The sequence below is a fragment of the Talpa occidentalis genome, unplaced genomic scaffold (genome assembly GCF_014898055.3).
Source record: "Talpa occidentalis isolate TD23 unplaced genomic scaffold, MPIMG_talOcc4v2.1 talOcc4.5, whole genome shotgun sequence".
In the NCBI taxonomy this organism is placed as follows: Eukaryota; Metazoa; Chordata; class Mammalia; order Eulipotyphla; family Talpidae; genus Talpa; species Talpa occidentalis.
In genome coordinates, this window is record NW_023604861.1 from 92,336,314 (window position 1) to 92,408,402 (window position 72,089).

The following is a 72,089-nucleotide window of genomic DNA, read 5'->3' on the forward strand; positions in this document are numbered from 1 at the left end:
CTTTTCCTTGACCCTTAGAGTAATTCTTTAGTAGAGTGTCTTTGTTAATAGATGTTTCTGAAAGACATGTGCAAGGAATGTTCTAAATACATACTTTAACTGAGAAAAATTGCCTAAGTCCCTTTCTTCTTTCCTATCTGTTGAGTTGCACTGCTCCAGAGTGTAACTATAAAATTACTTCTTTCATTATTATAAGCAGAGTCAATAGTAAAATCCAGCTTCCTGACTCTTTGGTTATTGATTACATTTTCTCATCAATATACTATTTTAGATGCCTAGGTAAATGAAAATAGCAATTTAGTATGAATGTTGTCCAAAGTCCCATTTGAGTAAGAGGACTAAATTGGAAAGGTGGGATCTGTCTTAACATCTAGTTCTAACAAGTTGGCCCAGCCAACTGACAACATGTCCCACACCTAAACAACAAGTACCGTTTCTTGACTAATGATTGTTTTATAATTTTCTGGAGCAAGAAAGATCCACATGCCAAGTTAATAAAAAGTATGACCACGAATGATAGAAGTCACATTAGCATGCTAACTGTAATACCCCTGACCACAATGCTATAAAACCAGACATCAATTTTAAAGGGGGGGGGGGAAATAACACAGAAAAACTATGAACACATGGAGGTAACAAAAAATGTGCTGTTAAAGCAACATTGATGAAAAAAGAAATCAAAGCAGAACTTTCAAAGTACCTTGTGACAATTGATATAAATTATCAAGATCTATGGGATGCAGCAAAGTGGTTTTAAGGGAGAGGATAACTGCAACATAGGTCAGTATTAAGATGGAAGATGAATCCCAAATAAACAACCTAATAACATACCTTACAAAACTTGAAAAGGAGATAAAAATAGGACTTAAGATTAATAAAAGGAAGAGAATAATACAAATAAGAGCAGAAAGAAATATAAGAGAGATCAAAAGGAAAAAAAATCAATGAAAACAGGAGCTGTTTTTTTGAGAAAACAAAAATAAGTAAAACTAAACAACAAAAGAACATATTAATAAACAGAATCACAAATGATAGAGGAGATATCAACACAGAGTACACATATAGAAGAGATAAGAGATTACTATGAACAATGATATATCAATAAATTTGCTGCCCTTGAAGAAATGGATAAATTACTAGATTAACATAACCTCCGAAGAATAACTGAGGAAGACATAAAACATTGAACAAACAAGTCACAAATGTGGGAATTACCACAGTAATAAAAAAAATCTTCTGAAAAATAAAAGCCCAGGACTAGATAGCTTTGCAAATGAATTTTATAAAACTTTTAAATAAGAATGAATGCCCACATCACTCAAATTGTTATTTAAAAATACAAGCAGAGAAACTTGCTGCAACATTTTATGTTGCAACACTACCTTAATACCTAAACCAGGCAAAGAAAGTTAAATATCCTTAACAAATATTGACACAAAAATTTTCAACAAAATACTAGCAAATGGAATTCAATAGTATATCACAAGTGGGATTCATGCCTGAGATGAAGCAATGCAGGAAAGGTTTAATATGTAAATCAATGTAATACACCATTATCAACAGAAGCAAAGATTAAAATTTATAATGCTCATAGATGCAGAGAATGCATATGATAAATTTGACACTCATAGTAAAAAAAAAAAAAAACAACCTCTAGCAAGATGGGAATAAAGGGAACATTCCTCAACATAATAAATTTCATATATCACAAACCAATAGCCCATTTAATATTCAATGCTGAAAAAAATGAAAGTTTTCCTTATAATATCTGCCAAAGATAAAGATGTCCACCTCACCACTTTTATTTTACTTAATATTAAAGGTTTTGCATAAAACTATCAAACACAATAAATCTTTATTTCTCAGACATGCTTTCCCAAGACCACCATTACTCATGATTAAAATTAAAGATTACTAGACCTTTATACACTTAAAAAGTTTTTATCTCTGTTTGTCTTATATACAAAGAACTTTCATTTTCCTTTTCTAATATATTTAGGGAAAGTCTGGGATGCTAAGCTATATACAATGGTGATGCAAAGGAATTACAATTTCTTCTTATATTTTGATAGAATAAGCTCTCCTGACTCTGTTAGAAGCTAAAGGTAGTATATATATATATATATATATATTTTTTTTTTTTTAAGATTTATTTATTTATGCACACAAGAGCTGGGGCACAGCCAGTGATGTGGAGGGTGAGAGGATCCACCAGAGAGTGAGTGAGGAGCAGAATAGGCAGACAGACCGAAATACATTTCTGAGGGAGCAGCAGGTGACACAGGAGAGGTCTACCTTGCCATGTGGGTTTCTCCCTAGCTGGCCATGGATCGAACTCATGCTGCAGAGGCTGCGGACCACCCCACAATGCGGTGCTCAATCCCCTGTGCCACCAGGAAACCCTTATTTCTTAAAAAAATTCAGGTAGCAACAGGTGCCTCTCTATCTGCAAGGTCTGGGAACTGTTACTAGCCTCTGTGCAAGACAGGTCCAGAAAGGGAGCTCTCAGAGCATCACTGCAACATGTGATGAGTGTGAATCTTCCTAAACGAGGAAATCCTAAGGTAATAATAAAGAGCTGAGTGCAAAGGTGAGGATTCAAACTTGAAATAGGAACAGTATATTTTCTAGGATGATGCCTAAAAATGTATTTTGTTCAAATTGGACTCTATAGCATTAATCAGAAATAGTAATTATATATGTAATTGTTTACTTGTTTGTTGTATAGTTTTACAACAAAATTGTTAGATCTACAAGGGCAGGATTCTTATAGTTCTTCTTTAGCAATTAATGTCTAGGGAGAATCAAGGTCCAAGGCACTTCCAAGCACTTAAATACAGAGTCAGAAACTATTTTGCACAGTCCAAACGTATTTCAGAAGAAGAGTTGAAACATGCTTATTGTTCTTCCTCCTCATCTCTGGTAACTCGCCCTCCACTTTCTTTTTATTAAAAAAAACAAAACAAAAAAAAAACGAAAAACCCAAAAAAACAAAAAATAAATTCTTACTAGCTTGTTTGCCAAGACCAGCTGTCTGGCCAGTAAAAACCAGTCAAAACAAGTTCTAAAAGATTATCCAACAATTATGTTCAAGTGTTAACAAGTGACCCCCAGATGCAACCAGAAGTGATCTTATGAGGTCAAACCCTCAAATACCCCATAGAACATGCTCATAATTTAAAGCCCCTTACAGGGGTAAGGAGGCAGATTTGAGTATGTTCCTTTTTCTAAACTGGAGCAATAATGTAAACCTATTTCCCTGCTGTAGAAATCATTGTAATGGAGTTCCCTATCCCTGTGCAATGGGCAAAGGGCCCACATTAAATTTGCTTGCACACTCAGTATTCATGGGGAGTGAATGCATATCCAAGGTCACTTCACCTCTCTGGACTTGAGCATCTTCATCTCTGTTGACCAAGATGAGCTCTATATGACTATCACATAACCAAATTTCTCCAGCGTTTGTTTCTATGGATGTAATGGGTGCTGTGATACTGCAATTTACACACACACACACACACACACACACACACACACACACACACACACACGGGGTGGGGGGGAGAGAGGGAGGGAGAGAATATCAGATGACCACTTATCTACATTTCCTGGTTCAAAGCTCCCCAAAGCCTTCTAATTTCCTGAGTCACTAGGGCAACAGGAGTATCTTTTGTCATAATATTTGGTCCTTTGTTCCTCTGCTCCTAAGAAGACTTCAGAGCCCTGGGTATATTTTAATTATTAATGGTCTATCTTAATGAAGGTAACTTCTGGAAAAGGCCTAAAGATGGAGGCCAGTTATTAAAGAAACTGAAAAATATGACATTTTCCTTAGAGAATTTAGGCTACAGTTAATGAAGTCATTCACTGCTGTCATATGTAATACAGCACTTTTACCTCAAATTAAATATGAAATAATAAAGTTGAATTAGTAAAAAGACAAATGGTCACCTAAGAGAGATCAGAATACTGTAGTATAGAACTCCAACCCAACCATTGCCATTTGTTTACTTCTCTCCAATCTATCCTGCTTCATTTCTTCCAATTCTTACATTTTGCCATTGATTCCCTTTTCTTTTCCTGGTCTACTTCCTCTCCATGTGTCTTTGCTATTGTCCCTTCATTATCAATTATATATAAGGAAATAGCCAAACTGGATATCTTAATAATTCTGGATATGGAAGATTTCTTAATATAAAAAAGTTGTAACCGATATAACAAAAACTAGTGAACTTGATAACATTAATTTCTAATTTTATAAAAAGCAAGAGATACCATAATGTGTTTGATGGTAATATTTGAAAAACAGGAGAAAATTTTCTGCAAAGAAATGATGGGTTATTTGTATCCAGAATACATCAAGAAATCTTTATGACCTATTCAAATAGTAGAAACAGGACAGAAAGACATGAATGGTATTTCACAAGGAAGAAAAGATGAATGCCCAGTAAAATATTACAATGAGAAAAAAAATCTACATCATTTTAGAAAGAGCCATCAAGCAGCTTTAAGGGTTTCCTATAGTCAAACTGTCTCCATAAGGTTCCTGGCATTTGTTCAAAGATACACAGCTCGTAGGAAACCAGAATGTTTTATAATAGAGAATAATAAGGTCATATCACTAAGAAGGAAAAAGCTCCAAAAACAACTACATTTTTAATAGAAGATTTGAATTGCCTGTAATATTAATAAAAGAGAAAATCAAAATATAGAAAACATTAGCTTTCCATTTGTAATTTTCCTTGAAATCTCAGATGACAGTGACTTAGTAAGGCAATACTCTAAGCTGAAGCTATCCATTTAGATTCAACCTTTTTTCTATACTACTGCTCTACTAACCCCATTTTTATAATTTGAATAACATCAAGTTTAATCCTCTGTTGGCTTTCTACTTGCCTAAAACTAAAATTGTAGCTTTAAATTTATTCTTAGGGTCTATGCTTCACCCCATTCTGGAAAAACTCGAACATTCTAAACCACTATCCCTTAACAGTCAAGGTTTATTCCTCTTAATCCATTCAATTTGCCATTCGCAAAGCTGCCAGATTCCTTGACTCACTTGGCACATCTTATTCTTTTTGAAATTAAGGATCTGTATTTTCTCCTTTGACAATCTCTTAATATAAAATCAATTTAACACCTTTTTAATTTTAAACACATGGGAGCTACAACACATACAGCAAAATCAACTTACATGAGAAACGATCAAATGACAAAAATTAAAATAGCTGAAATAGGCATATAGAGAATTTGAAGTTCTGGACTATAAGTACATAGGTGCTTGTAGTAGTATCCTTTATTTTTCTGTACATTTGTTTGAGGTATGAAACAAGAAGATACCCAAAATAAAATTCATAGCAATAGTTATTCCCCAAAGTAGTCACTGATGACAGGTTGGGCATCTTTTCCCATTAATTATCCTTGAAGTGTTTGTTTTATTCATAAAGAAATTGATCCCTGTGGCTTCTACTTCTAGTGCTCTCTCTAATGCTGCCATTGACCAAAGTCAAAGGGTAACTTGCACAGAAAAGTGTTAATTTTGTATATTTTGTCAAGCGTATCTATACAAATTAGGAGTATTTAAAAGACAATTTGCCTCTTATAATGCAGGCCTATCGTCTACATAGGCAAAGCAGGTACATAAAATCATTTTTGGAATGTTTTGGCCCTCAAAATTATACATCAACAACTCCTTGATACATTGTTATATTGAGGAGCACAAATACACATATCGATCACCTTCTTTTGACTTTTAAAAAAAAGGCATCTATATGCTTATTTCTAAGTATTTCTCTAAATCATATAATTAGCCAAGGAGTTAGATGGACTCTTTAGGAATTTCACAGAAACTTTTGTTCTTCTTGTGAGGGGGGATGAATTTGGGAACACCCTGTGTTGCCATTTTGGTGACATCAGGGACCATTTCTACCAATTTGACAGTACACCTCATTTTGTATTTTTAATATTTTCAAATTGAAGATGGAATTCTTTAAGCTATGTGTTCACCAGAAGTTAACTACGAAAGGATATGGAATGAGCATATTTTTTGGTCACCTAAAGTAAATATTTATAAAGGTATAGAGGAGGGAGTATTTATTACTTTGTATGGAACATGAAAATAACAATAGCGACTATCACAAGCATATGTACAATAAGATGATGCCATACAGTTTCAAAATGTAACCCTGCCTAATAGCATTGTCACTTACTGAAAACCACAAGCTCTGGAGACAAAGTGTACATGTATATAGTGCATCTTTGGATTTTGTTTTTCATTTTTTAGTGCATTGTGTTGTCAATTTGACAGAAATGGCCAGTGATGTCAGGAACATGACAACAAAGGGTGTTGCTAAATTCGCTCCCCCTCACAAGAATAAAACTACTCAAGAAGAAGACACCACTGAGAGAATGCTAGAGCACAGGCGAGGCTGCAGCAACTCCCTGCACCTCAGAGACAAACGAGAAAGCAAGAGAAGTGGCCATGGACTGACTGCATGGCCGCTCTGATACAGCAACAAATACATGTTTTTCCTCACCCAACAGCCATTCCCCCCACCTTTGTTTTTCTCAAGACTTAACAAACCCTGTTCTTTTATATTTCAAGGGCAAAAGGCCTAGCCACCAAGAAACTTCAAAACAAGCCAAGAATGAAGACTTGGAACGATGACATCCTAATCACTGACCAGCAGAGACTTGTGTCCCAAGGACAAATGTCCTGGTGCCAAGATGGACATGCTGACCCTGCCCACACCTCCCTTCAACTTCCTGTTAACTCCAGATAAATACCCCTGCGCTCTGCCAGTGGGGAGGTATAGTAACCTTTCAGACTCCAATCTGCTACCCTCATTTGTACATCAATATATGTACCTTTCTTCCTTCTCCTCAAACTCAGTTCCTTTTTACTGGCCATAGGGAACAGAGCCCACTGTCATCTCCCCTGGTTTGAATACCACCACAGGGAGAATTCTCTGCTGAGCTTCCTATTCCTCCATTAGGAAACAAGGGCCTGAACTAAGGGGCAAAACCGTTTTCCTCAGGACTGTGTGTCACTTTGTGGGAATCAGAACTGATTTCACACCACAGGGATTGCATGGAAATCTGAGGGACTCAACCATTGGGAATCTGACCAGGGCAGAGAAGGGGATCGTGCATCAACCAGCACAAGGGGTCTTGGCAAACTGAATCTATATCTGCATTGGCGAAGCAGTCATCTCAACCAGTGGTTTTCTTCTACACAACCAAGGTGGGTTTTCAAATGACCAGGGAATGCAATAGGAATGCAGATCTGGATTCAGAACCTCAAAATAGGAATTCTGGTCTCCTGTTTTGCCCATGCCCAGAGAGATGCTGAGGAATCACAGTCCCAACCTCTGGACAGGGTCTTCCAGTCCCTTTTGACCAGAATGTCTGGTGACATTCTAGAAAATGTGCAGCCCAGAAACACCAGAGTCAAGAGAAAGGCAAGCAGAACCAAAAAGTTCAAAGATCAGAAACAAGATATATGCTAACATTCAGGGCCAAATTCTGTGACCACAGAATTTACTTTTTGTAACTGGCATGAAACAAGACACAGACATTTTACAAAATAATGTGCTGCATGGTCTTTTAGGAATCCAGCTTTTCAGTAGTTTAAAAAGCAACTTGTCATCTTGGATTTACCAGAGGGTAAGGACAAGGGGCACTGAGACAAAACTGTGATCATCCTGGGATTTGTTTGTCAGGCTTAATGATTGTTAAAAAAGAACCAGGACATTTTAGTCAACAGGACAGTGAAAATTAACATCCTTGTTATACTCCCAATACATATAGAAATATTTTCACTAGAGGAAATTTGAAAGGAAGAGACCCCATTATAAAAGGATGAATAATTATAATATAGCCTGAAGCTGGCTAATAATTAACAATCACTTTTCATTATTAATATATTCACCAATAACTACACATATGTCTTTCTACCTTAAACATAGTTGATTAAATTGCCTAGAAATCCCTTCCGATTATCTTCAGTATGATAAGTAGAGAGGGTAGTTGAAAGATCAATTCAAAATGCATTTATTCAAATTATGAAAACTTCAAAGAAATAAATATCCCAAATGACAGTTTTTACAGATAGTCATCACTTTGTAATTTCATGAGAATTTTTTTTAAATAGATTTTAACTTTCGTGAAGTTTTCAACTTGGCATTCATTCACATTTTCTTCTTGTGGCAAATATTGATTATGCATTGACTATCGTGAGACACTGTGCAGATGGACACTTGACTTCATACGCCTGTGGTAGAGGTGATGAACATTAATCATATAAAAATATAAATATAAAAGTGACACCTGCTATGAAGACAAGAAGTTCACATAAGTTCTATGAGAATGTTCGCTTAAATAAGGGTGATGATATAAAAATTCCCCCAAATTAGAAGTTACTTAATAAAAAGTATTTACAACAGAAAACATCATTGAAAATCCTTGTATCAAAGGGAATTTGTTAATTATGCTAGTAATGAAGGTCACTCCAGGACAAAAAGGTATTAGAGATTAGCTGGCAAGTTAGGCAAATGTATCTTGGAATAATATGTATAATTTACACATATACTTATTACTATGTTATTTTGCTTTTTTACAGTTTTATTTCATTCTCTATCAGAGATGATATTTTATCCAGTTATATACGTGCTGTGTATTGAAGTATATGTACACATACACACTTGTATATGTATGTTAGTATAAATATACCTCCCACATATTTAAACTTGATAAACATACTATATATATGTCTATACTTTGCAATAGATATCACAGAATTTAATAGCATTTCATGACTTTGTATCACCAAAATTTGATGACATTGGTCACCTTCAGGAATGAAGCTACAGTGAATAAAATTTGCAGCCTCTGTTCAGATTCAGCTTGTTTGCTTTAATATTACAATGTAGAAAAAAAGATAGTAAAATTACATTTGCCAATTTAGCATTTTATTATAGTTTAATCTGACACCACTAAAAATTTCAAAGCTCTTTTATTTTAAACACAAAACTTATCAATGTCATCTCAGTATATATAAAGATTAAAAATATGTTGAAACTTTAAGATCTCTTTCATAGTTACTTTCTATTCTGTTCTGGCACTGTGCAGATTATTGAATACAAATTATTTGCAGATTGTAAAATATTTTATGCCACATGCTAATTTGAACATTCAAATAATTTTGATCACTTAACCAATTTTTAACAATGCATCTTTCTGTTTACAAATGTATATGCATTATCTTATTTGCATGTCTGATTTTTTGAGTTCTAGTCATTTTTACCTTTCTTTCACCATCTCTATCTCTTACTTCTCCAATATCTATTAGAAGTTACTTAACAATGTAAGATGTTACTTAAATCAGGAACTCTTTCAAAGTACTACCATTTGGAGATCATTAACTTTTAAACCCTACTACATTTTTAAAATTTCTCTCATGGTATTTTCACTCCATTTTCTTTGGGTTTATAATTTACACCCCATTTAAAGATACCTTTTGTTTTTTTTAATAGAGGCATGTTTTATTTATTTATTTGTTTGTTTGTTTTGTTTATACATGCACTGGGTATAGTCAGAAGCGCGGGAGGGTGAGAGAATTCACCAGAGCCAGAGCGGGGAGCAGAGCAGGCAGAAGGACTGAAGTACACTGCAGAGGGGAGCAGCGGGCGGCAGGAGAGGTCTGTGCGCCAGGTGGGAGGGACCCTCTTCCGTGGCCAGGGAGCAGCCTGGGATCGAACCAGCGCTGCAGAGGCTGCAGAGGCTGCAGGCAGCTTCGCAACCCAGCGCTCAACCGCTGCGCCACCGGGGAGGCCCTAAAGATACCTTTTTTTTTAATTGTCAACTCTAATTTCCAAGGGACCCATCCGATTGTTTCACACCAAGTAGTAAATACATATTAACAGAAATATACTAAACCGTAGTATAAAAGCTAGTACAGTATGTTTTGTATTATACCACCTCTAATTTCACAGAACAAAATTATAGTATGAAATTAGTGTACAAAAATAAACTTAGAATGTGGGATCTAATATAAAGAGACAATGAATAAGGCTCTGGTAAAGAATAAAGAACTTCCAAGAGCAGTCTGGACTTGCATGCATGCAAAACCAGTCTTCCAGATGGTCTCAATGTGTCTGGCCTTCCTGCTGTCTGTGTAGTCCCCTCTCACATTGAGTAGGACAGAGTATTTCTGAGGCTAGTCATAAAGACACACCAGGTTCTGTTTTGTTTGCTAGATTTCTTATTCTGGAATAATCTGGCCACTATATTGTGAGAATCCTAAGGGCCCTATAGGGTATCTCATGGCGAGAGGGACTGAACATTCTGACAAAAGTCAACACACTGAAGTCCTCCTGTCAGCAGATACATGAATGTATCATCTTAGCAACTATTTTGGTCCTGATAAAGACTTTAGAGGACTGTAGCCCTGGCCAACATATTGACCTTTCCTTGAAGATACCCTTGAAATAGAACCATTGACCTAAGTTTCTTCTATACTCAAAACCCTCAAAAACTGAAATAATACATGTCTGTGGTTTTAAGGTGTTAAATTTTGGATACTTTATTATACTGCCATAGGCATTTATAATAGTCAATCAAATATAGCTAAATACTGAGTCTGTATGATGGGCTAAGAGCTGACTAAACCTTGTATCATTGACCTTTCATAGTAATCCTAGCTGGTGGTAATCACAGTATCTTCTTGATAGAGATAGATGAAAATATATAGTTTAAATTCTCCCTCTAATGATTTCACAATGAATAAAGGTGACAATGATGTTATCACTAAAATACAAAACAAACTTAGTGATACATGGTGACAATGATGTTATCACTAAAATACAAAACAAACTTAGTGATACATAGAATTATAAGCATACACTCTCCAAACACCAATAATTTCTGGAAGCTTATAACATACCAATTTGGATATTGTGCATTTTATATTAGAAAAAGGTAAGAAAACAAGATGAAGAACTGAGTCTATATTTGAGCAAAAAAGAAAATAAGAGCTACCTTGATAAAATCAGGGCATGGAAATTGAATGATGGTGACAGGTAGCTGGAATATAAGAATGTTTCATTTCCTCTATATGCTGAGTCATTTTTACTGATCCTAGAAAACCACAGTAATGAGAATACAATACAGAAACATGACTGTGTTACATTTTTGTTGTACATGGCAAGAACCTAAATTTAAAAGTTTCTTAGGTGCTGGAACACATTTTGCTAAAGATTGCTATAAGGAAAGCTTCACCTTCCTTATAATTGAAAGATCTGTCAGAAACCACATTTTTTTTGGGGGTAATGGTATAGTATGTGGTCAGAAGTGTTGCTTAACTCACAAAATGCATGAACGTACTCTTGTACCTTTATACATTAACTCAGAACATTAACAAGCAAAATAAAGCCATGCAAAGACATCGCTTGGCTACATGTTAATCCATTATACTCATAACTTTCCTAGGTGAGAGTTTGATGAAGAATAAAGTAATAAAAATTAAATTACAGTATAGAAAATACCCAAAAACAGTTAAAATTTGTAAATGTGGGGGAAAAAAGGTAATGTAATCACCATAACCATTTTCACACATCGAATTATCAAAGGACAAAGAAAAAGTGTAAGTGGTAAATCCAGACATTCTAAAATACCAGATCATTTTTTTTTTTTTTTTAGTTAAACAGGTGACTGGAAACCACTTCTACAACATCAGGTTATTGACCAGAGCAAATAGTGTGGTGAATGAGCAAAGCTGTCTTGACTTAGGAAGCTTACAAGGTTAGTGATCAATAATGAGTCAACTGAGGTGTTGGCAAATTACTATACTCCAGTCAAGTGCTACTGGAGTCCATCAAAATTTAGTCCAGTGAAAGAGCTAAAAAATCCTGTTAAAATTAGAATAGTCTTTTGAAGCAATGAACCTAGTTCACTGAACATTTATTGAACTAGCTGTTAGCTCACCTAGTTACAAAGAAGCATTGACTTCATTTGCTTTTATATTTTGTAATCTGTTTGTCCACAATTATATACAGAAAACTTATGAAATTGTACTACTGCAAGGTTTCTCACATTGTGGTTTCTACAGTCCCAGAAGTTTATCAACCTAGTCTCAGAGATTTATAGTTTTTCAGGCTTGAGAAATTCTCAATCATGCTCATTAAAAGGAAATGCTGAGTAATCTGTACTTTATAATAATTACTAAAAACTGAGTTTTCTGTGTGACAATATCCATGATTATCTTTGATAGCATTGTAGATTGCTAGATGTGAGGAATAGAAATCAGAATAGAATCTGAATAAATGGGAATAACAGCCCCTAAACAAATTTCAGTACCTCAGTTTTTCTTCTTTATGAGCAAGTCTTCCATTTTTCCAATATTTACAAATAAAATTGTCTCCTCGTCCATGACACATGCCCTCACAAAAACATTGTCATAAAGTAATTACATTCCCCTTTTAATTTGAAACAACTATAACCCTATTCTTGTAGAAAGTGCACCTTGATATTCTAACCTAGAATTGAAACTAGTGATAATTCCTGTGCCCCCAAAAGCAAAGCTTGAAACAAAGAGGTGACTGCAAGTAGTTTATTTGACCTTAAGAATCATAAAGATGAAAACCGAGTAGAGAGAAACAATACAAGAAAATATCCATTATCTAAAACTATACCATAGTCACCCTGGAGACTTCTGAGAGATAATCTACACCTGTGTGTAAACCAGACCTCCAACTTATTTTAACCAGAGAGAGCTTGGGTATATAGCCAAGCAATGCCTGGTACTGTGACTCATTGATAATAATACACAATAGGTTACTAACTATAGGTCTTGCCTAATATCAAGTATGTCTCTTTTGTCCCCCCAATAGTATAGGAGAAACTTCCCCCCAAAATTCATGATATATACAAATACATCATAAAGTGATATATGAAATGGACAGCTCTTAAAACTATGTTAGGAAAAAGGAATGTAACACAAAGCTTTTTAAACATTAAAATTCTTATATGTTAATATAAACTTATTTTGTAAAGATACTCAAATTAAAAGATACATTTAAATTCAACAAAATTTTTGCCTAGAGTTGAGATATATATATATATATATATAATCTCAGAATAATGAATTCAGAATGTTCTAAATTGAGTAGTAAGATTTAGACAAATTATAATACACTTGTCAGTAACAACACAAAGGAATAAGCATGAATGACAGTACTGAACTAAGAAGATGACAATTTTGAATCCTGTTGAATCCACAGGAACAAATGAAAAGAACCAAAAATTGTAAGTGAATATAATAAGCTTTATAAATAAATATGTATTTACTTTCCTTCTCTTGGCTTTGTTGAAGAAAGAGTTGTATTAAGTGATGCTTATAATGATGCACTTACATATATATTTATGTAAAACACATATACACATACAATAAGTCTTCAATATCATCACCAATAGGATCTGGGAAAATCCAACTGCAACTTAAAGCAAAACTACATACAAAAAAGCAGGGCCTCAAATAACACTTTTATAGTTGTTCAGGAGAGTAACATAATAAAATCACATTTGCTAACACTATATACATATAATGCAACTACATACACCTACATATACACATACATCGCTGTTTATATGTGTAAACACATATTTCACATACATATTGTGCTCATGTGTAAAATATGTAAGTATAAGAATGATTCTATAAAAGGATAAAATGAATAGTGATATGTAGGACCATCAATTGTTTTTTTACTAGGAATTTGTGTAAATTGAAAGTAATTTCTGACAAAATCTTAGAGCAATCACTAAGGCCATAATTCAAACTTATAGTAAAAAACCATTAATTAAAATACTTAATAGAAAATAATGTAATAAGGAATAAAAAAGGGGACTAGAACATATCCAGAAAACAAAATGTAAAACCCAACTATGTCAATGATAGTTTTAAATAGGGATGGATTTAAAAGTCCAAAGCCTGCATAACATTGTATGACTGAATACAGATCCAAAATATATGCTGTCTGTAAGAGACACATTTTAGTTTCAAAGATAAAATTAGATTTAAATAAATGAATATAAAAAGATGCAAATGCCAATTTTAACTTCTTACAGAGTGACTATATAATACCAGACAAAATAGACTTCAAAGCAGAAATGTTACTAAAGATAGAGACATGTTTTATAATAAGAAAAGGTGCAAACTACCAATAATATATAATAGTCAAAGATATATAAACTTACAGTTTTTGCTTCATGTACTTCAGGGCTGACAGATGAGGGCAGAAATATACAACTCAACAACAATAGTTGTTAAATACCTTAAATATCATGCTTTCAAAAATGGATATAAAAAGGAGGCAAAAAAGAACAAGGAAACAAAAATCTGGTAACTCTATAAACCAAATTGAACTAGCAGAAATCTATAGCAAGCTCCAACACGAGTAAAGTATAAATTATTTTTAAGTGCAGAAAGACCATCCATGATAGAACATATACTAGGACATACTAGCAGCCTTTGACCACAATGGAATGCTATTGAAATCAACAAAAATAAATTGACAACTTCAAAGCTATGTCAAAATAAAACACTCTTAAATGGCTAAAGGACAAAAGAAAAACATCCCAAAATAAGTACGTTATAAACAAGAGAAAATGACAACACAATATGCCAAAACTTCTGGGAGGCAGCTTAGGCAAAGTTTACATGGAAATTTGTAGCTGTAAAAACCTATTATTAACATACAGATCTCAAATCAGTAACTTACTTTTCCACATTAAGTATAGAAAGAACAAAATAAACACAAACACACAGGAGATAATTGCTGTTAAAGAATGCAATAGAGAATACAAAAATACAAAAATTTGTTCTTTGAAAATATCATCCAAATTGATATTTAGCTATATTAACCAAGAAAAATAGAGCATAGGTTAAAATTGTTAAAATCAGGACTGAAATAGAACTGTTTTTCCTGACCTTACAGGAAAAAATTTGTATTATAACGGGATACAGCGATTTAGACAACTGAAATAAATGCACAAATTCCTAGAAGCCACAAAATACTGCATCTTAAGAGCAAATGAAAACTAAAAAGCTAGAATTTTTAAAAACAAAAATACCAACAATGAAAACAACTCACAAAGAAAAAAACATTTCAAATTCATCATCACTCAATTTCAAATTGTCCAAATTACACATTACCCTAAAAAGCACCTTTTTCACAAAGACAAAATCCTGGTGGATAGGCGCATACCTAGAGGACCCAAGAGTTTTTCACAGGAGGTGGAGAAAACACTTCAGACCAGGTGAAACTCCTTTTTGCATTTAGATTCCCTAAGAGGTCTCAACTCCAAGGGGTCATATTTCTTAGCATTGTTCCAAAACACAAGGGATCACATGGTTCCCTCTTGTTTAAACAAAATAGTGTGACTTATTAAGAAGCTTCAACAAGCAAAACTCAGGTGTACGCAATAAAGTTGGAGAGCTCAAAACGCTAAATGCAGAGCTCAGATCCAAGAGAACTTACCCAACCTTAGGTAGGGGAAACAGCATCCAGTGAATGCTCACTGGTAGGAGAGGAATTGGAGATTTTCATTGGATCCCAGTTCTGATGCCAAAAACTGCAAATAAATAAATAAACAAACAAACAAACAAACAAATAAATAAATAAGTAAAACACAAAAATAGCAAAATAAAACCACCTAATAAATAATATTTAGTAAGGTTTACTGCACTATAAAAACAGATTGGAAGTTGTGGGTACCCAATTCAGACAGATAAGCAGCTCAGGGGCATGTTACAGAATGGATGACAAAGAGAAAACGAGGAAGTTGTTTAATTTTACAAAGTTTGGTTATTACAATAGAGGTTTCTAATCAGGAGAGAACTGGTTGAAACTGGTCTTTGTATGCTTTTTCTCGGAAGGTGATGTATATCACTTTATGATTATCAAAAGCATTTCATTGAAACAGCCCAAGTTCAGTTTCTCTCGTTTTGTAGAATAAGCTAAATTAAGCCACTTTCTATGGGTTAAATGGTTTACTCAGGGAATTTTGAAGACCATTTTGTTTTTAATTTTAATAGCACCTTGGACTAAATGGAAAAAAAATTGCATGAGAACATATAAACATACAGACACACACACAAAAAAACCACAAAGAATAACACAAGCACTCACGCTTTTCCTACAGGCCTGGTCTTCCTCCCCAGAGCTGCAAAGTGTTTACATGTTGTGCCAGGAGACATGTTTGTTCTGGAGGCTTCTGGGGAAGAGCAAACTCCCAACAGTTGTCTCTCTTTCTGACCCACACAACTGCCGTACCTTGTGTTGGGGGAGCGGGTCCCTTCACCAAGTTCAGCGGCATCTAGACAAGCTTTCCGCTGAACACCACGCAGGGTGCCAGTGTTTGCAGAGGTAGAACATGAGTCTTCACAGGAAGGCAAATAGGGTGCAACAAGAGTCCACAGGGCACACAGTGTGACTCTGGGTGAGGTCCTTGCAATGGGCAGAATCTGCAGAGCAATGGGGTGCCTCAGCAAACAGCAGAACCAAACCTGAGGGTCACAGCCACTCAGCCCTGAGGAAGCCTATCTCGCCAGATCTTGTGAGATTTATAAACCTGCAGTTCAATCCTGGAATGAGAAACACCTGAATACGCACATGTTGGCAGACTCTTGACCCAGACACATGTGTAAGGATTCAGGCACAAATGACCCACCTGGCAAACTCCAATTCTCATCAAAACCTAGCCCCGCTCCATCTTACTTAAAATCACAGTACAGAGATGATTTATCCCAGAATCCCAGTGAAGTGGGGGAGAGGGCTCTGACCCAAAGTCTGTGCAGAATTGTAGACCTTACTGCTTATGCTCTGGCCACTCAGCTAGTCTCCCACAAGCATAAAGGGTCTGAGGAAACGACGCTTGCATGGGGAGCCCCACACCAGACCCTACAAAATGTCTGCGAAGGCGTAGGTAAGACAAGAATATTTACCCTGTCCTCTCTTACACATCGGAAAGCAATCTAGATCTCCATTTATATGTAGAAAACATAGCCTTATACACAGAAAATCCTAATGAGTCTGCTGCAAACCTACCAGAATTAAATAAGTTCAACAGAGTTGTAGCTAAGAGATTAATACATATAAAATTGTGTTTCTATAGACTTGCAATGTGCAATCTGAAATAAATTTTAACAATTTTTATTTAAAATGGCCTAAAAAGAAAATAATTAGGAATAAATTACTGAAAAGATATACAAAATATGTACCCTAGAAACTAAAAATGACTCTTTAAATAATAAGAGTCAAATCAGAATCTTGTTTATGATTTGGGAGACAACATTATTAAGATGGCAAATCTAGAGGAAGTGATCTGCAGATTCAACTCAATCCCTATCAGAGTCCCAGGTGGCTATTTGAAGAAATTGACAATTCCTAAACTTCCATTTTTTTAAAAAGATCTGTTAACTTATGCATACAAAAGCTGGGGTACAGGCCAGAGATGCGGGGGTGGGGGGGTGAGAGGATTCACCAGAGACAGAGTGGGGAGCAGAACAGGCAGACTGACTGAAATACACTGCTGAGGGGAGCAGCGGGCGAGACAGGAGAGGTCTGCTTCGCCATGTGTGTTGCTTCCTGGCTGGCCAGGGATCGAACTCATGATGTATAGGCTGCGCATTGCTTCATAGTACAGTGTTTAACCCCTTGCACCACCAGGGATGCCCTAATTCCTAATATTCTTATGGAAACTTAAGGAGCCCTCCAAAAGAAATATAAGGACTTACACATCCCACTTTCAAAATTTACTATAAATCCACAGTTTTTGGTACTGTTTATAGAATAAATATGTAGCTCAATGGACTCAAATTGAGCATCACAAAATAAACCTATATTCGTGGTCTATTTATTTTCAAGAAGGATGCCAAGATCAGTTAATAGGGAAAGTATAAGTTTCAACAAAGGGTACTAAAGCATCTGTACACATAAAAAAAAAATAAAAAGAATTGCATTCCTACTTCACACTGTATACACAAATTAAATCAAAGTGGATCAAACCTAAATATAGAAAATACAACTACAAAATACTTAGAAGAAAACATGTGGATAAATATTTATGACCTAGGATTTTAAAATGTGTTCTTAGATATTACACAAAAACTACAAGCTAGCAAATTAAAAATACATATATTAGCTGCATTGCCTGAAAATTAAAAATGTTTCTATTCAAGGATAGTATCAAGGTGTGAAAAGACACCCACAGAATTGGAGAAAATATAAAATATATAACTGATAAGGGTCTAGTATCTATAATTATAAAGAAAACTTTATTCAATAATTAAAAGATAATTAAAAATGGGCATAACATCAAATAGACATTTCTCTAAAGAAGATATTCAAATGGCCAATTAGTACATGAAAATATGCTCAACATTAGACATCAGGGAAATGTAAATTTAAACCAGATTTTACTTCAACAAATTTTATTCCAATAAGGATAGTTATTTTGACTCCACTCGGATAGCTAACAATGAGGACAAGGATATAAAGAAATTGAAATTAGAATCATCATACACTGCTAGTGGGGATGTAAAATGGGGTAGCTACTTTGGAAAAGTGTGGCAGCAACTCTGACACTAAACATAAAATTACCATATGACCCAGTAATTCCACTCCTAGGGTCCCTATCCCAAAATGTGTTAACAAATGCTCACAAAAAAGTGTGTCATAAATGTTCATTTGTGCATTATATAGGGTAGCCAAAATTGGAAACAACACAAATATTCATCAACAGATAAACAGGAAAATAACTTCATACATTCTATATTGTTTGACTATAGAAATAAATGAACTATTAATGTATGCTATTAACATGAATTAAACTTGAGAAGTAGTAGTTAGGTGAAAAAAGTTTAATCACAAAAGACTACATATTCTATGATTACATTTTTATTAAATGTGCAGAAAAGACACATCTATAAAAACTGATATTGAGTTTGTGGTTGCCTGGGACTGATGTGGTGGGGTTACTGGGAAGTGACAGCTAACTTGTACATGGTCCCTTTAGGGCTGATGAATATGTTCTAAACTTGTGGTGATGATTGTACAACTCAATGACCATACTAAAAACCATGAAATTGTACAGTTAAAATGAGTGAATTGCTTGGTATGTTAATTACATTTCAATAAAGCTGTTTAAAAAAACAGAGGCTTTTTTTGCCTGAGGTTAACCTTTTCCTGAGCATGTCCTTTGCCAGCTTCAAGTATTTGACTGAACTTCAAATGTATTGCCCATGAAATGAAAATGCTATGAAATGAATATGTTCCATTATTAAAAATATAAAGTAGGATAAGAGGATTTGATAGAAGCTAATAATTTAATAAAGCATGTTATTTGAAGACTTATGAAAGCAACATTTATTTTCATAATTTCCCTATAAACACTACCATAGCTGTATTCCATGAACTTCAATTTATCTCATTTTTATTACTATTCAAATTAAAATATTTTCAATATCCATTGATACTTCTTTGAATAAGACTAAATTCCATTAGTATTCATGTTTATTCAGAATGATAAAATGTTTAGTTCTACAAGATGATATTGCAATCATATTGCAATTAAATGCAACTAATAATATAATTTCCAAATAGATTAAGAAAAAATGAAGTATAAAAATGTAAAGAATAATATAACAATATGATAACATTACTCAGTTACACAGAAAACAAGCAACACAAAATTTAGAATATAGAGGATTTAAATATGTTTCTGAATGAAAATCGAATACTCCAGGAACTTCCTGCAAGTGTGGTCTAATGGTTGCTAAATTGGTCTTTTCTAAAAGGTATCTTCTAATCCTTGAAGAAAGACTTTTTCATGAAACATCCTGAAATATTAAAATACATATATATATACATATCTATATATTTAATTCATGTTTATTTTCAGCATGTTTTTTCCATGTGAGTATAAAATACACAGGAGCCTGAAATTACCTCTAGAATATACTCTTAACTACAAATTGGTGGAAAAACAGGAAACATGAACAAATATGTCTTTTCTATTTCTTTCCTTAGTCACTGATAATTTTGTATTTTGAAAGGAACTGCATGCAAAACAACTCAATACACATTTTAAATATTTTGACTCTTATCAAATTTGGCCTTACAACACTCAAAAACATACTTTTTTGAAATGCAGAACAAGAAATATATGCAAGCAAATAAAGTGGATTAATTAGATAATTTTCCAGGGACTGTTTGAGTGTCTAGTGGAGAATCATTATCCAAAATAGCCTAGTCCAGTTTCTAGGCTGTTATTCCTCCCCAAAGACACAACTAATTTTGTAGAATATTTCAACATTCAATGGTCAAACTTTTTTTTCCCCCACTCACTTATCAAACTGTTATTTAGAACATTTGGCTCAACTGGTCATTATGATATTTGCATTAACAGGATGAAATAATAGCCTGTGTCAAATTAATTCTTGAATGGGTCAAATGAAACAAAATCAATAAATAGGACTTTTAGAGCAAATTTTCTAAATTTTTTTCTCCCCTACATCAAAGTAGACCATTAAATTTCAATTTATTTAATTATCTTTGACCTTGATTCCCTCTTTTATTTAATCATTCTGCAGAATTATCCTTGTGATCCCAAATTTATCTTTTAGATCAATGTCAAAACAAGGTTTAATAAAGGTTAATGTGAATAAATGTCCTGCTTTTATAGTTTTATTTTATTTAACATTTTAATTCCGAATTATTTTTATTTTAGATGTTGGGCATTTATGAGTTCCTTGGTGACTAGAAAATTGGGATTTTTTTTTCTAAACCTATCTTTCAGAAGATGGTATATACAAGGTTTAGAAAAAGTAATCCCTGCCCAAACTGAACTTGGACTATCCTCAATTCATGATTTCAAATGGCTTACCTACCATTCATATTGATTCCTTTCTCCTCTCAGCTAGCTAATCAAATCTCTTCATCTTGGTCCCTCAAAGTCTCAGGCTGGTGTTCATCATACTTCATTCTCTCCTATTGCGTTCTCTCTTTGAAAGTCTTCTTACCACTTCTTTCTTTACTTTCTAGTACCACTTGAAAGTTTTGAACATTTTTCCCTCTGCAGGAAAACATCATCCCAGTGCAATTATTTGGCAAAAAGTCTAACAAAGAATCCAAATGCTATAGCTCTAGGACTGAGTACTCTATTTCAACAAAAATGTTGCTTCTGTCAAAAAAAAAAAAAAAATGTTCTCTGACTGCAGTCTGCCTAGTGAGAATGTAAGTAACTCTTCTCCCAGATACTTGGGATTCTTTGGGCAGAAGGTAACATTGAATATGTCCAAAACCATGATTTTGAACCAGAAAATCCAAAATTTAATTCCCTATTCTATTGCATTTGTTTAATGAAAAAAATGACTTTCTGGAAAGTAAGTTGTGGCATGAATGCAGATAGAAAAGTGAAAACACTTTAATGATGTTCTTTTCATTAAAGAAGAAACCAGGAAGATGTCATATATATGGGCTGTGTGTGAATGTGTGTGTGTGTGTGTGTGCATGCACCAATAACATTGAAATGATTATATAAAGGGAAGCAAAGCTGGTTTTTCAATAGGATAGGAAGGAAGGGGAAATGCTGCTCTATAAGACAAGGTCACATGTATTAGTTACCTACAATTTGCAAAGTATTGGAGAACAGCTCAAAGACAACCAAAGGCTACCATCAGACAACCTCAATGGATGACCTCTAGATAGCACAGTTTTTCATTGAACTGCGTTCCCATCCCCCCCCCCGCCCGGTATTTACAGCAAATTACCAACTGTGGCTCAATTCCTTCATCTGTAAGATATGGATTTATTGTGAGAGTTATATACATGGTAATGCATAGATGGTGCTCGCTACATGGCTCAAACTCAGTGGGAATTTCCTCCTCTTCCCTAATATATATGAAAACATAACTTATGTTGCATACTCAAATCAAATATTTTATTGCTCCTTAACTATTCCCAGAATATAATACTGGAGAATTAATGTACTGAATGCAAATTTAAGGATCATTTACCTTTTTGTGCTCACTTTCAAGAGTTATTTGAGGCCTGCAAGAATTTAAGTGATTTACAAGATCTCTTATTTACCTGATAGTTGAACTTTATGCTCTGGTCTCTATTATGACATGCATTGCATTTAGCAAGATGAGGCCTTAATCATCACTTATAACCAAGGGTTATTCTTATCATTATTCTTCATGATTTATTTCATACTTTCAAATATTTGGCAATTATTAAGAAATTGTTTCTTTAATGACATGGGTGATATTTGAAAGTGAGTTTCTGCATATTCAATTGTAATTTGCTATTGTTGAAATTAATTTTGTTAATTTTAGAATACATTTAAATACTAAGTAAATGGATTTAAATTTTAAAAAGTCAATTTGACTGTAGATGGTAAACCTTGAAGTGTAATACTACTGTCTCCACTCCCAGTTTTTGTGCATAGGGCTTCATCAATATAACAATGTTTTTTTTTTTTTTTTTTTGCTGATCTTACAGCAATTTACTATTTTTCTTTGGCCTATATTTTCAGTGGATGCTTTGGAAAATTGCTAATTCACCAATTTACATTTATCTTTGAAAATAATATGCCTGGTTGCAAAATTTTAGCATATATTTTATAATCTAAGAAACCATCAAGTTGATGTTTAAAAGCAGGAGAAATTATCATATTAATTTAGGTTCTCTAATGATATACCATATGTCTTTGTTATAAAAGATCCATGGTCAAAAAATAACATGTAGTCAATATTAACAGCAAATATTGATTTTATTATTAACAATTTCATAGTATTCCCCTGAATACTATGAAATTGTATACAGTAACAGAATACAATAATAGAATATAATAAAAATACATGTTATTGTTTCAAAGATACCATTCAATGGCATGAAGGGGTGTAACTGGATAAACAAAATATTTCTGACAATGTGAAATTTTGCTGGAGCTATCTATGCTAGAAGGCAGTCAAGGTGAAAAAAAATCTCTCTGTTCTTCTAGAAATGACTTACTTCGAAGAATATCCTTCCCAATAAGACTTTCATAAAACTCATGGATGCCTCCCTTGTTTACCTATTACTAGCCTAGACACAGACCCAACTTTTCCTTAGAAATGATTAGCTGAGTCATTTGTTCCCACTCATCAATAGGAACACAATACTTAACAAACTTTAGTTAAAATTTCCTTTTCCTGGGTATCTGATTATTTGATTCATGTTCAGCCTGAGCCATCACAAAACTATTCTTGAATATAAACTGGTCCCAAGATAAAATTTTCTAAATGCATAATCTGATCATGCTAGTTGCTCATGCCATTTCTACAAACCTTGTTCAATGTATCCTTTTTTATCCTTCCATATTCCATATAAGAGAGCATCCATTTTCAGCCAATGCTTGAGATGATTTCAGTTCTTATAGTCAGACAATAAGGGTAACAGTAAAAAGAACATACTCTTTTGAATAAAGTATCTTCTTAAAAAGTCCAGATTGGGCCTCCCCGGTGGTGCAGCAGTTGAGCTCTGGGTTGCGAAGCTGCCCGCAGCCTCTGCAGCGGCGGTTCAATCCCCGGCTGCTCCCCTGCCACCGGAGGAGGGTCCCACATGGCGCGCAGACCTCTCCTGCCGCCCGCTGCTCCCCTCAGCAGTGTACTTCGGTCCTTCTGCCTGCTCTGCTCCCCACTCTGGCTCTGGTGAATTCTCTCACCCTCCCGCACTTCTGACTGTACCCAGTGCTTGTATAAATAAATAATAAATCTTAAAAAAAAAAAGTCCAGATTTTTTTTGTTTTGTTTGTTTTTATGTATATTTAGTAGACCACAATTACAAACATAGAGGAAAATTTGGATTCATGTCTCACTGCATCAAACATCCCTATCTTATCATTCTATAATTTCAGGGTTCTCATCATGTGACATATGATTTCTGGGTATTACTCAGTTCCTGAGATCTCTATGACTTATTGTTTGCCTGCATGGATATTTACTTAATTTCTGAATACAGTTAAGAACAAATGAATATCAGTTTCTAAAGCTCAGAAACGTCAGTTTCTGAAGTTTTTTTTTTTCTCATTTAGTTATTACTATGGATAATTTGTGTAGTCCTGCTTTTATTTTATTCAAGAGGTACAAGAATATTATTCTTGCTTAAAAACTTTCTTCCACAGCATAACTTAGTATTGGAAGTAATGTGATCAAAGGAGGGATGTCTGGAATCCTGAATTGATTCTTGAATCTCTCACTTTAATTTGTGTTATATTGGGATAAATCTATTAATTCATTTGATCCCTAATTATCTCATCTATACATAATGCTAATGCATATTCTGTCTACCTTAGTTGGCCTGATATATCATATATATATATATATATTTAACAAAATTGACATATCAAAGTGTTTTATAATTAGTAAAGCACTACATAGATGCCAAGGGTTATCATTCCTTTCATTCCAATTACCTTAATTAAGATCACTAATTCTAGTTGAATTTTCTTTCAGTGACCTCTAAGTGTAGTATTGCTTTTCTTTATTTCTTAATGTTTAATTGCATATCACTCTGGATTTCTTAGCTAGATACCAAATGATAGGCTTATCTATGGAGGAGACTGGTGAAAGTATCTTGGCGTCATCAGGTCAAAGATTTCTATGGTGAAGGCAAATTCATCTTGGAAGCTAACAAAATAAACCAATTGTTCAAAGAAAAGGGGGTTTGTACCAATAAAGATCTGAGAGCCAGGTAAGCTAGAGAGTCTGTGTTGACTGTTTCCTTATTGAGAAGTAGGGTTTGGGAGCCCTTTCAACAACTGGAAGAAGAAACAGGTGAATTAGAGTAAGAGTGTGCCAGAGATCACTAGTTTTATCCAAATATTACATGTGCAGTGATGTTGGGGCCAGGCTATTGATTTAGCCAATGGATTTGTGTGAAAGCTGTAACTGTGTCTCTTCAAAGCCAAAGCATTTAGACCCACTGTGGTTCCTCTATCCTTATCTTCCCACTGCATGGTAACTTTGGAGGCCATGTATTCTAGATAAAACATCCCTCCATCTATTGGTGGAAATAGTCTATGATGATGTTCATACACATGTAGCTAGGCCACCGAAGTTCAGGTTATTTTAATGCCATGGCATAACCTAGTCTACCATGCTTTTAAAGAAGAGGAAAAGTTAGTATTTGGATATTTTGAATTGGTGTAGCTTCTGACAATAATAATTATTCTTATTATTATTAAACCCACCATAATACAAAGGGTCTTAAAAAGGAACAGGAATAAAGTGGATACTTACTAAATGATAGCTCTGATGGTAAAGATGTTGATGTTGAAGATATTAGTGAAGAATTGGTATTATTCACTTGGAGATCTACAGCTGGACCTCAGAAGTCAACTGTGACCCTGGTATTTAGAAATCTCACTGGAAAAAATAGAGAATTCACCACTATTGGAGACCACTGGTCCATGGGTAAGAGATCAGTGACTCATGGCTGCTTCTTAACTCCCTACACAATAACCCACTGCTCCCTAGTATGTTCAGGATGACTTGCATGGGAAGTTCATGGACCAGTGTGCATGTTTGATCCTTTCTGCATATTTTTTCTTCTATAGAAAAAAAAATAATTCCATTCCTTAGTGAAAGTGCACAGGTTTTATGTCATAAGACTAAAGACCTATCTGATACTGGAATTTCTCCAATTATATGAATGAGTGATTTATCTATCAGTCTCAGCTAATTAAATAATTAAAATTATCATTTTCCTAGAAACATGACATTTATTTTTAATACCTTTTAGGAAATCCATTGCTTCATTAAAAAACAAAATTTTATAAAATCTCAAAAAATAGATTGTTGGGAGTTTCCCTACTGAAATAGGAGATTTCAGGTACCTCTGGAAATCTGATAACTTTGCAACATATATGGATTCCTTATAAACTATAAAGTGACCTATAAATAATTTATTTCTGAGTATAATAACCTACAAATGCATTCTTATTACATTCTATAAAAATAAATATCAAATAATTGCCAAATCAGAACATGGTATGTGTGCCTATATCAAAGTCAAGAGCATGTCAATTGGGCCTGGTGGTGCAGTGGTTGAGCGCTGGGCTGCGAAGCTGCCCGCAGCCTCTGCAGTGCTGGTTCGATACCTGGCCACCAGGGAGGGTCCCACATGGCACGCAGACTTCTCTTGCCACCCGCTGCTCCCCTCAGCGGTGTATTTCAGTCAATCTGCCTGTTCTGCTCTCCACTCTGTCTCTGGTGAATCCTCTCACCCTCCCGTGCATCTGAACTGTACCCCAGTTCTTGTATAAAAATAAATAAATCTTTAAAAAAAAGCACGTCAATTATGTAAGTACTTGACAGAAAGGACAAGATTAACCAATTTCCAGATAATAGATAATATCCGTAATCATTTTTCTCCACAGATCACACTTCATAGGAAAAGAGTATCTCAAACATATCCATACCACTCATTATACCTTAATTCACACTCAGCTTACATATTTAAGTATTGAATATCTATAATGGCTCTCCTATTCCACTGTTCAACACTACTGCACAGAGAAAATCATAAATTAGCAAAACATTCTTATCATTGTATGTGAGTAAGAAACAATCAACCAATGTATTGCTAAACTATTCCTCTCACTGCATGTGATTTTTGATGTTCCTCTTCCCCAGTGGAGGAAGTTCCAGAACCGAACATCGATATTCTTGTGCACCATAATTTTCCCCACTTACTAATACTCTGTGAATATTTCCTCATGACATTAAGCATTCTTCTATATCTTTTTAATGACAAAACTCTTTCCTCCACAATGCTGTCCCCAAAATTTATTTAATGATACTGAGATTTCTGAAATGGCATTTTATGGAAAAAATAATGCCACTTTCATAGACAGGATGTGATGACAAGAAAACTACTTTCAATTAGTAGAATGTAGGACTTAACATATTTATTTTCTTTTCTTGCCAGAGAATACTGGATTTTCTTTAATGCCATGTTCTACATCAACATTTTTCGACCGGAAGTGATGATCCCGCACAGGACCTGTGGAGATTGATGTCTGGAGACAATTTTATCACATGTGGAAGGAGGGAGGGAAAGTACTACTGACATCTGGCTAAAGCAGGTATGTTGTGAAATATCCTGCAATGGACAGGACAGTACTCTTATGGCAAAGAATTAGCTGGTTCAAAATATCAAGATTGCTGATACTGAGGAGTTCTGTGATGCATAAAGCACAGCAAGAGAAAGGTGAATATTTCAGACAGCTCATTTTACAATCTTGCCTTCCTCATGGATGTATTTTTTACTTGTGTTGAACAATTAACATCAATCAAGAGGATTTCCAAGAATGTTGTGTGGAACCAGAATCTTCTTAATATAGGAATGTGTCAGTCTGGCTACTGTTTTTCCATACGGGCTTCTTAGTATGTGCAATTATATATTTTCTCTGTCTAAACCAGAGCCCTCACTTCATGCCTAACATTCTAAGTACTGAGAATGATTGCTGACGAACAGTGAAAAAAATTTTAGGCTATTTAATTATTTTGTTAGCTCAATACTACTGGGCCTGTTCAGCTTATGTTTCATTGTTTATATACTTTTCTAAATGCTGTGTGGACTCTGCCCTCCTCAAGATTTCACATCAATGCTTTCATTTTGGTCCATTTCCTTTATAAATCTAGGTCTTCCACTTACTTCCTTTTTCCTTCCCCATTGGAAGCACTTGGAATGTTGGAACTAATTTTAACAATATACTTTTGGATTGATCACTGAGCATAAATCTCCAGACAAGACCCCTGCACACTTAGGTTATTTGCATAACCCATTTGGTTCCCATGAACAACATCTGCCGCCTAGCTTGTGGCATGTGTCTACATTGTATGGATATGAATTTGTCTCAAATATTCAAAGTTTACCATGCTACACCATATCCCAGCCTCATCACAAGACATTCTAAGAAGTGGTCAATGTATTGGAGAAAAATGTTACCACATTCTCTGGCATCAATTCTCAGACAGAATGCACAACTGCTGCTAAGTCATTTGCTGCCATGCCCTTAAAAATACATGAGAAAAGCAGTTAATACCTGGCCTACTTGGATGAATCAGAATTCCATCCAGTGAATTTCAAATTGCAGTTAAGAAAATCTACTCCAGAAACCACAGATACTCACTTTTATGGGCAGGCAAGATGTAGCAGTAGGAATAGTGACAAATTAGTTTCTATAGGTGTAGTGTTACCTGCTACTCAGTGTCTGTGGATGGTTAATCACTGAAAACTCTGTCAAATCTTTCCACATTTTCTGAACTATTAAAGGAAGCTAAAGGTCAGATTTTTTCAGAATTCTATTTTTAAATTATTGACTTGAATATTTTAAAATACTCTCTTTGTGAAAGAAAATTGGTACTTATTTCCCCCAATGCTAGTTTCTAGTTTGCAAATTTAACTCCATTTGACTTGTGTTACCTTTTTTTTTAAATGCATGGAAATTTTATAGTATGGTTTTGAAAATGGTGTGCCAAATGAACCATAGGCAATGAGCTGCTTTAAAGTCCCAATCTTTGGATACCTATTGACTTATTGTTACCAAACATTAGGATTATATTTTTAAAATGAAATTTTTGATATTTTAGCCCAAGGGAATAAATGATGAGGAAATACAGATGCTATAAGAGGATATTAAGTAGAAAGTCCCTGGTGTGTGAGATGAAGGTTTTAAACTTCCACAAATAATAAATTACATCTCATAATGATTTACAGTTAATATCCCATGCCTCAACATTAATGAATTTGATGCACTGAACAATCCATATACGGCAGTTCTTAATATTTTCATTTAACAAATTTCAAAATGCAATCAAAGATTTGGTAAAAGCAGATTTCAAGTAATACAATATTTTAAGTTAACAGTATTAATTGTTGTAGACCCAATATTAATTATGTATCTTCTCCAAGTTTTAAATTTCAACTATTGTGTAAGACTGGTTGTACTTAAAATATAAAGTCTACTTTCATCAACCCTGCCCAAGGAATGGACTAAACAATGCACTGACACAGTGACTTTGAAGCATAGTATTATATTACACTGGATTGTTGTCTCTTTAATATAATCTACAGATAAGGGAATTATTATTATCATCACCTAACACTCCAGTACTCAAAGGGACTCTCAGAGACAGAAACATGAATGACTTGACATTTGTCCATTCTTTACAGTTCAAACCAATATTAAAAAAAACAAAAAATCATGCTGTGCTTAAAACTTACTATGTGCTATCCTGACATTTAAAAATAATGATGACCACAGTTAATTTTTTTATTGTGTAGCACATGCGGGTGTGATTATATAACTTCCTTGGGACAGAAAGCAAATAGGACACTTTATATAGTAGGCTATTTAAAAGACTTGAAAGAAGCTAAGGAAACATGGAATTATTTTTGTTACTGAGTTGATCATTATTTGATTTTTGTATGACATTCTTGCCAAAGCAATTATCAGGCATAGGTGTTCAACATTCCAAATTTCCTATCTTTATTCACATGTTTCAAACTGAATAGAAAACTTAAGAGATATTTTCTAATTCAACGTTTCCAAAGTGATTTTTGTTGGCCTTTTCAGAAAGCATAAATATTTGCTTTGTTTTCTCTCTCCAGTCCTTGAAGGGAGAAATTCTAATTTTGTACTCCTTGCTGCAGCTAAGACTTCACAATGGGATGGAATTGTTTCATTTCCATGGTACAGTGACATATAATTATCGGATTCCTCAACACTAAATAATTATTTTTCCCAGTGGCTACTTGCTAAAGATCTGTCTGAGGCTTCCTTCTTTTCAGGGTAAGCCTGAAGCCTAAGAGAACCAGGCAGAAATTTAGACGAGCCTCAGATGAAAGTATTCATGCAATGAATGGCTTAATTTCTAGTTTATATGATAAGGACAAGTTATAATTTTGTTAAATTAACATTTGTTAAGCAGAGCTTAGGGTGTCAGGTGGTGAGTTGTAGTTCAATTAAAAACCACAAGAGACATTGAATTAGATACATTTATTCCTCATGGGTATTGAAAGTACCTGACTTGCTTTAGGGTGTTTAGATAGCCAGTATTTAAATACCATGTAGGCAAAGAGAGACAAGACCATGTGGCATATGGCTTTATTAGGGCCTGTGGGAGGTGTGCTTCAGGTTCTGACACTAAGACCAGATCAGTCAATTAAACTCTAAAGAGGAAGACTTTGATATAATTCACAGGGTCTTATTTAAGTCATTAAATAAGGAAATGGTCCTAGATGGCTGGGAAGATGGTTGATCACAAGGTCTCTTAAGAAAAGTCCTACGACTTTCATTCACTTGTGACTGTGGTTTGCTCTCTAGGGCATGCACTGACATGCCAGGGCTTGTGTGAGTTTAAGATCCCCATAACACTAAGTCTCTAATGAGCTTCCCTGGTTAGCATTTCACATTGCTGTTGCTAGGGGAATGGAGTATGCCCTGTGATTCCACTGCAAGACAACTCTTAGAAACTTGTACCTAGGGCCTCCCCTGGTGGCACAGGCGGTTGAGTGTCATGCTATGAAGCTGTCTGCAGCCTCTGCAGCACCGGTTCAATCTCGGCAAGGCTGTGAGGGTCCCACATGGCACGGCAGACCTTTCCTGTCTTGACCCACTTCTCCCCTCAGCAGCGTATTTCATCAGTCTGCCTGTTCTCTTCCCCGCTGTCTCTGGTGAATCATCTCACCCTCCTGCACATCTGGCCTGTACCCCGGTTCTTGTATAAATAAATGAATAAATTAAAAAAAAAAGAAACTTGTACCTCATTGCATGTACCTTTCCCTTTGCTAATTTTCCTTCTTATCCTTTCACTATAAACACCATAACCATAAATACAATTATGTGCTGAGTCCTTCCAATGAATCATCAAAAGCAGTAATGATCTTGGATGCCATCAACACACTCAGATATAATTAATCAATCATATTATACTAGGAATCAATATAGGAAAAATGTGTTTTAATCAATCTTGAAATCACCTTTGATAAAAAAGGATATTTAGCCACAATTCCTTGAAGAAAACACAAAAGTATTGCATTACTTCTTCCCATAAATAATGAATGGAATTAAAAAAATTAGACAGGGCCTCCCCTGGTGGTGGTTGAGCACCGTGCTGTGAAGCTGTCTGCAGCCTCTGCAGCGTGGGTTCAATCCTGGCCGACTCGCGAGGGTCCCACATGGCGAGACCTCTCCTGTCTCGCCCTCTGCTCCCATCAGTAGTGTATTTCATCAGTCTGCCTGTTCTGCTCTCCGCTCTGTCTCTGGTGAATCCTCTCACCCTCCCCTGCATCTGGCCTGTTCCCCGGTTCTTATATAAAATATATATATATATATAGGGCCTCCCCGGTGGTGCAGCGGTTGAGCGCTGGGTTGCAAAGCTGCCTGCGGCCTCTGTGGCGCCGGTTCAATCCCCAGCTGCTCCCCGGCCACTGGAGGAGGGTCCCACATGGCGCGCAGACCTCTCCTGCCACCCGCTGCTCCCCTCAGCAGTGTACTTCGGTCCTTCTGCCTGCTCTGCTCCCCGCTCTGGCTCTGGTGAATTCTCTCACCCTCCCCTGCTTCTGACTGTACCCAGTGCATGTATAAACAAACAAACAAACAAAAACAAACAAATAAATAAATGAATAAATATGCCTCTATAAAAAAAATGATTTAAAAAAATATATATAAAAATTTAAAAAACTTGTTAAAAAAAATTGGACAGAATGTGTGGATTAGCACACTAGGATCAGGCATTCAGAAAGGCCTGCATTTGTACTGTAGGTTTTATTTTTCAAAAAGTTGTCATAATTACATTTAGTATGAGAAAACTTCTTGTTCTATATGATAACCCCCCAAACAATCAAGTTTTAAAAGGGAAGATGTTCAGTTTTAGAGTAAAACTGGGCTGGTGTGAACCCTCAAAATGCATGGCAGCCACATTTCTTATGAGCAAGTTTGACTTTTTTCAGAAATAAGTATTCTTTTCTGGGAATGCATTTTGCTCTGCAGATGGGTAGAATGTATATTTGACAGAAAGCTATATCAGTATATTACAACTATTAAAACTATTTTAATATCTATATTTAGTGATAGAATTAGAAAACAGATGACACTTTAAAAAATGTAGGTGTGACCATGGAATATTACTCAGCATTCAAAAAAGATAAACACATGCAATTTGCAGCCACATGGATGGAGCTGGAAGGGATCATGCTCAGCGAAATAAGCCAGAAAGAAAAAGAAAAATACCGGATGGTCTCACTCATAGCAGAAATCTAGAAAACTTAAATAAGGGACCAGGAAAATGAATAACTATAAGAAAGTGAAAATCAAAATCAACAAAAAACTATGAACCAGACACTCTATGGGGGGTGGGGGGCGGGGAGGGGAGGGATTGGGGTCAAAATAAGGGGGTTGCAATTGTATGGGGAATATAAAAATAAAATTTATTTAAAAAAATGTAGGTGTGAGAGGCTAATATTACTGTATTCTTATAAACATTATTGACTGTCCAAAAGTTGGAAATAGGTTATTTATCAATTTATTTATATTTAATAATTGATAAATCAACTTATTTATTTATCAGCTTCAGTCATTTATCAATTTATATCTACTCCAACGATTTGGAAAAGATACCTGTTACCAAAAGACCTCCAATTATAACTACAATAATAATTCTAATTTTTCTATAAGAACATTAAAGAATTACTTTTCTTGTGTCACTTATTTACTTTTGACTTGAGAATCTACTTCAGTCACAGAGATTGGATCAAGAATTCAAATGTTCAAGATTTGATCATCTCTTTTTCTTAGCCTCACATATATGAATATATGACAACCTACAATTACTCTCAATTCCCCTAACACCAGATATTCTTAAACCTCCCTTTCAAGGAATCCTCATTTCTATCTCAACTCTGCCGCCTCCACAAAGATTCAGCATAAATCAGTAAGATTCAGTAGGATTCTTTTGTTTCCCATGGACCCAGATTCCTGGGGTACTTTTATCAAGGTCAGATATGCCATCTGAAATGGCAAGTTGAAGATAAGAATATTGCTTAGCATAGTTGAAACTGTTGAATATAAAGTAAAGGCAAAATCTTTAAGGGATGTCAGAGAGAAAATGTGTCAAAAAGAGTTATACAGATATTTATTAATGATGTTTTTTTTTAAGATTTATTTAATTATTTATATAAGAACTGGGGTGCATCCCAGATGCACAGGAGGGTGAGAGGATTCACCAGAGATAGAGAGGGGGACAGAACAGGCAGACTGATGAAATACAGTGCTGAGAGGAGCAGCGGGCAAGGCAGGAGAGGTCTGCCGCCCCATGTCGGACCCTCGCCGGCTGGCGGGGATCGAACCCGTGCTGCAGAGGCTGCGGACAGCTTCACAGCAGGGTGCTCAACTGACTGTGCCACCAGGGGAGGCCCAATTAATGATGTTTTTAATCAACAGAAATGAAAAAGTGGTGCTGAAGGGGCACAGTTTGTGTTTCCTGGTACACAATCCATAGTTTTGGGCAAGATAATATCACTTCTTTGATAATATCAAAGAATAATATCAAAGATAATATCACTTCTTTGTCTGCTGACTATAATGTGATTGAGATAAGGATGTCAGTTTTAAAAATTTGGGGATAGGGTTCTCTGCATGCATTTATAGGCTATTTGGAAAAAGTTGTAAATAGGCTAATTTTAATTTTTTTTTTTTGGTCTGGCTTCACTATATAACTGGCAGAAAAATATATATATAATAAGCAAACATGTGAAGCAAAGAAATTTTTCTTTAATTCAGTACAGTTTCCATCACTAAAAGGAGCAGGGAATTTGTAGAGAATCATTTTCCCATTAATAGTTCTCTCATGTAATCTACAGGGTTATGAAACTATTACACAATTTTTTATAATACCTTAACATTTGGCTATTTTGAGGAGAGAATTTAGTTCTATCACCACTTTACTAATTTATAATTAACAACTTCAATTTTCTCACTTGTCAAACTTTGAAAGGTGAGTGCTATTAGTTTTATTGCTGATGAAACCTTACCTCTAAAATCTATAGAAACTTACTTACAGACAGGTAAATCCAATTCCAAAGGCCTTACTCTTTCATGAGATCATACTTGCTCTGTCGAGCTTCTTTTACTGATTTCCTTTTACTTTGTGTAAATACCATGGTAACGAATCTGACCAAATTTTTTTTAGAGAATCATATATAATGAATGAAGTTTAGTGGTGCCTTAGAATATTATTAGACCAAAATCCCATCCAATGTAAGAATAACACTTTTATCTTAACAATAATGTTCTTTCGTCCTTTTTCTAAACATGCCACATAAAAGAAATATAGAATTTCAACAGGAAGCTATTGTATTAAACAAAAAGCATATTAATTCTATACCTATCACCCGCCTTTTCTGGTTATGTTTTGTGGTGCTATTTAGAAAAAAAAAAATCAATCCTTCATGTACATATTCTGAGCTGTAAACAAATAAGCAATAGCTAAATTATTTCTTCTTTGGGATAGACTTTAAGAACAAATACCTATCATTCTCAAACTCTTCCACAAAACTGAAGAACAGGGAATGTTTCCAAACATGTTTTAGGAGACCAACATTATTCAGATACTAAGAGAGACCAAGATATAGCTCTCTCACATACACAACAAAAACTACAGATGAATATCCCTGTTGAATATAGTTGCAAAAATCCTAAACATGATTTCTGGACCTACTAAACATAGAGCTTCCACAGGATCCAGCAATTCCACTCCTAGGTATTTACCCAAAGGACACAGAAACATCAATTCCAAAGAGCACCTGCACCCCTATGTTTATAGCAGCACTATTTACAATAGCTAAGCTTTGGAAACAGCCCAAATGCCCAAAAATAGATGACTGGATCAAGAAGATGTGGTACATATATACCATGGAATATTACTCAGCATTCAAAAAAGATAAACACATGCAATTTGCAGCAACATGGATGATGCTGGAAGGGATCATGCTCAGTGAAATAAGCCAAAAAGAAAAAGAAAAATACCGGATGGTCTCACTCATAGCAGGGATCTAGAAAACTTAAATAAGGGACCAGGAAAATGAATAACTATAAGAAAGTGAAAATCAAAATCAACAAAAACTATGAACCAGAGACACTTTTTGGGGCTTGGGGGGCGGGAGGGGAGGGATTGGGGTCAGAATGGGGGGATTGCAATTGTATGGGGAATATAAAAATAAAATTTATTAATTAAAAAAAAAATCCTAAACAAAAATCTTAGCAAATCACATTAAAAAGGCTGATTATAATAAAGTAAAAATCAAAATCAACAAGCAACTATAAACCAGAGACACACTACGAGGGGGGGGAGGAAGGGGGTAGGTCAAAATAAGGGAGGCAGGTATTATATGGGGACTATAACCAAGATAAAAATGCATACATTGTGCAAAAATAAAAAAAGTGATGTAAAAATATATAAAATAAAATAAAAATTAAAAAATGCATCAAAAGTATCACACATCATGACCAAATGGGATTTATTCCAGGCACAGAAAGATGGTTCAACATTCAAAAATCAGTCAATGAAATCCACCATATAAATAAAAGGAAAAATAAAAATCATGATCATTTCTGTGGTTGCATAAAAGGCATTTGATAATAAATAACCAAATAACATACAGTAAAACATTGATTTATACATTGGATTGTATTAATTTCCTAATTCTTCCATAACAAGGTACACAAAATAGATTAAAACAACAGAAACTTATTATTATAATCCTGGAGATCATGAGCTCAAAATGAAGTTACCATCAGAACCATTCTCCTCTGCAACCTGCCAGGGAGAAGCCTTCCTTCCTCTTACTAGTTTCCTTTCAGGGCAAACCTTTATATTCCTCAGTTTTCATTTGCAATAATTCAGTCTCTGCCTGTGCCATTACATGGTATTCCCCCTGTGTGTCTGGGTCAAAATTTCCCTCTTCTTAGAAGGCCACCAGTCACATTGTATTAGGGAAACATAAAATGACATTCCATCAGATCAGACCAGTTTATACTGTACTAACAAAGACCGAGATCTAAGTAGCTTATGGTAACAAAGACTTAAAATCATGTTTGGGCTAGATGGTAACATTTAGGTGACTGTTGATATTCATCAGTGTAGGGTAAGGAAAAATATCAGGCTTTTCTGCCCTCCCGCCATCAGGATAGATGATGGATCCTTGAGGTCCTGAATGCACGCCTGATGGCGGGCACCTGGAGTAGGGTGTGGGCATAGGTAGATGGGATTCACCTGGGCTAAGACTGTGCTTTTATAAGGGTGGCGTCACAGGGACGCCAGTAGCAGCAGAAGCCAAAAGAGAAGCCAAGAAAGAAATAGCAGAAGCTGAGAGAGAAGCAGAGAACGCCGGAGAGCCCAGATAGCGCGAAGATTTGCTGGGGGCTGGGAGGACTGCCAGCCTCCCGGACCCCCAGCACCCCTGCCTGCCATATGCCTGGTGAACCCCAATAAAAGACCTGCAAAACCACTGAGGACTCTGACTCCTCCTTTACCCAGTCTGCATGGGATCAGAAAACCTGCTCAGTGGTCATTCCTGCCCTTACAATCAGCCCAAGGGAGTGAGGGATTATAGTCTCAGAATTTGACCAGAAGGCAAAAGGACAAGAACACCACTAATGCCATATACTTTTGGCCACAAGTAACAGAAAACATAGCAAATATTAGCTTCTATCTCAAGGTTACTCTTCTTACTTAATAAGCTTTTCGGTGCATAGAAATCATGGGGTTGATGTACTACCTAACTGATGCTATCAAGAACCCAAGTGTGTATGTATTCTCTCTCTCTCTTGCTCTCGCTCTCGTTCTCGCTCTCTCGCTCTCTCATTCTCTCTCCCCTTCCCACCCCCCACTTCCATCTCCCCAATCATCCTTTCTGTAGGGTAAAGAAAATATCAGGCTTTTCTGCCCTTCCGCCATCAGGATAGATGATGGATCCTTGTCCTGAATGCATGCCTGATGGCAGGCACCTGGATTAGGATGTGGGCATAGATTAGAAGGGATTCACCTGGGCTAAGACTGGGCTTTTTTTTTTTTTTTTTTTTTTTTGGATATTCCTTTTTTTTTTTTTTTTTTTTTTTTTAATTTTCTAGAGGCATGTCTTATTTATTTATTTATTTATTGTCTGTTTTGTTTGATACATGCACTGGGTACAGTCAGAAGCGTGGGAGGGTGAGAGAATTCACCAGAGCCAGAGCGGGGAGCAGAGCAGGCAGAAGGACCGAAGTACACTGCTGAGGGGAGCAGCGGGCGGCAGGAGAGGTCTGCACGCCATGTGGGACCCTCCTCTGGTGGCCGGGGAGCAGCCGGGGATCGAACCGGCTGCAGAGGCTGCAGGCAGCTTCGCAACCCAGCGCTCAACCGCTGCGCCACCGGGGAGGCCCTAAGACTGGGCTTTTAAGGGCGGCATCACAGGGATGCCAGCAGCAGCAGTAGAAGCCAAAGCCGAAGAAGCCTAAAGAGAAGCCGAGAAGCAGCAGAACGAACTCCAGAGAGTTCAGATAGAGTGAAGACTTGCTGGGGGCTGGGAGGCCTCCCAGCCTCCCAGCCCCTCAGCTAGCACCTCTGCCTGCCATATGCCTGGTGAACCCCAATAAAAAACCTGCAAAACCACTGAGGACTATGACTCCTCCTTTACCCGGTCTGCTGGATCAGAAAACCTGCCCTGTGTTCACTCCTGACCTTACACTTTCCTTCTCCAGAATTTCTGGATTGCATGACTAACCCTCTCTCACAACTACAAGTGGTCTTGGTTGCCATCACTAGCTTGGGCCAATCTTGATAAACCCTGAAGTCAAGGGTATATCCACTCAAATTAAATTGATAGTGTTTGTGAGGATAAGGGGAATGAATTGGTGAAGAGCTGTTGAATAGGAACAAATATATGCAACAAACAATATTGATGCTCTGATATAAGTATTATCTTTAAGCACATGCAATGGAGAAACATCAAACTAAAAATTAACTTTTCTAACTTAAAGTGTTAGGTTATTAATAAGTAAAATTTAGATGCCAGTTTTAATTAGCTAATATGCCTATTCGAGTGTATTTGATAATTATTCACATAATACTAAGATTTATTCCATGTGCACAATATGTTTTATGTATATTATCAAATATCTGTTTTTTCTCAGAAGAAAAATATCATAAGCAGGGAAAGGGAATAATCTATTTCCATTATTAAGAAAGAAGAAAATAGACATAAATGAGTGTTATGAGTAGGATTGAGAGTGGAACTTTCCACCCTAGACCAGTGCATTTCACAATGAATCCTTCTTTTCTTGTGCTTTGTCCATTTTTATAATAGGGCATACTTTGAAGAATAAGACATGGGACCAATTAAATAGTCCATCTGGTTAATCTTTGAATTTCCCTTGAAGCAAAGTACAACTAAAATTACAGACTATTTTGGAAATAATTGAAATCTCAAGGAAACAAACTCTTTGATCAAACACCTTTTGTGTTTCAAATGGGAAGGAAAAATTAGATACCAAATAATAATAAACAGAAACTTTATGTCAGATTTCATGAGATTTTATATTGAAGTCTGCTCTTTCAAAAATACGTATTTGGAATTGGTGATGTGACTAGCCCCTAAGCCATCATTATAAAGAGACTCAACATTTTCTTTAGAAATGCCATGGTTATCACAGTCACTCAAGGGTGACTCCACACATTTGATTGTTCAGAATTGCAACAAAAGCAACTCTCACTCTGATAGGATTTTATCATGCTGAGGGATCTCAAGGCATTTTGAAATCATATTAAAAATAAAATGTGAGTCAAACTTGAAATGTTTATAATTCATGAAAGGTTGATGAGCAGGTCTCAGCACCAGCATCATGATCAGTGTTAAGTGCTTGCCTGTGGGGGATTGTGGCATGATTGCTGGATGCCCAGGACAGCCATGTCATACAAAACAGAGACAGTATGTGTCCCTGCCTGACAGATGCTGATAAAACGGTGGGTGACAAGAATAACAAGTGACTAAAGAGATTGTTATGCCAAATTCCCCTGCCTGAGATGACACAAAGTGGCATAAACATCAGCCGTAGTGGAATATGATGCTCACCCCACCCCCCAATCCAATAGACCCTGTCATGCCTTGCAGCACAGACAAGCATTGTTGAAAGGCTGGGTTTCCAGGCCCTACCAACAGAAAAGATGTGTAACTGAAAGAATTGTTAATGGCATCAGGTTCAACTTCTAGGACAGACTCAAAAAGACAGAGCTGGCTAGGTCTGGAAAGAAGTCCCTGGTAGTTGTCAGCAAAGAGTTACAGAAAATAAGATATCCGTAAAAATTCAATAAATGCCATGGATCCTGCACAACCGCTCAAGATCTGCCTTCCTGGATGGCTGGCTCAGCGCCTTACTCACAGTAAGCCTTAAATAATCATGTTTGAGCGAATACAAAATTGGCCTCTAAAGAAGACTAAATTATGTCAAATTATGTAGTAATTATAGATTTTATGAGTATTTTTTCTTTCTTTTTTTCCCCTCTTTGGTTTACTATCCTTGCTTACTGGACTATGAAGGAGAAAAGAGGCTCTGTTTTAGTGGCTATGTTCTCAGCACAAAGATCAGTGCCTTTTAAATAGAGCAGTCAGAAGGGGTGAGTTGATGTTGCTTCAATAATTGATGGATGATACAATGGGGAAAGAGAACCCTGCTGGGTGACAATGAAGGAGGAAGATAGGAAATGCATATAGGCAATCAGTTAGGGTCAAGGTGCCTCAAACCCCCAAGTCCATTTGCCAGCCTGACTGAGAAACAATCAGTTGGAACCAAGAGAGGGCCCCTCCCCCCAAGTCCAGGGTGCCCCAGGTCCATTTAGAGATCTGATTGAAGAATGACTGGGAGGAGGGGGCCTCCACCAACCCAGTGGAATGTTCAGAACACCAACACAATGACACAGTGATAAAACATCAGACTAAAACTAGTTTCAGAAAGGTAGGCCCAGTAACGTGGGCAAGATCAGTGTATCTCTGTAGCCTAGAGACTCTGCTGATTCAATTGATCAGCAAGAGATGCCACATGGAGACAAGCAAGAACCAACCCCCACTCCTTTCCACTATGCCCATCCACCCCCACTCCTTTCCACTATGCCCATATAAACACCTGCTTCTTGCTCCCTCAGTGGTTACCCACCTGCTCAGAGAAATTTCCTGTCCTCCTTTCTACCTTTCAATAAATGTTGCTTTTCTGTAACTTTGGTCTTGACATTGAATTTTTTCTTTGCCATGACAAGAACTGAGAGAGCCCACTAGGGTCCTTGGATTCCAGGGCTGCTCCAAAACCCAATTCATTAAGGATAAAGGTGGCGAGCTTAGACCCTGCTAGCTGAATTCTCACTTGGAGCTGAGATGGACAGACAACATGGGCCCAGGTGCACCTTCGGTACCTCCAGGTCTGGAGGAGTCTTCCCTGCTCTGTGGGCAGCCCCGGCTGTGCACTGCATGTTTCTCCCCATGAGGTCTCTTTAGGATTGTCCTTGCCATCTGACCACCCCCATCCCTTTTCTCTTGCTTCCTTCCTTTTTCCCACAAGATTGGAAATTTCTACTGTCTAGGATAAGATGATTGTTTCTACCTATCAAAATTTCCCATCATCTTGAAGCCTTAGCTTTTGAAACTAAAGCTTCTTCTCAGTATGTATACTTTATTTTCACTCCATGGCACCAGAGTACTCAGGGCAATGCATGTGCAGAGGGAAATCAGGGTAAAAAGGACTCACATACTTGACTTGCTTCTCTCATGGCTTTCTCTTTCATTCACCCTATTCTAGCTGCATGGGCCTATGTTCATTTTCTTAAATATTTCAACCGTTTAGGTATCAGCACCTTTATACATTCTGGTATTACTCAGGAAACCTCTCTTCCCACCCTCCTCAAAGCTAATACTTCGCTTTCAAATCTGGGCTGCAACGATGTCCCTTCTAAAGAGCCTTCCCAGATCACACAAGTTAAAGTGTATCATGCTTTCCTAGAATGCAGGTTCTATTTCTTAGAATGTGATTTTCTTCTTGTATAACATTTATCACAATTTTAATTCATATGAATGTGTGAGTTTTCTGTACTTTCTAGCTTACACATTTACCTATTACTAATTTCACACAGTTAGGAACTAGGGACTATGTTGATTTAGTTCAATACTATGATCTGAGAGTAGGACAAATAGATCCTTAATAAATATTTGTTGAAGAAGCATGCAACAAACAGTATATTTAATATCTGATCTCCCATTCTTTCACTAGCAGAATCCCATTTTTTGAGACTCCGTTGATTTTATGCCCAGCACAGTACTTATTTTTCAACACTCCCTTGTATGAGAGTCAGAGAGAACGATTCATCCAATTTATTGTAAGTCAAATTATAGTGGAAAAGGTCAGGGACAGTCTTTTGTATTTCTCCTTTTTCTGTGATATGTCACCTGGAATATGGATACAATGTCTCAGAAAGGATAAGTCATAATAAAAGCAGTGAGTAAAAAAGTCACACACTAAGGATGATGGAGAGATGAGCAAGTAAATCTGTAATTCTTAGTGGCTTCTTTAAGTACTTACTCCTAGCCCAGTTCTGTTCTAGATTCTTCATACATGAGAAAAGTCAGCCATGACTTGGTTAAGTTGGTCAGGATTCTGTTATGTGCAACCACAATTGAAAACCTGATTTTAGGAAACTCACTTCATACCTAGATGCCCTAATTTAAACATTTTGTGATGGAACTTGACAATTTCCAAGATCACCAGTTCTAACATGGGTCTTCCATTAAAATAAAAATATGATTTATCAAAACATCATTATATATTTGAATTTAAATTATTCCTTTCATTTTGAAAGCCAATATGATATGTGAATTTTTGAATAACTACTAAGTATGAGACAAAGTGCCAGATGGCTTAATTAACAATATGTCCTTTTTAAATGCACATGCTGTACATTTCCCCCATTTTCCCTGCATTTTTAAAGTATCAACATGCCATTAATTTAAATGCTTGTAATTAAGAATTCATGAAAAGACCAAAAGGGACAATTTTCAAATTTACTTTTATGCAATCAAATATTATTTTCTTCAGCAAATTGTACTTGAAACCAGATTGTGGTGGGACATGGATGATATGTAATTTGAGGAAGTTGTTCCAAAATGTTGGTTTAGAAACCAGTGCCAAGCAAGCTACATCTGAATCATTTTGGAAGCTTTGCAGTCTCATCCCAAACCCCCAGGGATTGGAAAGAATTTAACCTTGCCCAAAGAGAGGTCTAGTTTCTGCCCTTGGATTTTGGGAGGTAATGTCTAAGGCCTTGGAATGTCATGTCTGATAGATCTTTTAGTTCAGGCTGTAATGGAGTCAGCTTGATAATAAATAATGTGGTTTAGGGTGAGGGCTTTGAGTCACATGGTATCATCTCAGCTTCCTAGGGTCTGGAAACTGAGATCAGCCATGTAAGTGATCAACACCTATTTAACAGAGAGCCAATAAAGACTCTGGACCCAAAGATTCAGGTGAACTGCCTTGGTTAACAGTAATTTATGTGTATTTCCATACCTCACTGCTGGCAGTGATTGATGTTGTCTATGACTCCATGAGGAGAGGACATCTGGAAGCTCCATGCTTGGAATTCTTTTAAGCCATGCCCCATGTAACTTTTCCCTTGGCCGATTTTAGTACTTATCCTTTCTCTGTAATAAACCATACTGTGAATATAACAGCTTCAGTGAGTTCTCCGAGTCTTTGCAGTGAGTTATCAAAATTGAGGGTCATTTTGGGAACTGCCTGAACTAGCAATTGGTGTTGTAAGGAAAGGCAGTCATTGTAGACTTTTTTCCCTAACTTTGCAAACAGCACCTACATCAGATAATCTGATTTATAGATCCAGAGTGTTTACAGACACGCTGATTTGGAAACTTATCAAGAAATAAGCTGTGTTAAGCAATTAAGAGTCCATTTCTATATTAAAAATCTGTATCAAACCTATTAATAACAAGCATTTGTTTAATTTATATATGTATCATGATTATGTGTTTGTGCACGCAATGGTAGATTTGTAGATAACTCAATCATTTCTGCAATTAAGCAAACTCAGTGGGAATCATTCTTAGGAAAATATTTAGTTTGATTAGGCAAAGTTATTATAGATATTTGACTAAATAACACATTATTTTCCTGATAGCAATTTTAGAAATAAAGAAAAGAAAAATATAGCTTAAAAACATGAATTGAAATTTCACTGTGCAGCTTATCAATATCTTAGTAAGAGAGGTGAGGTAATGTCTTAGGCAGACAAAGTGTTTTCAGTGTAAATACAAACACTATTTAAGATGTTTTTAAAATCTGTTTCTTCTTTGACAATTCTCTCACATTTCTCAAAGGATCTTGCCTTATCAAATTGCTCTGGAAATAATACTTCCTATTTTTGTTTTACTTCTGTAATGCATTTAAACTTGACTTATATTTTTATACTTGCAACCTGCCTTGTTGTCCAAGTTATATTTTGTTCTGTTTTCTAACTCTGCCAGTAGGAAAACAAATAACGCAGGGGCCATGAATCCAAAGATTATTACAACAAATTAAATAATTCCCTTGCTTTTGAAGGAATAAAATTATTTAAACTTTTTGTTTGTTTGTTTTGCCTGCTGTTTTCCTATTTATGTCAGTAGGGGGCATAAGGGATGACGATAAGGGAAGCAGGAAAATAAGACAAAGAAGGAAAGCTGCCAAGCCCTTTACTCTTGAGAAAACTAACTCTATCAACTCTGGAGATCCATGAAGACCCAGACTTCAACATTATCTAGGCAAAAGGAGAAGTGAGTTGGGATATTTATGGTTGATGGCTATTGGTAGAAAATATTAATCTGCCAGTTTTTTCTGGACAGCAGTTCTGGTGATCAGAGATATTTTAGCTTCCAGAGAAAGTTTTCAAACAGTTGAAACATCACTTTGTAGTACAATGGTAAGGCCTGAAATGTACAAACGACATATATACCAGTTTACTATGTGAATGATACATATTGGGTACCAGAAGTTGTTGTAAGCAAGTAACTCAAAAAGATGGTGTCCATTATAATTTAGCTATGTTCTTTGTTTTGAATGCAATGGAAACGGTGCTTTATAATAATATATGCCATGTAATGGCATCCCAGCCAATTGGAAAATTATTTGTGGTTTATTGAAACCAGTGTCTATTAAAAAATAAGTACACAGGGACCTCCGCTAGTGGCACAGGCTGTTGAACGCCACACTGTGAAGCTGTCCCCAGCCTCTGCAGTGCCAGTTTGATCCCGGCTGGTTCAATCCCGGCCGGCTGGCGAGGGTCCCACGTGATGCAGCAGACCTCTCCTGTCATGCCCGCTGCTCCCCTCAGCGGTGTATTTCCTCAGTCTGCCTGTTCTGTTCCTTGCTCTGTCTCTGGTGAATGCTCTCACCCTCCTGTGCATCTGGCCTGTACCCCAGTTCTTGTATAAATAAATCAATCTTAAAAAAAATAATAAGTACCCAGGTGGACTCATGGTGTGTGTACTTTAATCGTGATAGGAATAAAGATTGCAAAGTCTCGGGACCTTTCTGAATTTACTGTGTAGATAAAAGAAGGAAACACATATTAAACTCAGAACATTAAACTCTTCTGAGCTCTTCCATGATGACCCCAAAATAATGTCATAGTTCTTTTAGTAACATCCTAAACCTAAATAAAAATCAGGCCCAAAGATAACTTTTCTGGTTGTAAATTCATGAGATTCTAACACAAGGGGGAAACTGGAAGCTTTTTTAGATTTCTCCTGGGCTTAACTCATGTATCTTTTCCCTTTGCTAATTTCAATCCCTATTATTTCTCTAATATAAATCATATACATGAACCTAAGATTCTTTTCTGACTCTTGTAAAGAATCCTAGCAAATCTTCAAGCCTGAAGGTGGTGTTGGGGACCACTGACATACCTATTAAAATGTTACTTCCTTTACATAACACCCCAAACTCTAGTTCTGGTGTCTAAAAACCTGACTTGAATCACCATAAAAAAGAGTGATAGCTTCTCTCCTATGTTTCCAACATAGGACACCTTCATTAAAATGAAGGCCTATTGAAGAAATAACAGACAAAAAAGTATATGTATACTCTTTCTTCAAGATCTCTCCAAGGAGTCATGCCAATTGGGAGAAAGGTAAATGTGAAGACTGATCAGGGACTACTAGCTGACTCTGAAATTATGTCAATACCTAATACCCAAAATGATATGGTGATATACCATTCAAAACAGTCAAAACAAAGTTGGGGGTGAAGGGAACAAGACAAAAGTTGTCACGCAACCAAGAAAAGATTGATTATTCTATCGTTGATGGGTACAAACAAATATCCATGTTTGAGTCATTATTATTAGTTTATTCTTTTATGTGAAGCAGAAAATCATATTTTAATCAGAAAAAAAAAATCTAATAGTATAGCCAATGACAGAATCTCTCAACTATATAGTTAACAATGGTTATGAAGTCTAGCTATACACCACTAAGATTATATTGAATATACTATGGTTTCTAATAATAAATATAAATTTCTTATATACTTAGGTACTCATCTTAATAAAGAACATGAGTTCAAAAGAATCAGCAGACACACTAATGTGGAGGACCTTCTAAATAATTGCTTCCGTAGATTTTCTTAAGGGGTCTGCATTAGGCATTAAGTTAACTTTTGTTTCTGCTATCATTTGAAAGATTATTTCTTTTCTGGTTAAGGATAAATAAGCATCTATAAACAAATATAGCAAATAAGTAGTTATTAGCTGGGGAACAATGGTCTGATTAATCAAAAAAGAAAAGTTCCATTAAGTACGAAAAGTACGTAAGAGTGTTGGAATGCCAAAAAACAAAAACAAAAAATCAATGAAAATCAATCACCCCCCCATGAATCTTGCCTTCAAAATGTTTATAGTGTGAGGTTTTTTTATTATTTTTCTTCTGACCAACCTTTTGGGCTAGGATTCTGCAACAACAATGTCACAAATGCCAGAGAGATAAATCATTATTATCTTCACCTGTTATTTTGGCACACCTATTTCCTTAGGTCTCCTGGGGTGTGTGTGGTTTTCCCCACCAAGCTGTGATGTTTTAAGTCATTCTAGAAGCATCTTATTTTATGATCAACTGCTACTTTTTCTCAAACACTGCCTCCTTCAAATTCTATGGAAAATTCTGAAGAAATGTCAAATTATTGCTGCTTGTCTTCATCACTCAAATGGCATGACATGGCTTTTTTTCATATAGGAGTTATTTTTTCAAAAAACATTTCTTTATCTGATTGTTCTTTAAATACCATACTGACAGCAAATTGTCTATTCGAATGGAATTTTTGTTATCAAAATTGTGGGAAATTGTCTGACTATGTCATGTGCCATAATTTATGTTATTCCTTTCTTTTTATAAAAGTATTTGGAGTATTTTCAGATATGTAGTTTCTTGACATTTATTTATCTTCAGGTAATTGCTAAATTTCTGGGCAGACTTCCTTAACTTCATAAAACTTGTATTGTTTTTTGCTTTATATAATTGTTACTCATTTTTAAACCAATACTGAAAACACCCACATCTAGTGCCAACATCTGTTCAGGGAAAAAAGAAAACCTCATCAGTTCATCTCAAAAGTTTTAATTGTTGTTGTTGAATCTTATTATCCTTTTTAAAATTCAATACCCCAACTAGAAAGCATTTCATTATTCTATAATCAATTAACTGCATTTATCTACTATGAAAAATTAAAGACATTCCTTTTGGAATGAAGTAAAGCCTAGTTTCAAATGGTATAATTTTCTTAAATATCCTATGTAAACAGTAAAGTGCCCTTCTATAAAAGTCAGATAATATAAACTGCTTTAAAGTAAATTAAATGTGATATTACCTAAGAATTAATCTTATCCTGCACACCATTTTAAATCAACATATCATTAATTTTTATACTGTGTTAGCTTTCTCTTTCTTTATATCCTTTATTCTAATTCCAAAGAGCACATATTTCCTTTTTGTTATCTGCTTGAGACATCTTGTGAATGCCAATTTTCAATTAATAGGATAATAAGGAAAAAGCCAACTCCAAGGTAGCCACTGTTGTTATATCCATTCCCGGAGACCAATGAGACGACATACTCCTGACTCCCCTTCCCTTACAAGTCAACTTGCAAAACTACATTCCAAAATATAGTTAAATTAGGTTATGACACAAGCTTTCAGTAAGTGAATTGCTATAACTCCAATTTCACTTTCTGCTCTCTTTTCCTTGCTCATCTCTATGGTTTCTCAGTTATCAGTTACAGCTATTAATTTCACTTCCTACTTAACAGAAAGGAAATAATAAGATTGGAATTTCCAAAAATTCCCATTCAAAAATGTAGAAAACTCTCAGTTTCTATAGCAATCCATCCTCTTCCTCCCTATTACTATAATAAATGGATTTCCCTTTTTTGCTATCAACTCTCTAAATATACTGTAGATCTCACCCTCAACCCCCACACAACTTCCTGAGAATTAGAGATGTTCTCTAATCCTTCTCCTCATAGAACATCATTTCTTACCTCATTCCATTTCCTCAATTAGTATTCCGTTTCTCACTGTCTCAGCGGAGGAGCACTCGCTCCTGTTCTATATTCCTAATTGTCACCCCCTTTTCCTCACTCACTACTTCTCCCCCTAAATCCTTACCAATAGTATTAATACTGAAATGTAGTTAATTTTACTCTCTTAAAACTAAGATTGAAAGGAAGAGGGACAGGAGGAAGGAAGGATAAATAGAAAGACATAGACATATACATAGAGATATAATAACGTGAATGACTATATAAAGAAAGGCAGGGACAAATTCATAAAGAAATTTATAGTTAATTTTAAAAATGTTTGGATGATCAGAGAAGTTCTGTGTTTCACAGGCAAATTTGATTTATCCAGAAAAGATTTTTCCCAGAAGAACCTGTACGGAAGTGTGCCCCAGGGGGTGGTGGGGTGTGTGTGTGTGTGGGGGGGGTGGGTGTGTGTGGGTGTGTGTGTGTGGGTGTATGTGTGGGTGTGTTTGTGGGTGGGTGGGTGGCACATGAATTAGGAACATGACCATGAACTACCATGTTGGGACTGCAATCTAATTTATTTTCCACACCTGTACTCCTTAAATCAGCATGTATCTGCTTCTGTCCATGATCCTGTAAACTCCTAGCTTTAAGTTCAGAAACAAAACCCAGATCTCTAAATTAAAAGATCTACTCCATTTATCTTATTTAATATATGAGCAGTATTTGACAAAATTGACAGTTCTTTTATTACCAAAACACCTTTATTCAGTTATTTCCACACACTGTCAAGTCTCCTTTCTTATTGGGTTCCTTTACCAATCTCATATCAGTTATTAAATGAGAAATTTCCTTTGGGCTACTTCCTAGACCTTTGTTTCTTGAACTCTGTTCTTTCTCTGTAAAATCTTTTTGTCTCTAATGCTTTATTTTTTATATGCCAATGCTTTCCAAATGTTTATAGCAGAATCCGCATGCTATTTGAATCCCAGATTTCTCTATTCAAATCCCTACCCAACTTGCCTTGGGATATTCTACAGAACCTCAAATTCAACATGTGAAAATAAATGTTATTTTCCATAAATCATAAACACCAACCTAGCTGCTCAAGCAAGAAACAAAAACTCCACTCTTTACTCTTATCTATTTCTTACTTTCCACATATAACCAAATGCCAAGCCCAATGACTCAGACTAAAGTAGTACTTAAATTTGTATTGTTCTGTGCTGTCACTACTAGTCAAAAATCTAACATCACCTCTTACTCAGGCTACCTTCTTTAACTTCTAATTTTTTTCTTTCTTCAGTGCAATCTTTTCTAAAATTCTTTTTTATATTGAAACTTGAATAACCAGTTTCAAAATGCAAACAGATTGTCTAACTCTCTTCATTAAAGTCCTTTAATGGTTTCCTATTGCCCATAGGAAGCAAACTTTTTTTTTATATTAACCATAAATCCCCTCATAAATTTGTCCCTGCCTATCACTACAACTCCTCTAGTATCATTTCATCACTATACTCCTATTTCATTTCACTCTGTTCCTGTTCAGTGTTGTAGCCTTTTTATTTATTTCATCATCTTTTAACATTTTAGTTTTTGTAATGACTCCTACCTACCCTCATCATTAAAACCATGATCCAATCAGTTAGCCAACCCCTATACAAATGTCCAATCTCAAATCATAATGAAGTGAAACTTTCATAAAGCTTCTACTTGATCATATACACCAGGCACTTATTTCAGTGTTACTCTGCACTCCCCCTTCAATATACCTCTTTGTGCTTGTAAGTCCTCCTAAAACACTCATTTTCCTCACTGGGATTTACACACACACACACACACACACACACACACACACACACACGTACTCTCTAGTCAAAATTGCTATTTATTCTTTTCCATCTTGTGAAAAATGAAACTGACTTCTCCAATTTTACTTAAAGAGGAAATCTAGGAAATTTAACCCTACTCGCAATTATACTACATGGCTCACTATGACTAGTACAACATTTTGCTTATTGTTCTGTTCCTAGTATCTTTTATAGCAAGCATTACAAGAGATATATTCTGTTCCATGTGAGCTCTAAAATCATTTGCATCAGGATACCTAGCTGAAAAGGGTGGTTTATTTTTCCCCTGTCCTTCCATACTGGGTGTCTTTAACCCTGAGTCTCAGTTTGCTACAGTAAGTGGCAGGTAAGTTCCTTGGTTTCACTTCAACTCCCATGTTAATAGGCCTCTTCTAAGGTTAATTAAAGGACTCGATGACTGAGCTGCTAACCACCCCCATTTGGCCTGTTCTTCTGTGTAGACTTCCATAATTTCCTCCTGACACTATGCTCTACATTATAACATATCCATTTGTTGTCTTATTTCCAGTGGGTCTTATTTGCTAATATCAGAAGCATTTATTGGTTAATTGATAAATTAATCTATTATAAAAATGAAAAGGTAGTAATATAATGTACTCCATAAATATATGTTTCTGGAATACACAAAAAAGATCATAAGGCGCTAAGCTAAAGAAATTTTTCTTCAACAAGAAAAAGTACAAGTATTATAAAGTTCATATTGTGGCAATAGGTTGGGTTAATGATACTTGGAGAAATCGCAAATTGCATCAGAAAATTACACTTTATTCTACATAATAAAATATCTCTGTGTGTGAATATGTGCACACACACACACAAAAGCACAAATTATTACTATGCAGCTTTTGTTAAGAAGTTAAATAAGTACTCTTCATCTAGTCTTGAGGAGGAGGTAGGGCTATTTTGTGAGGGGGCAGACAGATGTTTGTTTCTCTTTGTTCTATTCCTCCCATAGTTCTACCCCTTTATACCATAGTTATGGTTATCTTTCATAGTCATTGGAAGTTTTTCGCCTCACACACCACACATATCCTAGCTTCCATCCTTGTCAATTTCATGATATAGATGGGTTACCTAACATTTGTCTTTTCTTACATGAAGTTGGGAATGAAGATAGTAGATCTGTTCAAGGACATCTATCTCATAGTTGTATCATTTGCTCTGCCTATCTTCAAGGGAATTTAGAAAATGTAGGAATTTGTGGGTTTTATCTGGCACTCTCAATCTTGTAACAAAATCAGATGTTATGACCTGAATTGAATTCCCCCAAAATTCATATGTAGGAAATCCAAACTCCCAGACTTAAGATGCACATAAGAATGTAGCCCTATTTTTGGAGGTAAGATCTTTAAAGTGGTAATTAGATGAAAATAGGACAGTTCTGAACAGGACACATAATCTGAAGCCATTAATGGGATTAGAGTAGGGCCCTAAGCCAGTATGACTGGTGTGCTGGTGAGAAAAAATACAAAGGGCCTGCACAGAAGACCAAGTGAAGAGGACACCAATGGACCAAAAGAGAAAGACCTTGAAGAAACAAACCCTGTTGGCATCTTGATCCTGGACTTGCAGACTCAAGAACTGTAAGAAAATATATTTCCATTGTTTATCCACTCCTTCTGTGGTGTTTTGTGTGACAGCTGTAGCAAACGAATACATCAGAGTTTGTTGGTTAAGGAATCAGGTCACATATAATATATGTTTGAAAACAAGTCTTCTTGTCAGAGAAGCGTGTATCATATTCCTCAATTTGCCATCTGTCTGTACTACACCATTTTCTCATTATTTTCTAGGTAAAATTCTAAGTCCTTCTAATTTAGAACCACTGGTTCTCATTGATGGTGTGTATCTATGCGGAGATATTAACAGTATTTACCTGATTGGGAAGATAAGATAATGATAAAAGTGATATAAGGTTTATAAGTTTCTTAACACCTGTGTCTTTTTTAGTAAGTTTTCCATCAAAATAGCTTAATTTGCTATAAGCTTGAATATATTAGATTTAATACTTTCATAAGTTTCCTCAAACATAGTGATCAAACCTTCTGAAATCTCATGAAAACATACACATACCATATTTCTCTTAGACCTCTTTAATCTACCTATCATGTTATTTCTTTACAGAAAAGATTTGGTGATATTTTCTTCTTCTTTGAAATAAATGTTCACTTAATTAAGGACATGTTACTGATACCTTCAATAGATCAATGCCTTTCATGTTAGCTTCAATTAGTTCTTTGTTAAACTATTTTCCCACAGCAAGCAGGAAATAAAAATAAGTTTTCAAAAGTTTAAAAGGCATCAGAAGGCATTACATGGCATTTTTCAGACAAATAGTAACCTGTGACAGATTTCCAATCTGAACCTGAGGTTAGTGCTTAACAGCGGTTGTCAGAATTGGAAATACCAGCAGCTTCCATTTCTGCAGTTACTTGAGAGAGCAAATACAAAGGATGGTACCAAATAGAGTTGGGGGCATTGAAGTGGCAATCAAACACACTGCAGAAACAAATGGAAGAAAGCGATACAGTGGACTCTGGGAGGATACAGTTCATTCATCACACAACCAGCCAAAATTGCTAGTTATTCTCTTCCAACTTGTGAAAAGCTAAAACTCACTTCTCTATCTTCACACAGGGAAGCAACTCAAATTTAAACTACCCAATACATCCCATGGTTCAATATAACCTTACATCAAACTTTTTAAGAAGACAGTAATTAGAACTAGAAATCTGATTTTAAGAGCTTCTATCTGCCTAATCAAGAAATTTATTAGAAGTTTGAAATTATTGATCTTGCATATTAGGTACTGCCTAATTTTATGTTCCATTAGTTCAGTTGTCCTAGGATTTACTTAAGATTTTTCTGAAAATATGGAAGCATTTAAAAAAAAAAATCTTGTTTTCTAAAGTGTGTTTTTGCTGAATTTGTTATATTAGTCATTTCTCACATTTTGATCTGAATCCCGTCTCCCAACTTTATCATATTGCATGGATTGCTGCTTTAATTACCCAGCTTTCCATAGACAGTGTCTATGGAAAACCGACCTGACAGAGCATCTCCTGATGTCCCTGCCTCCTGCTCCGCACCTCACACAAACCAGCTTCATGTGGGGCTGTTCTATCGACACTTAAGCTCTTGGGAAGACTGGTATTTAACTACATGACTTGAGGGCCAGATGGAAGCTAGAAGTGGGCTAGATTTAGTCTATGGTTTTGCAAATCTGCACTATGTATGAAAAGTATTTTATTGTGTATTATAGCTCAATAAAGAAGTTTTTTTTTTTTAAAGTAGACACTCTGGAAGACTAGCGTATAAGATTTAATTAAGATACTTCAGGTTAACAGAAGGCCAGGAAAAAGAAAGAACTTGCAACCTGACCATAGAGCTGAGACACACAGCAGGGAACGGGAAAAGAGAGGGGTCAAAACAGGGAAGGGAAGAGCACCAGGGACTACAGTGATAGATAGTGGTTGCTATGGTGGTGGGAGAACTATGGGGCTACACCTGAGTACAAATCAAATACTGTCCAATAATTAATAACAATATAAGAAAATAAATATAAAAAATAAAATACTTCAGTTTATATTTCTATGGGATATGACAACTTCACATCCAGGTTGATTTTCAGCTGGTAAATTAATACAATGAAATGACCAGAATCCATTTTAAATGATTGGTCTTTTTGGGTTAGAATTAATTATTTTGAATATCAGTCTTGATAGATATTTTTAAGCAACATTATTGAGGTATAATTTACATTGCCTATAATTCATTCATTTAAGATGCACTATTCAATAATTTTTAATATATATTGCTTTATCAATTTTTTTAATTCATGACAAAATACATGTGATAAAATTTGCCATTTTATCATTTTTAGCGGTGTCACAATTCACTGGTATTAACTGCCATCACAACGTTGTGCAACCATTATTTCTATTTCTAAAACTTTTCATCAACCCAAACAGAAACCACTAAACTATAACTTCCAGAAACTAGTAACCTCTACTTTATGTCTCTGAACTTACCTATGTAAGTGTTCCATTTAAGTGGAATTACATTTTTTGCTTTCATACCTGACTTATTTCACTTAGCACATTGCTTTATGGTTCATCCACACTGTAGTGTCAGAATTCCATTGTTTTTATGGCCGACTAAGAGCCATTATATGAGTATAACACATAATAAAAAAAAAAAAAACTTTTTTTACTCCTTCATCCGTTTATATACTTGGATTTTTTTTTTTTTTTTTTTTTACTTTTTGGCTGTTGTGAGTAATGCTGTAGTGAATGCTGGTATACACATATCTGTTCAAGTTCTTGCTTTTTTTTTTTTTTTTATTATAGTCATCCAAATACATGTGAAGTGGTTTCTCATTTTAGTATGATTGCCCCTAATAACTTCAAACACAGAAACATAAACACATTTGCTGTGCTATCATTGTGCAGACTCTTTACATATACTAGTTTATTTAATACTGATAATTCTAGGAGGTCAGTGTTATATGTCTGTATTACAGATTGATGATTGACTCTTCCTCAGGTAAACATTTTGCAAATGGCTACCTAGCCAGTAAATGGCATAAGTGATAGTCAAATCTAGGTCCATTTTGAGAGTGCCCTCTCTGACAGCAGAAGCATAAATGTGCAATTACAACAAATTCTTCTGCTTCTACAAATTTAGACACTTGGGATTTGGAAGCATTTCTTTAAAAGTTGTCTAATTGGGCCTCCCTGGTGGCGAAAGGAATTAAGATGCAACCTATGAAGCTGTCCACAGCCACTGCAGCACGAGTTTGCTTCCTGGCCAGGGAGCTACCCAGATGGAGCAGCAGACCTCTCCTGGCTTGCCCACTGCTACCCTCAGCAATGTACTTCAGTCAATTTGCCTGTTCTGTTCCCCACTCTGTAGCTGATGAATTCTCTCACCCCCCCATACCTCTGACCTTTACCCCAGTTCTGGTATGCATAAATAAATCTTTTTTTTTTATTTTAACATTTATCATTTTTAAAATTTTTTTAGACAATATTTGCTTCCCCCCACGCCCTCAGATTGAGTCCCCATAGAATTTCCTTCCCCAAGCACCCAAGCACCATCAACATAGTTCTCTGTGCTCCTCCCTCCCTCCTTCCCAGCCCCTCCCTCCTCCTCCCCTGCAGTATGTCTCTGGTTTATAATTGTCTGTTTTTATTTTGTTGTGTTTTGTACTGTTAATATTTTCTTTTACACCGATGTCTTATTTGGTTCCCCTATATTCCTGTTACAAGTGAAACTCAAAAGACATTTCTCCAAAGAGAAAATGCAAATTGCCAGCAGGCCTATGAAAAAATGTTTGACATCCTTTATTATCAGGGAAATGCAAATCAAAACCACACTGAGATACCACCTTGCACCAGTAAGAATGGCACATATCAAAAAAACAAGCAACAACAAACGTTGGCGAAGATGTGGTCAATAAGGAACTCTCCTACATTGCTGGTGGAGGTGCAAATTGGTCCAACCACTGTGGAAAGCTGTCTGGAGGTTCCTCAGTCTATTAAAAATGGAGCTACCATATGATCCAGCAATTCCACTACTAGGGATCTACCCAAAGGACACAAAAACAGTGATTCAAAAGAGCACCTGTACACCTATGTTTATCGCAGCACTATTTATAATAGATAAAACCTGGAAACAACCCAAATGCCCAAAAATAGATGACTAGATCAAGAAGATGTGGTATATATATATATATATATATACACAATGGAATATTATTCAGCAATCAAAAGAGATAAACTCATGTTATTCACAGCAATATGGATGGAGCTAGAAGGAATTATGGTCAGTGAAATAAGCCAGAAGGAAAAAGAAAATAAATAAATCTTTAAAGGACTCCCCAGTGGCTCAGCTGGTTCCTAGCCTCTTCAGTGCAGGTTCAATTCCCAGATGGCCAGGGAGATTCCCACATGGCGTGGCAGACCTCTCCTGTTGTGCCCTCTGCTCCCCTCAGCAGTGAATTTCGGTCATCGGCCTGTTCTGCTCCCCACTCTGTCTCTGGTGAATCCTCCTGCCCTCCTGTGCCTTTAGCCTGTAACCCAGTTCTTGTATATAAATAATCTTTAAAAAAAAGAATTTAAAAATAAACAAATCTTTAAAAAAATTAATTAAAACTAATTTATACATGCAAGTATATGTACATTTTATGAGTTTACATGTAAACTTGTTTATATAAAATTGATTCATATTATACAATAACTGCACCTGCTAAATATATTAATCCATAAAGATATTAAAAGAACAGAGAAGATATCTGTCTTTGCTGCCACCCACTTTCTTACACCTAAGAAATGAACAACTTTAATCTTTCTTGCATTAAGTCTTCTGTTAGCTAATAGTATAATTCCAATATTATGCTGGTCTATCCATTTCTTAATTATATTGATTCCACCAAAGTTCTTCTGATTCTCTACAGACAATGTTGTTCACTGTATTATTAATTCTTCTGTTATGTATATTTACAGTCATAAAAAATATACTTAAATTTCCTTATGTGTTACTGAATTTGAGCCTGCATTTAAGATGAATCTTCTATAATTTCTAATTTCACATTGGTTTTACAATACCAGGTTGTACAACTATAACCTTTCTTGTTTTGGCTGGAGGTTAATTCTAATACTATAATAACAATAGGGCCAAATGTTATGATTATGTAGCTGCTGACTGTAGAAACAATTAAGATTGTTAGAACAAGTTATTAAAAATACAATACAGTTGCAATCTATGATGTTTTAAAAAAATGTTTACACATTAAGCCAAATATTTTCCTACATTATATCAATTACTCAAAAATGACATCACACATGGGCCTCCCTGGTGGTACAAGGGGTAGAGCACAGCACTGTAAAGCTATCCACAGTCTCTGCAACACGAATTCGATCCCCTGCTGGCCAGGGAGCTACCCATGTGGCGCAGCAGACATCTCCTGTCTTGCCTGCTTCTCCCCTCAGCAGTGTATCTCAGTCTGCCTGTTCTATTCCCCACTCTGTCTCTGGCGAATCCTCTTTCCCCCGCCCCCCACCTCTGGCCTGTACTCCAGTTCTTTTGTACATAAATTAAAAAAAAAAAAAAAAAAAAAAAAAACCTATGCCACAGTCAATTCTGCTTTCTATTTTATCATTAGTTTCATGGATAGTTCTTAAATGAAAAACTTACACATAAACATTAAAATTGGTGAACTTTTAAATTTTCTACATAAAAATGTCTTCCTTTTAATATCTTTATACAGATTTTTAATTATGCACACCTCTTTTAGTATAGCTCACTCATATATTTTACCTTCTCTTTTGGTTTTCTTTTTCATTTTGATATCATATCTCATGAAGCATTTCTACCATCTCAGAAATACAAAATTACTTTCTCTCGTACATTGTGGATAGTTTGATTTGGCAGAGCAGTCTTGGTTCAAAATCAGCATTGCAGAGCTTTTGAAGTCAGTATATCTACTGCCTTTTAGAATTCAATGTTTCTAGTGAGAAATATTAGTTGTGCTTGGTTAAAAGTAAGTTGGGTTTTTACTTTAGTTTTTTCTAGTATTTTTAAAAAATTATTTATTTTAAAATTTGAGCATGCATTTGAGGGTTTTATTTTTTTCTTTGAATTTCCTTATTCAACAACCTGTACTTTTTTCAAAAATTGCATTTCTGAACACCAGTTCAACATGTATGTATTTGTGGCCAAGGGCTTCCACACCACCAACAAGCAATTCCTGGACACCAGCAGGATGTCCCAGACTCCAACTCAATTCTGACACCGTCCACCCCAAGATAGCATTAGATAAAGATTCAGCCATCTTTCCCCCAACACCCACTTCAGATGGCAGTTGTAAACCCAGGCTATTAGCTACAGTTTGGGGGTTCCCAAATCACCTTCCTCAGGCTCGGTTAATTTGGCTATAATGGCTCACAGAACTCAAAGAAACACCTACTTATACATATAGCAGTTCAGCAAATATATAATAATGGATGCAGATTAACCAGACAAAAGGATACACAGGGCAAGGTCTGGGAGGTCTTCAACACAGGAGCTTCTGTCTGTGTGGCACAGGGATGCATCAACCTACCTGGTAGATGGATTTACCCATCTAGAAGCTCTCTGAGCCCCTAATTTGCACATTTTAATGTTTTTACATTGTAACAATTCATCATTAACTTCATTCTCAGTCTTTCTCCTTTCTCAAGAGACTAATGGATGGGGCTGAAAATTGTAAGCTTTCATCATGTCTTAACCATTCCAGTGACCAAATCCCATCCAGGATCTCACCCAGATCTGCCTCTGAAGAACCAAAGATACTCCTTTTACTTTTTTTAAAGATTTATTTATTTATGCATATAAGACCTGGGGTACAGGCCAGAGGTGTGGTGGGGGTAAGAGGATTTACCAGAGACAGAGTGGGGAACAGAACAGGAGGATTGACTGAAATACACTGCTGAGGGGAGCAGCAGGCAAAACAGGAGAGGTCTGCTGTGCCATGTGGGTAGCCCCTGGCCTGGGATGGAACCCGTGCAGATAGCTACATAGTGCTGCATCTTAACCCCTTGTGCCACCATGGAGACCCCAAAAGATACTACTTTTACCCAGGAAAGTACATGGTTTCAGGAATCCTATGCCAGAAATAAAGAATGGAGACTAAAATATGTTTTCTATTAAATTACATCTCTCCTCTTGTAAATCTTAGAATTTTTTTTTTATGTTCTTGAAAGTATACAAGGAAAGATCAGTAACAGGAAGTCAAACTCATAGAATCAGGATGGGATCTACAAAGAAACCAAAGACAAGACCAGAAAAAGAAGATAACAGTGGTTGGTTATCAAAAAAGTATATTAATATCTGTAAGAGTTGGGAACATATTTTCCAATCCTGATAGTCAGAGGTAGTTTTTCAAGCATGCTTCAAAGTGTGTTGAACACAGTTCTAGAGAATGTGGGTAAAGACAGACCCTAGGATGATCATCACCCTGAGAGACTGTCAAAACCAAAGCCAGTCATGAATGTGGTGCTAAACATGTCACTGTTTCCTTAAAAAAAAAAGTAAAACAGGTAGCAAAGGGAAGGTCAAGTCTCAGAAATGAAGTAAGAAACTAGATATTATCCCGAGAATAAAGTATCCTATTATTGTTGGGTGAAGTGCCATACTGCCTTTGTTGTACTTTTATATGAAGCTATATCTATTTTAACACTTTCTGTTTCTGTCCCATAATTCCATACCTAAAATGGGAGTTAGTCCACAGATAGGATAAAAATAGCATTATAAGAAACAAAATGTGGGGGTGAAGATAGCTCCAAAGGTATTTAAATGCACATAGGATGTAAATTGAAAACATTAATTGTCACGGGTTAGTGTTAAGAGAGATCAAATGTCCAAGGGCAGTCCTTGGTTTGGTTTATGCAATTTTTATTCCATAATAATTATCATTATGTTCAACCTTTTATGTTTAAAACATTCAGAAAATAAAAACAGTATCATTGTATCTTTAGAACTATCTTTTCCCCATACAATTATTTCTTTTATTGTTCCTTTTCCTTTTACTGATGACAAGAAAGATGGGTGATACTAGGGGATTTTCAACTTGAAAAAGTTTCTATGAATACACATTTGAGATGCACAACCTCAGGAAATTCTATCGGCAGTTATATACTCATATAAAATTACATGAAGTGGTATAATTAGATTTTTGAGTGTCAGAACTAACAGTCTAAGAATAGTGGTTCTATCCTTTGTTGATCTGATGATTCAGGGTCTTATGTAACTTTACTTAGCCTCAGTTTCCCCATAAATAATATTGTAATAGTAGCAAACAAATTGTAATCATGAGTAATTAAGGACATAATCTATACTTTCTACTGGTATTTTATTTTACTTTTCAAAGATCAAGTCATTCATTGCAATTGATTAGTCTTTCCATTTAATCGTGGATAGATATTGAATCTGTGATTCTGGATTCTGTTATGTTCAATAGAGTATTGATTCTTTTTTCTTTTTAGCGGGGAGTTAACTGAGTTGAACTCACTCTAAACTCTATCTCCCTTGCGTGGGCAGAAACTAAAGTCTCTGTTCAATTTCATTAAACTTAGTTTGGAGCTTCTGGTGTCTTCCCCATGCATGTGTGCTGGGTGGTTTACCAGATTGCAGGAGAGTTTGTGCTTCATTTTGCTGTTGCCATGAACATACCAAATACCATACTTTCTTCCTCAAAAAGGACAATTACTTCAAGCTATACCTAGATGAAAAGTCATGAAGCAGGGAACTTTTCCCTATGTTTCAGACAAAAAGTTTTAAAACCAGGAAAGTCCAAATTTATGTCTCTTCTAGAATTTGCCAGCATTTGCCCACTCACCAGTGACTTCAGATATTTAAAAAATATTTTGTTTAGGGATATAATTGTGTTTTTTCAAGATGGTTTATCTTATATGAGATCCTCTATTATTACTGGAAGTGACATTCCAGATTTATTTTTAATACAAAACTTCTGAAACTTTTATTAAAATGGTTACTTTATAAAACATAACTAATATGCATAAACAATCACTATATATTATTTGGAGATAGTAATAAAGAAAAAAATATATTCACCTTTCTCTATCACTTTATCAAAAGAAACCAATAATAAAAATAAATGAGCTGACATGCATCCTGACAGCAAATACATAACAGCTAGTGTCTATTAAGTATAGCATTCTATGCTGACTTTCATTATCTATCTTGTCTCCTAAGAATTCCTCAGTATGGGAATAAGGTCATTGACTCAAAGATACAGACTGATCACAGTGATGTAAAAAAGTGAGAGGTAATATGATCTTAATAATTCAAAATATTTTAATACTTAATGGGAAATTTGATTCCATTTACAGTAGAAATCTAAAAGATTTTTCTTTCATCTAAAGGGAGGTCTTGTTATAACAGATTATTTCTTGAAGGTCTTGCAAATAATGTCCCAGTGCTAACTACTTTGAAAGGCTACCATGCAGAATACAATAAACTCTATGCAAGTAGATGTCAGAGATTAAAAATTAAGGTCTTAGGGTGTTACAAACAACTGAAATTATTGATGTGACTTAAATTTGGCCTATCAAGTGAAATTTTATTAGTCCTTGGGTTATACTTTTTCCTACCCTGTTTTTTCCTTACATCTTGTTTTAACTTTGTTTGATTTTGATTTTAAAACAATTAAATTAATTATTTTAAGAGTCATTGCATTGTTCTGATCTGAGTTACCATTGTGTTCTGTGACTTGTTTACACTCCTCTGGTACCTGTTTTGACCCCAATCAGCAACATACAAAATTCCATATTTAAACTTATGTTTTTTAACCAAATTACATAGGTAAACTCAATTTTAGGCAAATTTTGTATGAAGGGCATGGGAACAAAAAAGAGAAAGAACTTAAGAAGAATTAGTGTATATATACAGTTTGCTTGAATTTTAATAACTTCTCACCATACAGATGAACAGCACAATTTGCAATTACTGATGCCTGCATTGTTGTCTTTCTGTTAAATATAAAGTGTCTAACTTTATAAAATTGGAAACCAAAAACAAAAGCCCAAGACCAAAGGGTTTTACTAGTGAGTTATACTAGTGAGTTTCAAAGATAAACTAATACTTAATATTTCTCAAAGTAGTCCAAAAATTTGAGGATTAGGGAACATTTCCAGACATATTTTATGAGCCCAACAGACTCTGATACAAAAATGAGACAAGGATAATAAAAAAAAAAGAAAGTTAGAGACCACTATCCCCGATAAATGTAAATGCAAAAATTTTCACCAAACCTTGGCAAAATAAATTCAACAAGTAATTAAAAAGATCATACATCAAGGGCAGGTACAATTTATTCCAGGGGCACAAGGATGGTTGAATATCCAAAAATACATCAATATAATTCATCATCAACAAAAGGAAAGATGAAAGTCAAATGCTATATCAATAGATGAAGGGAAAGGATTTGATATGATTCAACATCCATTTATAATAAAACTTTCAAAATGTTGAGGTAGAAGAAATATATCAAAACAAAAATAAAATCCATATATGAAAATCCAAAGTTAACATACTCAATGGCTTTTCCTCTAAGATCAGGTAAAAGACAAATATGTCTATTTTCCCCACTACCATTTAACATAAAATTAGAAACACTGGCAAGAGTGATCAAGAAAAAGAATGATAAAAAAGATATCCAAATCAGAAAGAAAAATTAAAGCTACCATCATTTGCAAATGATATTATAATATACATAGAAAACTCTAAGTATTTCTTGAAAAAAACTATTAGAAACAATAAATCAGTACAGTAAAGTACAGTAAACAATCTTCAAAAATAAGTGCAAACTCATTAGCAAATAATTAATTAGAAAAGAAAATCAAGGAAATAATTATCTTTACTATTGCATCAAAAAGTATTATATAGCTAGGAATAAACAAAGCAGGGGAAGGGCCTGTAAAATGAAAAATTTAAGCCACTCTTTAAAAAAATCAAAAAGACACAAATATATGGATAGATATTCCCTCATCATATATAGGGAGAATTAACATTATAAAACAGCCATCTTACTCAAAGAAATATATAGTTTCAGTGCAACCCCTAACAAAATTTCAATGACATTCTTGAAAGAAATAGGACAAATATTACTGAAATTTATATGGATCCATAAATGATACTGAAACAATCTTGTCAAAAAAGAAGGTAAATGGAGGTATCACACTCCCAGACTTCAAACTATTTCACAAAGATATAGTAATTGATACAGCACAGTACTAGAATAAAAATAGACATACAAACCAATGAAGTAGACTTGAGAACTCAAATATGAACTTATGTATGGACAGTCTATGACAAAAGAGCTAAGGGTATATGCTATAAGAAGGAAAATTTCTTCAACAAATGATATCATGAAAACTGGACAGTCACAAGCAAAAGAATGAATCTATACCACTCTCAAATCATACGCAAAAATAACTAAAAATGGATTAAAAATTTATATGTAAGATCTGAAACCATAAAATACATTGACAAAAGCACAGCAAAACAGAGAAAAGATGTATTTGGGGACACAACTCCTTCAGCAAGTGAAAAAAGAGAAAAAAGTAAACAAATAGGACAATGTCAAACTAAAAGTCTTCTGCACGGTGAAAGAAACTATGATTAAAATAAAAAGACACCATACTGAATGGGAGAAAATATTTGCACATCTAGCATGGGAAACGGGATTAATAGCCAAGCTCTACAAAGAACGTATACAACTCAATAAAAAGTAAACAACCAAATCATCAAATGGGTAGGAAGGATTAAATATGCACTGCTCCAAAGAAGACAAACAGATGGACAACAGGCATATGAAAAATTGCTCATCATCGTTTATCACCAGGGAAGTGCAAATCCAAAATCACAATGAGATACCAACCTGGGAGATACCTGTGAGAATGATCCCTATTATTAGCAAGGATATGGGGAAAGGGAACCATGTGTACTGTTAGTGGGTATGTAGTCTGGCTCATTCTCTGTGGAAAACACTATGGAGGATTCTCAAAATATTAAAAATAGATCAACCATAGAATGAAGCAATTCCACTCCTTGGCATCTACTTGATGAATGCAAAAACACTAATTTAAAGGGTTATATACTCTCTTTTGTAAAGTATAACACTATTTAAAATAGTCAAGTTACAAGTTATTGGGTACAAGTAATCAAAGCACCCAAGGACAAATGAATGTTTGAAGAGAAATGGAATAGATAGCTATATAGATATATGTGTGTGTGTGTGTGTGTGTGTGTGTGTATCAATACAATGGATTACCTCTCCTATATTTAAAAGATGCTCTCTTACTATTCATGACAACATAGTTGTAAATGGATGGGAAGAAGGTACATGAAAAAAGAAAGACAAACACTGGACTATTTCACTCATAGGTAGACTATAGAGAAAGAAAACAATGAGTCAACACCAAATCAAAACACACACACACGAACACACACACACACACAAAAGACAAAAAAAAAAAAAAAAAAAAAAAAAAACAAGAAATCTGGCAATAAAACTGAAGCTACCAGAGGGAGAGGTGAAGGTAAAAATTAAAGGATGGAGGGGTACAATGGACTATGTAGGAGGACAATGGATACCTTAATTATGGGTATAGTGTGGTAGCACTCACCTACAGAGGTGGGATCCTACATTTCTAAATCATTTGCAGTGTTCCCTTAATAAAAGAAAAATTTTAAAAATCCAGAAAATCCTGTTTTGTTATAAACTCAACCATTTCAGTGTCTTCATCTGGCTGAAGGTTTAAACTTAGGGGGCAAGTAATATTCTGGACAAATTTGATTAAGTATAAAGATATAGGATAGGGGATTGTGGACTGATAAAATTAGTAGTTTCTGGCTGTTCAGACATTAAAAATTAATCACCTAGGTTAGACAATAAAACTCAAATATCATACTTATAAGTAAAGACATTGAGAAGGGGAAATGAGCTGTCCTAAGGACTTATACTGAAAACATGTTTTGTATCTGATAGTCCCACAGATCAGTAACTGCACTTTAACATTAACATGTTTCTAACGTTGATCTGAGAGACTTTATCTGTTTTGCATCATTGAAGCCCAAAGTCTGTTTCTGTTGTTATTGCTGTTTTTCATCAGATAAACCCATATGTCTGCAGAGCACTATCTCAGTGGTTAGTATTAAATAGCGAGAGAAAGTGATGGAAAGAAAGGCTTCTCCTATGTCAATTAATAAAATATAATAATAAATTTGACTTTAATCATGGCCTAGTTTAAGAATCTCTAGTTAAAGGAATTTAATTTGAAAGTAAAATCAGAAATATAATGTTTACCGAGAGTTAAATTTTTTTTTTCTGCCTACTCATAGACAGAGCTGGGAACTTTTTATAGGACAAGATACTCAAATTAGATCAGATTCTGGATTGTCTGATCACTCCTTTCCCAATACATTCCTCTGTATATGGACAGGTATTTTGGACAAAGAAATTTGAGAAGTCAGTGGGTTAGATTCTCCATTATGTCATAAAACTAAAAAGAAAAAAAAAAATCTGTGTTTTTGAGCAAGCAATCAGGGAGGAAAAGGAATAGACTAAAAAGTCAGGATAAAATATTAGGGCTCATGATATAAATATTCTTGTGATTAAAATATCCAAAATGTATGTGCGTTTGGTGGTAAAGTTAGAAAGTAATAAAGGGTTATGGATGAAAAATTCAATAATTGTCCTGTCTGGGTTACATCATGCACATAGACATTGAAAGGCAATGAGAATGATGGTAAATCTGGGATGGAAATCAAAACTATATTTAATGGAAAAGTTTTCAAGGAATGAAGGAGGATGAATAGATGGAAGTAGGATAAACATTTGTGAATGTGAGAACATTGTGACTGTCACACTCAAATTGCCCATATGTTTCTGTCTTTTATCATGTCTCTCCTCTCTCCAGTCCTCTTGTTAGGGGGAAAAGGATGTCCTAAAGCTAATTACATTCAGGCTTTGTGGACTCTACCCCCACTCCAGACCAAAGCCATCAGGACATTGGGAAAGAAAAATCCCATCACCACCAAAGGGAAGGTTGCTTGAACCTGAGGGTGGGGTTAAGCAGCCAGGTTTGGTATAAAACCAGACACGTGGGCTTTGGGGGTGTTCCCTTTTTGCCTCTCCACCAGCTCGCAGCACTTGGCCAACTCTCAGAGTGCCTTTGGGTTTCCAGGTAGGCAGATCGGGTAGGACGCATTAAAGACTTTATTTTCCTATTTTCTCCCTGAGTTGTACATTTCCTCATTTCCCTTTCCCTTGTAAATAAACCTTTTATTAACCTTATGTGTGTGCCTGTAATGGAGTATTAATAAGTCCCATTTAAGCACGCAGGTGAGGACCCACAGCCAGGCAACCCGATTTATATGAGGGCTGCTCCGTAACACTCTCATTGTGCAAATTCTTTCTGTCTTCTAATACTCAGCTTGTGCATTTCTTAAATGCAATCAGCCTCAAAATATCTTTTGCAGAGTGTTTTATTAATTTTGTGTCAGTGCTACAAACTTAATATCAATTTTTTATTTCAATTTGCATATATTCATGAAGGTCTTAATTTTAAATTTTAGCCAGCATTTGTTACTTTTTAGTGAGGTTTAACTGCATATGGCATTGCATTAGTTTCAAATGTATAATTTAGTGATTTGAAGTTTAACTGACATATGACATTGTATTAGTTTCAAATGTATAATTTAATGATTTGATATTTGTGTATATTACAAAATAATCACCACAGTAAGTCTAGTAAACATCCATTGTAATGAGGACATTTAAGATCTATTCTTTTAGCAACTTTCAAATATACTCTACTGTATTATTAACTAAAGTCACCATGCTATACATCACAACCCCATGAACATGTGCTATTTTAATCAGGGGTATGATAATAAAATATTTAAATTAAAATGCATTACACACAATGATTAAAGCCAAATAAATCTATAAGAATTTGAAATAATGAAACTTTCAGATAATTTTCCTAAATTGTATTATTCACACTTCTGAAGTTACTAAAGCATTGTTTCAAGATTTTTAGAACACCCTGTATCAAACTTTCCAGACCAAAATTTATTATGATTATTTGCATACATGTCTAATTCACAAATACATACAATAAATGCTAAGTGTTTTGAAGATAGGTGAGTTCTGGTTTATATTTATCTACCCAAGTTAGACCAAAAGGAAACCAAGAATATATTAGAAGCCTGTAAGTATTTTTATTGATTGATAAATCAATGAATGAATGTGGACCAAGCCACATGCATACACACACACACACACACACACACAACATTGCTCTATCAAAATAATTTTCTTCTCTTTTTCATATTGGAAATGTCTTGAATCACAAATGGTTATAGTTTAATACTTAAGGGCAGGTCAGAAGGAATAAAGAATGCTATAATTCCAGGTCCTTATGGTGTAGCCCATATCTGTAATTCTCCGCTCTTCCATTATAAAAGACAGGTCATACCAGATAGTGAGAAAGCAAAATGATGTCCCTCCACAAAGCCCTTTTTTCTTTATGAAAGATACATAAAATTACGGATTCAAAGCCTAAGATGTGATTTGCAATATTACACTGAAAGAATTTCCTTATATCTCTACATCCTTGTTAATAAACTAAAATTTCTTCTTTCTAATCTTAATAAGTGAAAGGTCCTTGCAGGGGACAGGAATGCAAAAGCCCACCAGGAAGCCCACCTGGGGACAGGACTGCAGAAGCCTGCCTAGAAAAATCAGACATGAACTTCTCCCCGCCCTACAAATCTTTTCCCTCCTACAAACCCCCCACCCTCAACCCCGTACAAACCCAGTTTCCCGCCTGACATCTCCTCACCCTACAAAAGCCTGCCTCCCCCGGCAAGGTGCACGACTTCACCAACTCCCACCTTGGGTCCGTGAATCCTGCCTGGGGGGCTCAATAAATTTCCCCTGCCTTTGAGAAATTTAGCCTGGCTCTCCTTTTCTTTACCATGCTCAACCTTCCAATAAGTATGTATTTCTGAGCCTATACAAACAATAGGCATGGCTCATCAACTCTGTAATTAATGTGCAATTATTTGTATCTATAAGGAGAATATCTATTTTATAAAAGAGATCCACAGTAGAGAGGGATAAATTTATTCTCTTTGGGTATAGATGATAACAGTGAAAATTGGTGATGGATATGACTAATTCCTGGGGATAGTTTAAGTGGGTCTAAGAGGTAGGCAATCACAGAGGTAGAATGGTATAATAAAATAATATATGCTTTAGAATATTACAACCATGAATTTGAATAATGATTACATCACTTAAAATAGAAACAATAATTCAAAGAGATATGCAACCCAAATTCATTGCAACATTATTTAAAATAGTCAAGGACTGGAAAGACCAAAGTGCCTATATCCCAGCCTCAGATTGTTATGGGGCAACCCCGAAATAAAACGGGTTGCCTTTAGGACATCCTTTTCTCCCTAACAAGATGATTGGATAAAAAAGGCATAATATATATATGAATGACACTCACTTATACAAAAAAAATGAAACCGTACCATTTGCAACAACAGGAATAGACATACAGGTTACTATTTTTAGTGAAAGAAATCAGACAGTGAAAGAAAAGCACCATATGATTTCACTACTATGGGATACATAAAGATAAAATAAAAAAATAAATTAAATGAAGCCAAAATAACCTATCGGATTACCAGGTTAATTAGTGGTTACCACAGGAATGGGCAGAGGGGCATGCGTAAGTCAAATGAAAGGGTTCAGGTTTGATTGTATGGTGAAAAATGGAATTGGACTTTTTTTTTTTCCCAATTAAATAATAAATTTTATTTTTATATTCCATACAATTGCAAACCCCCCATTCTGACCCCAATCCCTCCCCTCCCGCCCCCCATCCCCCAAAAAGTGTCTCTGGTTCATAGTTTTTTGTTGATTTTGATTTTCACTTTCTTATAGTTATTCATTTTCCTGGTCCCTTATTTAAGTTTTCTAGATTCCTGCTATGAGTGAGACCATCCAGTATTTTTCTTTTTCTTTTTGGCTTATTTCGCTGAGCATGATCCCTTCCAACGCCATCCATGTTGCTGCAAATTGCATGTGCTTATCTTTTTTGAATGCTGAGTAATATTCCATGGTATATATGTACCACCTCTTCTTGATCCAGTCATCTATTTTTGGGCATTTGGGCTGTTTCCAAAGCTTAGCTATTGTAAATAGTGCTGCTATAAACATAGGGGTGCGGGTGTTCTTTGGAATTGATGTTTGGAATTGGACTTCTAGTGGTGACTATAATATATTATATATACAGATGTTGAATTATAATGGAGCACAACTGAAACCTATATTAGGTTATACGTATATTATTATAATATGAATTCCCCCAGTTAGTAATATTGTAATAATATGTAACTGGTTTGAATTATAAGTGAATCTTATCCTCCCTGGTGGAAGTCAGCACACTGAAATTCAAATCTTCACCTATTATAGACAAGCATCTAATTGCAGAGCTTCTGTTCCTCATTGTGTGAGTCATTGTCTCCTTGCCATATGAATCCCCCTCTCTCCTGGGAGCTTAAGTACCCATCCCACTCCTTAGTTCCAGATATAGACCCTCATTTCACCAATCGATTTTAAAATCTACATTCATATATATTCTCCATATGAATTTTTCCTACTAATCTGTATGATGGTAATTTTATTTCTCAGTCAGTCTGAGAGGAACTCAGAGGGGAAATGGGGAATTTCTTCCTCAGTCCTAAGGTAGGAAAGGCAAGAAGAGTGTGGGATTGCATTTCTATAGCTAACTGAAAGTGCAGATTCTGGCAATTGTCTTTCAAATTAAAACAATTATGTTAATAACCACTGTAATAGCCAACCCAAACCAAATGAGATTGATTCAGCCCCCTATACCACCTATACATTAGCATTAGTTAGTTCTTGCATTAAGTTATTTGCATTTTTATTTTTCTCCTAAATTGAACTTGTCTAGAGGGAAACATTGACATCATAACCTATGTAAATGTTCTCACTCAGTGTTTACCCTCAGTGGCATGGGGACCTAAAATGCTTTATCTCACACTGAATGTGTTTCAGACAATACCTGGATGTAAGAAAATAACCCCTTTGTTAATATACCAGTCCACTTCCATATATATACATATATATATATATATTTTTATCCAGGTTTACTTTCTTATGACATTGAAATGATATCCCAAAATGTAGGCTCTCGTCTCTGCCTTATCGACTTTTGTTCACCAACAGAATTGGCCCAGTAAAATGGAAATGAAAGAATACTATGATTGTGACAAAAAAGAAGGAAAACATAATCTAGACAATATTTAAATTATTTATGTTTAGACACTCTAACATTCTTCTTGCATGGCTGAGTGTAACAGGGTGGTGTCCAGGAAATGGGGAAGTTCCAGGTTCCCTGCCCTACCCAAGGGATGGTGGAGCTAAGGAGAGAAGAGAAGAAGCTGCAGAGGAGACTGGGGAAGGAAGGAAGCAGGATGGAGAGCCAGGAGACCTGGAGGAGACATGTGGAGCAGAGAGAGACACGTGAAGAAACTTTACTTGCCTTTTGGTCATGGATTGGGTAAAACATATGTGGGTGAGAGACCTGTGGAGAGGTTGACAATAGCAGCTTTTATCTTGATTTTAATTTTGCTCTTTTTCTCCCCTACTTGTCTGACTGTTTCTGACCCATTTCTATGGGTCTCCACCAGAAGTTGCTTTAGACATGTGGCAGGCTTTCAGGCCTTGCTCTGGGCCAATCCTGTTTGGCTGGACTTTTACCCACAAGGGGATGGGTGACTATGGGTGCTTGATTTAGAAATTATATTCTTTGTCTTTTCTATATTGTTCACTGATTTTATTAAAGTTCCTTTCCATTAAAGGTCTTTTATGTTTTGTCTTGATGCGAGAGATGGCAGAACCTATTTAAAGCAGGTAGGTTTGGGGGTTCTGGGGTGCCCCTCTGCCTGCCCTGTAACATGTACAAAAAAAAATGTTGAGATATAGTGACTGTATGGGCCTTTAATTTGAGGTAATTAGATTTCCATGAGGTCATGAAAATGAAGCCGAAGGAAATAAGGATATGTCATCCTTGGCACCACTGAGTCCATTCCCCTTGAAAATGAGCCACATTTTTACTTTGCTGAGATATGAATTTGAGGCTTCTCATAAACAAGGCTGGTGATCTGCTGTCCTCTCTCACAGTGTAACTGACAATCATGGAGGTCACAAACTCACTTTTGGGCAAAAGGGAGACTAGACTATGGTGCACACAAGTCTGATCCTTCCCCAGAGTACACAGATGGGGACAGAAGCCACACCCTGAATATTCAGCAGAGATAGACAATACAGTGCCACCTCCAGCCCTTACCCTGCTTAGTCTGTTGTGTTGGAGGGGTCCCTTACTGCCATTGGGTTCTTCTGTAACCCATAGTCATGGTTCCTATGATCAATATGCAGATCATGGCTCTTTCTCTGGATAATAAACATTTAGGTTTTTAAAAGATTTTATTTGTATTTATTTACACATACAAGAACTGGGGTGTAGGCCAGAGGTTCGGGGGGAGAGGGTGAACAAATTTACCAGAGACAGAGTGAAGAGCAGGACAGGTGGATCTACTGAAATACACTGCTGAGGGGAGCAGCGGGTGAGACAGGAGCAGTCTGCTGCACCATGTGGGTTAGCTCCCTGGTGGAGAATTGAACTCATGCTGCAGTGGCTGGTGATAGCTTGATAGCACTGAGACTTAAACCCTGTGCCACCAGGAAGGACCCTGGGCAACAAGAATTTAAATAAATATTTTGCCTTTTCATATTATGAAAAATATTTTAATTAATGATGCAATTTTGTTAATTTGAGGCAACCAAAGGAAATAGGAAATTATCATAGGAAATATCTGGGGGTTATAAAATCTTTTGAAGTAACTTTAGAATTAATGTTTTCTGATCATGGGAGAATAATCTGTTTATGATAGAGAATACAGACAGGAGAATAAAAGGCACCAGTGAAGTGAGAAGTAATAGTCTTAAACTTTGATGTTTTCCTTTTTATATACATACTGTTTTAATTGCCGCAAATACATTTTTACTTTTTTTTTTTTTTTTGGTGGCCAGGGAACGAACTGGAGCGTCAGAGGCTGCTGGCAGCTTCACAGCCCAGAGATCAACCACTGCGCCACCAGGGGAAGCCCTACATTTCTACTTTTTAATAAAGTACTTCTGTTTTTCCTGTACTGTTTTTGTGCACACATCAAATTATATATAATCATTTTAATATTTCATAGCTTTATTTATACTAAGATTGTTTTTGCTTATGATTATTGTTTATTTTATAAATATTTTATAGATAAGGCACATCTTTGCATAAATATTGGTTTGTATTTTATATTCTCTCCTAAGGATAAATTTTAAAATACAATAATGCCAGGTCAAACATAATGAATAATTTAATTCTAATTGTTGTATTTTCCAATGTTTTCTACAATTCTGGTCTTGCTCCTGGAATCTGCATTGAGTTGTCTTGAAGATGTTGAAGAATTTCACAATGTGTTTACAAAAGCAATTCCTAAAGTTGGTTTGGCTGCCAAGAACAAACTTTAGGATGGCATTCTATTTAATCTTCTTGACTACATTTATGAGAAATTCAGTTCAGTAGCCATTTCAAAAGCTTATAGGATAACAAAAATCTACTTTCCTTCCTGAAAACATAACAGTAGCCTTACCATAGATAAAATTTCCTATTTTATCATCTTAAATATTTCATTTTCCTAAGTCTTCATAGGGGGAATACAAAAACAAATCAAACAACTAGATAGTGAATAAAAAGTTAGTGATCATTATCCTGCATAGAACACCCACATGCATTTTTCCTTTGTCCTAATTCAAATTTGAATACCTTAATGTAGCATGTCTGCCCATTTTTGCAAGTACTCATATTACT

At 35.5% G+C, this 72,089-nt stretch overlaps 1 protein-coding gene across 1 annotated transcript; it reads right to left on the bottom strand.

The window, feature by feature from the left end:
* Positions 1-15,488: 15,488 nt before the first annotated feature.
* LOC119258592 (uncharacterized) lies at positions 15,489-34,271 on the bottom strand. The gene is made up of 4 exons (XM_037526852.1): positions 34,201-34,271; positions 21,080-21,132; positions 16,188-16,587; positions 15,489-15,630 (listed from the first exon to the last, which is right to left on the bottom strand). Exons 1-4 carry the CDS (start codon positions 34,269-34,271, stop codon positions 15,543-15,545), a joined length of 612 nt encoding a protein of 203 aa, XP_037382749.1. The 3' UTR covers positions 15,489-15,542.
* Positions 34,272-72,089: the final 37,818 nt, after the last annotated feature.

Bases quoted from the DNA above. Each gene is read 5' to 3' on its own strand.
- LOC119258592 (XM_037526852.1), bottom strand. From the start codon at position 34,271: ATGGTATTTACACAAAGTAAAAGGAAATCAGTAAAAGAAGCTCGACAG. The intron at 21,133-34,200 runs GTAAGGCCTTTG...GTTTTCCTGCAG, and splicing joins AAGTATGATCTCATGAAAGA to AGGGAAAAATGTTCAAAACT. The intron at 16,588-21,079 runs GTAAGAAGACTT...AGGCTTCCTCAG, and splicing joins AGAAAGTAAAGAAAGAAGTG to GGCTGAGTGGCTGTGACCCT.